This window comes from Bombyx mori, chromosome 9 (genome assembly GCF_030269925.1).
Source record: "Bombyx mori chromosome 9, ASM3026992v2".
Lineage (NCBI taxonomy): Eukaryota > Metazoa > Arthropoda > Insecta > Lepidoptera > Bombycidae > Bombyx > Bombyx mori.
Window position 1 is genome coordinate 9,327,112 of NC_085115.1, and position 71,042 is coordinate 9,398,153.

The 71,042-nt window shown below is 37.0% G+C and overlaps 1 protein-coding gene and 1 long non-coding RNA gene across 2 annotated transcripts; both read left to right on the plus strand.

The window, feature by feature from the left end:
• The first annotated feature begins 8,817 nt into the window (after window positions 1-8,817).
• LOC110384842 (uncharacterized) lies at window positions 8,818-19,536 on the plus strand. The gene is made up of 3 exons (XR_002430221.3): window positions 8,818-9,534; window positions 11,988-12,039; window positions 19,401-19,536. It is a non-coding gene; the product is annotated as an uncharacterized LOC110384842 (long non-coding RNA).
• Window positions 19,537-52,452: 32,916 nt separating this feature from the next.
• Window positions 52,453-60,139, plus strand: LOC101741286 (uncharacterized). The gene is made up of 4 exons (XM_062670098.1): window positions 52,453-52,473; window positions 58,588-58,766; window positions 59,398-59,539; window positions 59,652-60,139. The coding sequence occupies exons 2-4, from the start codon at window positions 58,592-58,594 to the stop codon at window positions 60,010-60,012; spliced, it is 678 nt and encodes a 225-aa protein (XP_062526082.1). The 5' UTR covers window positions 52,453-52,473; window positions 58,588-58,591; the 3' UTR covers window positions 60,013-60,139.
• Window positions 60,140-71,042: the final 10,903 nt, after the last annotated feature.

Here is a 71,042-nt window from a genome sequence, read left to right on the forward strand (position 1 = left end):
AATAATAATAAGCTTAGGATGTATGTCTGTGTGTAACAGAATCATCGAAGGTCATTTTCACAGACTTCAAGATGTCCGATTAATTTGAAAATTGGCACACGTATCGAGGATCGATGAAAATACTATAATATAATTTTTAAAACTTCACTTTAATATCGTGAGTAACAACAGAATAAAAATGAATAAATTTATTTCTTAGTTAGGTTTGCTATTTAAGCGTATTTTTTATTGTTCTTTAACAACATATTTCAATATTAAAATTACACATTTCACGTGGGTATAAATATTCCATACTTCAATTTATCAAATTAGTAACTGTTGTGTGATTTCATTTGTCTGTTTAATTGACAATAAACTTATAAATAGTATAGAGGATTACACATCGATCTGAACCATACAGGAGATGTAACGCAGACAAGAGATATAAATAAAGAATCGTAGTTACAATACGGTATTTTCGATAGCGGAGATGACGCGAGGGTGTGAGACGTGATACTACTATTAGAATTATTTTAGGGTTGTGTGGCTGTGAGGAAATTGTTTACTGTAATGTTTTTTATATTAAAACAAAGTCATGTTCCGAACTGATTATTGCTAATTGTACGAAATATAAATTATACTTTATTTATTCATATTAATTATAATATTAATTTTATTATACTTTATTTATATGTCGGCGCAACGTGACTATTTGGTTAACAAAGATTAGTGAAAGTTAACTGTTTCCTTAATGATACGCATGTCAACAACTGCATAAGACGGTATTCAAGAGAATTCATGACTAAGCTACCCTTACTATTCTATTATAAATAAGAGTGACTATTGCCGCACAAAACATTCTGGCTCGAACAGTCGAACGGAGCGGAGCTCTCAATTGTTATCGCTGTACACTTAAAATGTTTAATAATAAATGGAATTCATTGAAAAAGAGACTATTAATTACTGTCACTATGGAAGGCAATGATAATGATGAAGAGAACGGCGTTGGCAACGCTGATGTCATCATTTTAAAAACACCATGGAACCAGCATCTCCGTCATATACTCGCGCGCCATTAATCGTATGTCGATCATACTGTTTTATATCCTATTTTCGATTCCGATATATTAGCAATACATTGCGAATATTCTCGAAAATCTTTCCAGTAGTTTATGCGTGTAAGAGTAACAAACATAGTTCTTGGCGTTCTTAGTACGTATTTTTTCTTAGAGCCAACCGGCCTATGTTTTATATTGTTATTACAGTTTACTGCCTAGGATGATCATGGTTCTACTGATAGATTGATATAGTCGGAAGATGGATGGAATTTACGTGCTCGAAAACCGCTCCACGTCATGTACACCGTGAGTTTGTTACTATATACCTATTTTTACCGTAGCTGCGACAATATTTACGTTACATAAGTTCTACAGAGCGCCTTATTGTCTATTGAATAAACTTCCATCATACACATTTCCGATGTAACAGTTAACCTTTAAAATGAATATAAGATTGACGTTACACATTTAAATAACAAAAAAAAAGTACGCTACTGACAACCCTACGTACACTTAGAATAACAAGAGCAGTTTGTGAGATAGTTGACGTCACTAGCATTTGTTTCAGGAACACTCGGAGTTCGTTTCACGGAAAAATGTTAATTACGTAATGAACTAATAAACACTACATAGTCGATCGGCGCGTTTACGTCATCTTATCAAAATGAAAATCATAGACTTTAAATGGTTTTTTTTTAAATATTAATCTATTCTGCATTCGTTCAGAATCGTCAAGTAAATAATTGAGCTAAACTTGACAGACGGGATTTAAGTTTCAATTCTATACCTCTTTGCAATATTGTTGTGGTAGGCTTCAAAGTCATACAGAGTTTGGCGGCATAAAGTAATATGATAAACTCAAATATGAATTAGGGCGTTGAGTAGCAGAAGGTTACTACAAACGTGCGTGTGGTAATGAGGTGGCAAGATCCTTTTGCGACAGAATTATATCTAATATTAATAATTGGTATTAATAATTTCTAGTAACTGGTAATGAAAGAAATCGTTGCCTCTCTTGTCTACGATTTATGAATTTAATCTCGCTTCTGAAATAATTTAAATATATCGATTAAATGTTCGTGTATAGTTATTCAAGTTATAATATGGTATTTAATGCTTGAAGATGACATTATTTACAGTAGGTTGCAACACTAGTATTTCGTTTTTGTACTTATTCACTAGATGGCATTAGTTTACTCTTTGAAATAAGAGCGGAGTTCAAACTGTCATAATATTCAAATTCAAAAGACAAACGTTTAATTATATTTGGAGGATAATAGTATTTTTTTACTGTTACTTACTAATAACAACTGCCATTCACCACTATCACTTTAAGATATGAGATTGAAGTCTCATTTATATTGTTTGACCGCTCAGCCTTTATAGCGCCATGTACCTCACGAGTATTTGCGCAAATTTTGCAAATTTGATTTTTATTGCCCAATGCTATTCCTTTAACACGGCAGTCGTTTATGAATTACGTATTACCATAGAAAAAAACTTGGTATGACTTCAGTAATTATATCTGATCTTCTCACTCATACGAAAATATGCTGTTATTGAATAGAAATATCGTCGTGTCAGCAACGAGTCACTCTTTTATGTCGTAAATAAAGTAGTTTAGTGTTTCATACATTCATACTTTTTGGAGTCAAATTCTACTTGTACTGAGCTTTGTACGGTTTAATTTTTGTTGTATTATTAAGACAAGCGAAAGAAGAAAGAATCTTAAAAATTTCGTGACGCGTTACGCCATCTATTAGCGGGTGGCGGAAATCACGTTCAGTTAATAAATTACAACCTATATAATAATATGACATGTAGCACGAATTCCGCCACCTAGTCAACTTCTGGGTGAACCCGTTGACCTTACGAACGCTACCGGACTTTTGTAATAATTTATGAACAACAAAAGTGTGTCGTTTAATGAAAATTAATGATGGAATTCAGTTTCAAATTATTAAGTTCTTTGTTATTACATATTTTTGTAAAGAACTAGTGATATGCGTAAGTATTTTAGGTATCAAACTTGCGTGTATTTGACAAGTTTTACAAATGTCGAAATCTCAAATACATAAAAATTTTCGCTGACACTGGGGGCGTATGTTCGTTTTGAAAAATGTATACATATTTAAATTTCTGTTGACTGACGCTGGTTAAATTACTTTTACATTTTTTTATTTACACAAAAAAGGAAACAGCAGGAGAAGTACAATGACGAAATCTCTAATTTTTGTTGAATTATAAATAAACATTTTCACAGACTAACGACTAACCTAGAATTGAATTTGACGTAGTTAGGGCTAAATATTACATTACGATGGACGCTGGATGAATATATCGTTAAGGGACTAAAGAGGATCCCGAAAGGTCTATGGGTCAGCAAGTTCGACCTACCTACAAGAAGACTGCCCGTGCCTTAGGGAACATTTCAGCATTCTATAAAGTAGCGGATAACTATATAATGGAAAACCTTGAACTAATAATTTCACATTACGGTCGATGACATTTTTTTAGTCGACCTTCTAACAAGAGCAGGCTTTAGGTATATGTGTGTTTTAAGATTTCTTCGTCATTCGTGAACTAATTATAACGATTCGGTATACTGTCGAGTAGGTAATCGTTAATTGTCCGATTATTAATTTTAATCAATGTATTTTGGCTGTGAAGTCGGTTTTTAATAAAATAAATTATCTGTTGTCTAATATGCAGGGTGTGTTCAAACCGTTTACGAAAAACAAGACGGGATACTGAGTCTCTATTTCTGGGCACGATAACAGAAAAAACACGTTCGAAAAACTGTATTTTACTATGTTTAATTGTATCACATGCGAATTAATAATAACAGTATGGTTAGTGCGAGTTTTGTTACGATGTCGATAACTCCAATTTGTGTTCAGTTGGAACAGCGCCCCTAGTGGCAAACGTAGGCAAACGTTCCAACTCCATACAAATTTGAGTTAACTTTTACGCTTTCGAGAACGTTAAAAAATTCGCACTAAGCACACAGTTGAGCATCAACTGACGCGCGCAATTCTCGCTCTCTAGGGAACTGCGGGTGCACGGAAAACAAGCTTGCGGAACTATTGTTTATACTCATTTAAGGAAAAGATTATGAAGCGTTTTAAGAATTAAGTACTTCGGTGTAGTAGTTTTGGGAATGTTCTCTATAGACCTTTCGTTCATGCTTCTTATCACTCAATAAGAAGATACTACTGAAGCCCAGTCACGCATCGGTCTGAATATCGGTTATTGCTCAAAGAATTTTTTTTTTAAAACATATCTTCGTTATCTGTCGTTATCTTATTGTGTTATAGTCTATACTATTCTGATGTATAAGCTATAACATTGTGATTTCTCACCGAAATCTGTCCAATAGTTTTTGTGAAAATGAACAACATACACCTAGTCATCCTCAAAAATTTTCACAATTATAATGTTAATACGGATAAATCAATGGTTTCAATGCGGTTGTCAAGTCTGGATGTCTAGAGCTAAAAAACATTCCAAGCTTCGTCTGCGTATAGTACTCGGCGATAAATATTGCAAATATTTGGGAAGATACAATTACAGGACTGCACACTACCGCACTTGTATAACGACTGATAAATGTCAGATAGTGTGCGATAAAGATAACGCTCTAAGAAGCCGAACTCAGTCGATTGTCTCTTTCTAAAAGCCGATATGCAATGTTTATCGGCGGGTACTGTACCACTACTAGCTGATAGTAACAGTTCCTAGGAAAATTTCATTTCCGTGATTACCTTCATTCTTCTAATCTTACTGGGAAATTCCATGCAGATTGGCCATCGAACGATGAAACTATGGACCCAAGTGCATAGACAAACAGACAGAAAATCCGCTAATAATTCTGTTAATAATTATTTCTTGATATACATCACCCTTAAAAGGCCTTTTTTTCTGTGTATCTCCCGAATATACTTATAGTTCACGACATTTCTTCGATTACTGATTACAATACATACGTTCAGTACAATGTTGCGTTATTTATGTCAAAACAAGGTGGAAACGCAGACTTTAGTCTCGACGAAAGAAAATAAAAGACACGAAACACGCAATACGTATAGGTAGACATTTACCGACGTATATTTCCATTAAGCAAAGTTAATAATCCTAGAACCAGGGTTCCGTTAACCTAGTAGAGATCTGGCACAACAGTATCGAGACTAGAGGCGTAAGTGGGTCGACAGTGGCCAGTTTATTCAGATCTCACGTAAATCCCTGACTTTCCTGTGCCAGTGATAATACTTGCAACAGAGCGAGCGGGTAGGCAGGCCACGGTGAGCTGGTCAGTGAAAACTTGTGCGCGCTTATAATTTATTCACACCACAATGCCTGAGGTGTGTTTTACAATTTTTCAATGCTCCCTCGGCGGGTCGACTTCGGAACTGTCTGTATTTGGGAATCTAAGCGAATAATGTGAACACGACGTCACGTGAAATTGTTTCACAGCTTCACTGCCTAAAAATGTTTTGTTGAAAAAATAAATTTCATCAACTTCAACAAAGACGTTCATATCGGAGAGGTTTGTTAATGGTAACATATTCAGTAGATTGTATTTTAATTCACCTCAGAGCGATCTTACATCAAAATTGTCTGCTCTGTTATTGATCTCATGTACCTACGTCAGTTCTGCTAATCGCTATTGGCATCGCTGGCAGTAACTTTGTCTGCAGACGGTCCGACACTGACGTCGCCATACATGTAATAATTTTATTATATTTCATTCAATAAACAATCCGAAACCCTCACTAGTCTCGACAACAAAGAAACGTAACAAGAGCGACTAAGACGCATAGTTACGCGCAGACGTCTGTCGCAATGTTCTATGTATAAAGAAGCAACTAAAATATTACGAACGATTCCAGTTTCATTTGAACAATCTCATCGCAGACCACCCAAATGGCTCAGATAGTCCGAAGCTTTGATCGGACCGCGCAACGATCTGTCGTACGTAAGATTTTATGTGTACTATAATAAATCTCCGCGGAATATCGAAAAACAGTAACGAAATGTCGATCTAGGTCGGCGGGCGTGCTCCTATTCGCTGTAATAATAACATCACTCCTCACCTCAATTCCTTTACTGCATATACATACTTACGTTTTTCGGAATTTCGACTAGTGGGTGGCGCGATTGCTTCATCTACGAATCATTTTGATGTACGTTTTGTTTTTATCGATTATCATGAATACAAACTGATTGAGTACTCTAATAACCTAATTACTTCGTTTTTTTTTTTTTCAATTAATTAACACGTACAAACAAAAGCATTGTATGTCATTTTGGAGTTCTTCTTTTGCTTACATAGATGATTCACCTGGTGCCAAGTGGATACCGAAGTCCATAGACATCACGACTCGAAAGCTGCAACTCAGTTTGACAGACATGAGGCGTAGTCTCAATTGGATTGAATAATGGCTCTTCCACCCATCAAAATGGAACGCTTGACTGCTTCGTAGCAGTAACACTAAATTTCAGTGACTACTCAAGCAAGTTTTTTTACGTTCTGGATAGCGTAAAAGTTAACTCAAATTTGTATGGAGTTGGAACGTTTGCTCACGTTTGCCGCTAGGGGCGCTGTTCCAACTGCATACAAATTTGAGTTAACTTATACCTATGCTATAGAAAACGTTAAAAGCTCGCACTAAGCACATTGCAATACACAGAGCTTTGCTGCCAATTCTTATTACCCTTAGTTGTATTTTAGGTCGACACTACGTATTAACCTAACATATCCTTTGTGGTTGCTATCATCAAAACATGTTAAATGCATCAGTGAACAAGCGATCTAGAATCACATTCAATTAATAGACCGTACAGATAATTACGTTTTATTCCCAGAAAAAAAAAACAAATGTGGTATTTTTTACGGATAAAGTTTTGGGTGGGCTAGTGAAATTAATTATAAGCACGTCGAGTACGTGACGCTCCGAGGCAAACAGATACAAAACTGTTATCTTGTGTAAAGATTGAGATAAGTGAAGATAATTAGCTTATAGCTTGCGATCAGCGTACGTGACTACTAAATAATAATATTTTTTTATTTGATTCGAAGCGTGTATCTTTCCTAAATGAAGACATCGTTTGTGTTCGATAATATAATGTTTTTGTTCCGTAAGGTGATAAAGTCTTCTGTATTGTAAATTTGAATTTGTTACTATGCGACATATGAATTGATCTGGTCACAGTCCTCATCGAACACGTTGCTATCAGCATAAGTAGGAAAAAAAAATTAATTGTTACTGCACATCTATGTTAGTGCAACTAGGTGTTATTTTTATTTAAACAATAAGAATTGGATTTGAGTATTTTAATGATATCATGATCGCGTATAGGTTTTTTTTGTTTCGAGCAATAGGTTTTATTTATACATACATACAAGTTGTTTATTTTCAAATAAAGACAATAATGTTAAATGTGAATTAATTTTACACAATCACAAGCAAAGAAAGTATCGCCTCTTTAACTTTACTTCACAAAACAATCTTCTTGATAAATAAACCCTTTTTTCTTATAAAGTTTGACTAAAACTAAATATGTACATGTACAAATTAAATAATCGTTTTGACATTATGATAATATTTTTAATATAACGATCATGTTTTGACAAGAAAAGTTAAAGTAGTTCAACATTATGAATACAGATGGCACTAACAGTCTGTTCAATGTTGTGCTAACGTAGTGCATACTTGTATTTTTTTGCTTTGTATGTGGCTATTTGCGAATCAAACATACAAATGAAGTAATTAGACTAACTATTATTTTGTAATTCTCCGAACAATGTCCGTAACATTCTATTAAATTAAATTTGTTAGATCTAGTAAATTCCAGCTTATCAACAGATGCAATACATTAACTTTTAATTAAACGTGTTTGTAGAACAAACAAAAATATTCTCTTGATTAAAAAAGAAAACAAACACAGAGCCAACTCTGCGTGTGTTTCATACGATTAAAATTCTAATAGAACATCATTCGTATATAGTATTACTGAAATTAAAGAAAGCAAATCGGATACTCGAATAACACGAGTTAACGCTTGCCATAAGATAAACATCGCCTCTCCAGAAATAACGCTTGGTGAAGGAATTTAGAATGCACACACCTTGCTCACTATTTACGATTACTGTTGTTTATGTTATATAAAAAATAGCGCTTCGAATAAAAGTTAAATTTAATTTACACTACCAGTATAACGAAATCGACAATTGTAGCTTCACAATATTTTTTGATACTTTACACATTTCATTACCGTTCTTATATTTTGGTATTTCGAACTTGCCAAAAATATTTGAATTAGGTAGTGCTACTCGGTACGAGATGTCGCTAGTTGTCTCAAAATGTTTGAGCATTCATATTTCATTAGCTATTTCGGTAACTTAATAATGTTTTCATACTCTATTCGTTTGGCAGACTGCCTCAAACTGGTTTGGGGATAGGGTGTTTCATAGATGCAATAACACCAGAATTTCTAGTAACTAGCTATCTGCTTTTATAAAATATTTGTAGATGTTTTGAACTAAAAGATTTCGTGGTTCGATTTAAAATTTATTGTTGTAAATTGATTAATGCGTAACAAACGTTATAAATTAAAGTATTATACACAATTATGAAAATAATTGATAGTGTTTTAATAAAAATTGGATAATGCATAAAATATAAAACTTTCAAATGCTGAAATTTGAACTTTCAGCAGATGTTAAATATTTATACACCTTTTCGATGACAGCAGTACAAAAGAGCCTGTTTATGGTTCGAATTAAAAATAAATTACAGGCAGCTGTAGAAAACAAATAAAAATACAAAAGTCAGTATGACATTAATTTACTTCGTCACTAGTGTACTACGTCACAGTTGTAATTATTTTAAGAACGGTTGGCAGAATCATCCGTCCGCAATATTCAACAACATTCAACTTGCCGCTATAAAAAGCCAATATAAACCTAAATGCCGCCGAGATCGCCCGCATTATCTCGTGATTATCGCGTGTCAAAACATCGCCACGCTCGCGATACTTCGCATGTAATCTGATAAACGATGTGTTCTGCACGCTTCGCGCTTCGCCGTTATCTCGCCCACTCAACCGATAAACGTATAAAGCTGTCTTCGTCTCGCGGTCATCCATTTCATTCATGCGCGGTACACCTCGACGGCTCGCTGTTTACAGACACAAACAAACAGTACACAAAACCGCTTAGCTTTAAGTACGAGACCATGAAAGTGATATTGTCAAATGCATCTATCTCGCTCTGATGCCCGAACTTTTAGTTCCTTGGCCACAACTAGATGTCGCTACATGTTCCGATTCGTGAAATCTGTGAACTGAATGGTACTTATTAACTCCATGACTGAATGTCACTATTATTCGGGTGCGACGTTGCCGGACTTCGCCACCCGATGAGGTGGCGGGAGCACGCTATAAACCAACAACATTATGAATATGGCCTCGGAAACTTTATCCTCCAGTGTTAAGGGTTAGTTTCGATTGCATTCGTAGCATGTGTTACATTGTATTAGTGTGTAAGCGTCACGTAAACGTAACGAGCGTGGTATACACACGTACGCGAGCTGTCAGTAGCTAATGCGATGCGCCGTGATCGTTGGCAGTGTCTGTGTGCGGCCGCGCGGCTTACGGCCCGTACCGTTTCATTTTAATTCAATTTAGTAATTGATACGTTTTCCGGTTGACGAGAATATCGATTTTATTATTAAAACTCTATTTTTAATGGTCAGATTTTTTTTCTTACCTTTGAATTTTAGTTATACCTCTTTACGAAAAATCATAATGGTTTTAAATGAAGACTACGGCTGAAATAATTATTTACAAATGAATTTAAATTAAGATCTAGACCTAAAAAATTATAAATGATAACTAACATTTTTATGCTAAACTAAAATAATATAATATGTACATAAAAAAAAAAAACTGTCAAAGTGACCGCTCAAACATGATAATTCACGGTTCGCATTTTTCAATACTTCGCTTGAGTGCACACACACTCGTACCTCGAATGATACAGATGGCCTTTAAATTATTCACGTTAAAGTCTCTAATCGCTTGACTTGTATAGATCTCTCACGGATTAGATTCACACAGACGATAGTAGACATGTGTACATCTACAACAATATGATATTGTGTACACCACCATGAAACATAGCTTTCACAGTGCACACAAGCGTACTGAGTTTCATGTGAGGCATTTAGACTATTTTGTATCTTTGTATAGTACGTTTAGAGTCTATGATTGTTTTTTTATCGGAATAGAGTTACGTGGTTTCTGTTTTGTTGTAAGGAAACGCGTGACCTGTTATTGTGTGTATTAGGTTAGTTTAATCACAATTTGGAGTGGGTCGCGATATGGCTTTCCGACCGGTGACTGACGGGCCAGTAATACCGCCTAATTGTTTTTTACTCTGGAATTAATTATTTGATTGCACATTATTTTATTGTTTCTATTCAAATAGCAATTAGACATAAGATTGTTGTAGTTATGATACTTAATTTAAAATTGTCGATTTAATGATTTAAATTTTGATGTAGTTCCAAATTTGGTTTACAGGATTGTTTTGTTTTTGAGACTTAATAAATAATAGTTTATAAAAACTAATAAAATACGCTTTTATAAAAAATCCAACTAAAAAATAGAAAATAAATTTGAATTAAAAATAGTGTGAGAAAAAATAATTTTATTGTAAAAAAAGCGTGGGGTGCATGGTATCAGTAGTTATAAATATTTTATGAACAGATATGAGTAGAAGGGTTATTTTGATTATATCCTGAAAAGCACACCGCGCTTTTTTTTACAATAAAATCATATTTTCTTACACTATATCATAATTCAAATTTATTAAAATTTATTTTCTATTTTTTAATATTGAACTGTCATCGGTCCTTAATAAGTATACCAAATTTCGAATTAATCCGACGTTTTGAAGGGGGTCAAAATCATGTTCAAAGATTCCGTTACATACTAACATACATACGTATGTAGCTAATAAAAGCGTATTAAAAAAGACGCATCTAGAAAACTGAACGAAACGCGCTGACAAAATCGAAAAGTTCGGAAAATTTCTTAAGCCATCGTCAGTTCGTTGACCTTGCAGGATATTCTTCGATATTTATTATTGTGAGGCGTAAAGTGAATACGATGTAAAGTGTGCACCGTTGAACGTTGTTATTGTGGATCGGGGTCCAGGGCGGCGGCCAAGTAAATTAGAGAGCGGCCGGACTATAACTAAGAGAGTTGAACTGGCGCACGCTCGTACGTATACTGTGGATAGCCTTTAATAAATTAATTCAAATATGTAATGGTTTATTTTTAAACGTGTAGTTTAATGATTATTAAAATTTCAGTAAATTGTATTATGGGAACAATTATTTTGCTAGACTCAGTGTGATACTTCAGAATATAAAATTTAAATAAATAAAAAAAATTGTTTTATTTTCATAATGAATTATTATTGTTATATAAATATTTCAAAATAAGACTGAAAAAATCTAACTCACAAAATATTAAGATATTAAGATCATAATTTGAATAACACTTTCTGACAGTCTTTTAATAGTGGGCCAATAAAGCTCCCAAAAATACATGAATATAACTTAACGTTTTCAACAGAATCTGATGCAACAACAAACGGTATATCTGCTTAACGGTAGGCAGCCGCTTGGTTCTGCCCCTGGCATTGCTGAAGTCCATGGGCGACGGTAACCACTCACCATCAGGTGGGCCGTATGGTCGTCTGCCTACACGGGCAATAAAAAAATTTAATATTAAAAATAAAAATCAAACTACGTCTCTAACTGAAGGCTCGATTAAGTCTGAAACAACTGGTTCTACTAAATTTAAACTAATGAAAATCTACATTAAGCAAACCACCCTAAGAGTGCACACAGAACAGCTATAATGAGTTAATGTTTTCAGGAATTCTGCCTATAATGTTCCGCAACTATTCACTGCTCAGATGCATCAAATGGTAAGTGCTTATAAGCACTTTACAAATGTTACGGATGGAAGTACCTTATTCTAGATCATATCGATACTAATATTATAAATGTGTAAGTTTTTATGTTTGTTATTCAATCGCGCAAAGATACTAGGTTACTTATTGTCATAGAGAATACATGAACTAGTCAACGCCGCTATATTATAGTATACACATATTCATTTTTCATTATTATTAATTTTTTTTTGATTGTATTTTTTGACTTGTTTTTTCCTTTATTGTAAATATTTTTATTTATTTAAAAAAAAAAATTTTTTTGAGAAAAAACAAAAAAAAAGCCAGCTGTGTTTGTCTCGCCGGTTCTTCTCAGGACTGTGGCTTTTTTTGGAACCGGTGGTAGAGTTAACATTGTTATTTATATTTTGACATTCAACAAGTGTGTCATACTGACATCTAAGGTGAAATAAATGATTTTGAATTTTGAATTTTGAATATAATATATAAATCAGAGACATTGAGATACTCTGTATTTCGGAAAAAATATTAACCGTATTTCGTTTTTTCTGGATTAATTTAAAGCTTATAAAACCGCCGAGCACATTTACTTAATAAATGAATTAGGATAATAGCAGTTTTATTCATAGATGCTTTTAGATAGATGTTGTTAATTCATAGTAATATTATAAGAATGACGGTGAGTTTGTTTGTTTATTTGTCCTTCTTTCATGTCGAAGAAAAGCAACATGACTCAGCAACTGATAAGACTTTTTTTAAAGTGATAGCTTTAGGTCAGATGTCTGATATATTATGCTTCCTTTTATCCCGAAAAACATATCCACGCGAAATCGTTTCATTGTCTATAGAAAGATTACATGACACTTTAGAAAAGTTATTCGACAATTTCCCTTGACCTGGCGAAGATGCGGGCTACTAAAAATAATTTAAAGTCCTATCCATATTAAGTCCTCGTTCGCCATCACAAGGAATGCAGCTCCGCGACTGCAGTGATGCATATCGTTGTACGTATGGTGCATACGTCCCCCCCTCCCCAGATCGTCCCCCACGACTACCTGCCTTTGTCTTTGTTCATTACGTCTAAGTAGAAAATTTAAGTACCTCGATATGCCTTGAGTTGAAAAGTTAATTAGGAAAACTTTCTATTGTGGCGAAACCTAAAGCTTCTTTAGAAAGCATTTGTAAGATCGCATTTGTACATTTCATTCGATTCAAAAGCTCGGTTATTGTGAAAGAAGCTAAACTTTGCTCAATAATGTCACGAGGATCTCGAGACACGTGCTTTTTTATTTATTGCCCTTTTAGGCAGACGGGCATACGTTCCAGCTGATGGTGAGTGATGAGTACTTGACTTTTCACTCTCAACAAAATGTGTGGCAACTTTTTATTTACTTCGAACTCAGAAGCCAATCTTCCGCAGAAACTATATGTAGAGTAATTTTTTTTTTTTTTTTTTTATTGCTTAGGTGGGTGGACGAGCTCACAGCCCACCTGGTGTTAAGTGGTTACTGGAGCCCATATACATCTACAACGTAAATGCGCCACCCACCTTGAGATACAAGTTCTAAGGTCTCAGTATAGTTACAACAGCTGCCCCACCCTTCAAACCGAAACTCATTACTGCTCCACGGCAGAAATAGGCAGGGTGGTGGTATCCACCCGCGCGGACTCACAAGAAGTCCTACCACCAGTAATTACGCAAATTATAATTTTGCGGGTTTCATTTTTATTACACGATGTTATTGCTTCACCGTGGAAATCAATCGTGAACATTTGTTGAGTACGTATTTCATTCAATTAATATTAAAATTTACATTGCGTGTTAACAGAAGAGTTTAATTTCGTTACGAAGAGTTAAATTACAGGCACTAACGCTTTGCGATTTGAACGACATGTTCATAATATGAGTTTGTCGATGTTTTTATTATTATTGCATAGATAGATGGACGTGCTCACGACCCACCTGGTGTTAAGTGGTTGCCGGGCTCATAAATGCCGTCACCCACCTTGAGACATGACATCGCTTGGAGCCTCTGGGTCTGCGGAGGGACTTCGGGTCCCTCTGTATTTTGTACCGCATGTTCCATGGGGAGTGCTCTGAGAAATTGTTCGAGATGATATCAACGTCTCGTTTTTACCATCGCACCGCCCGCCACCGGAGTAGAGTTCATCCATACTACCTGGAGCCACTGCGGTCATCCACAGTGCGTTTCCAGAGGTCTTTTTTGCCACGTACCATCCGGCTATCGAATGAGCTCCCCTCCACGGTGTTTCCCGAACGCTATGACATGTCCTTCTTCAAACGAGGCTTGTGGAGAGTATTAAGTAGTAGGCAGCGGCTTGGCTCTGCTCCTGGCATTGCTGAAGTCCATGGGCGACGGTAACCACTTACCATCGGGTGGGCCGTGCGCTCGTCTGCCTACAAAGGCAATAAAAAAAAAAAAAAAAAAAAACATGAGTTGTAAGGTTTCCCTTTTAACAGTACAACGGCTACCTCGTCCTTCAAACCGAAACGCATTACTGCTTCACGGCAGAAATAAGTAGGGTGATGGTACCTACCCGTGCGGACTCCCAAGATGTTCTTCCACCTGTAATTACGCAAATTATAATTTTGCGGATTTGATTTTTATTACACTATGTTATTCCTTCATCGTGGAAGTCAATCGTGAACATTTGTTAAGTACGTATTTCATTAGAAAAACTGGTACCCGCCGGCGGGATTCGAACACCGGTGCATCGCTACATACGAATGTACCGGACGCCTTATCCTTTAGGCCATGATGACAGCCTTTTTTTTTTTTTTTTTTTGGTCAGGAGGAAATCGCCGGACTTCCGCCCTCCACTGGGGATAGAGGGCGGAGCATGTCAGAGTCGAACTGACTAAAACCTCCTGTCGCTCAACAACCAACGTCCAAACCTCGCATGAGACAGAACTCATGAAGAGGCAAAGGGGGGAAAGTGAAGCGTTTAGTGCGGAGCACATCTCTCCCATCACCCTCCCCCTCAGGACGCCGGACTGGCGGTCGTCGGCGCCACGACCACCAGCCCTCTCGGTCGGCAGGCTATCCGAAGCCCGCCTAGATGGCGCCGGTTAGAGTGAGCATGATGACAGCCTACTGTGTATTTTTGCTGTGGCGTTTCTACTCGAGGTTTTTTTCTGATATTCGGTTTTAATATTAATGAAAATAAATTTTTACTGGCGAACAGAGAGTAAATTGAAATTAAAAAAAATTACAGTTAATATTTTGAAAATCTTATCAAAATAAATAAAATTATTTAAGAGAAGTATTTTCTATAAGTTTCATGTCACAGATTCGGATCAAATATTATTACAATTGTCAAATTAGCGATAAGTCAAAATATATATGTACATTTATTATTTACGCTACCTACTCTATTATTGGTATTCGAAATTTTGTTAATGTCCATTATGTTGGGCACTAATTTTGGACCTTAATAAAATCTATTAGAACAGATCACATCGTAGTATATTTAATGAGCTAGAAGCTAAAATATAGTTTGAATAATTATAAATAGATGGTCTTCAAGTATTTCCAGAGTGCAATCTTATGTACAGTTTTCAATGATTGTTCAATAATTAAATAATACAATAACTTGTAATCGATATCATTCGATATCAAATAAATAACGCTTCTGTGCACTGGAAGAAATATAATTCAGGCAGAACTCCCAAAAAATGACCAAAGATAGCAATGTTATTCGTAACAAAAACGATCTTGGACGAAGCATAATAGTTGTGAAAATACATCAAAGGGCTCGATTAGACTTCTGTGAAGTCCTTTGCACTGCCCTTATAAATATAATGCATAATTTATTTTATACCTGTACGTAGGAAAGATTTCAACGCGCGAACTAATTTGAAATATTCACACATCCTTCTTTGTTTCGCGCACACATGAAATTCGATCACTAAAATATTTATAATATAAGTATTACACATAAGTAATTAATTACTAAAAACAAATTACTATGTCGTCGAAAAAAATATGAGCAAAAATGTAAGTGTGTATTCAATTGTCATATTATCTCATAATTTGATTCATTTTCATATCTTTAGCGTGTAGTTCTCTTAGAATTATATTTTTAGTAATAAATATTTGTAAATGTGTAGTTTTAACGTTGAATTTTTCATGTTTGTCATTTTTGTACTACAAGCATGTATGAATAATCAGAGGAGGGAATAAAAGGGAAGACTGTGTATGGTCTGCATTGAATTTTCAAAGCAATGTCTTCTCAAGTACCGAGTACATATCACGCTTTTTCCGTAAGCTGCATTTGAAATTATCTTTTAAAGTTAGAGAGATAAGATTCAAAGTTGTTTGAGTACTTTGGTACTAAGGACGTTTCAGATTTAGAGCGGGCCGTTGTGTGAGTAAAATTAAAGGGTGTTTTTCTATTCGAGGGAAAATGTATCAGGTAATAATATAGCTCGGTTAGATGAACATTCCAAGGAAGATAGGATTTGTGTTTACGTTGCCCGTGTACGTACGTTTTCATGTGATCTGCTAATGCGTCCCATTGTCTGAAAACAACGCACGTCAGTTCATGAGTATTAAGCGGAATAAAGATAAACTCTTTCCATTTTAAATACAAAGTAGTGGTTCCCCACTAGTCGAAATTCGATTATAATTAATTGAAATTATAAGTTTGTACACTATTATGATTCTATTGTCAAAGGCAAATACAATTAAGACAAATATTAATGAAGCCAAACAATATTTAATTTATTCTCAATTTGACCACAGCCAAGCAATAAGAAAAGTTTGATAATAAACAAATAGTATGCATGCGTGTGTGTGTCAAATACATGGTAGTGTGTGTAATATTTTTTTTAATTGATTTAATTTTATTGATTTAATGTAGATTTTATGCATAATTAAAAAAAATATTAACACTGCACTGCTTCTCTATATATTGTCTATAAGTGAGGGAAATGTCATACTCCTCCGTGCACGCAATTTTCCTAAAAAGGGATACAAATTTTTTGCTTCACGTATTAATATATAGATACACATATGTGACACCGTATAACATCTTATGTGAATGTGTCAATCCAAACTAGTCTCTATTGTAAGGATTTAGAACTAAGAAACTGATAGGGTGAAATTGAGACCAAATTTTTTTTTTTGTCGAGCTTTTGTTCAACCAGTGCAAGAAGCTAAACCACTGCTTACCATCAACTATGATCACGCCTTTGAAAAGATAAAACACGCTCACATGTCAAAATCTGGACATGTAAAATGTGCGAGCTTCAAACAAATGTCACAAAAATTTCCAGGACGGAAATTCTTAAGTTTACATTGTGGTTCCGGAAAATTAAAAAGGAACGGCTAAGTCCAGCACAAAAGAAGCTTGATTACACGTCACTAGCCTTAAGAGGCCTTTGTTTCTTGGTCTTACCCCCTATTTTTAATAAATAAACATGTTGTGTTGCACCGTTGATTTTAAAAGAACTTTGAAAAGCTTTTGTGTCGGTTCGAAGATTATAATTTGTGATATTTTAAAATAGATTTTTAGAGCTTCTGTGTATGAGTATGTGCGAAATGATTGGTTCATTTACGACATCTCTTTAGCATATAGAGGGATGTGAATGGCTACTGTACGATATAATCAACCCGTGAGCCTGTGAGCCTTCATGGCTTGGTGAGACTTTCCTGTTTATTAATGCCGTGAGGTATTCGTGTGTTCCGGAACGGAGGATAGACTAGCCCTTAAGTAAAAAAAAAGGTCATCAAAATGTAGACTTGTGTTTGAAGGTGGGTGTCGGCATTTACGTTGTGATGGGTTCCAATAGCAGCTTAACCCCAGGAGGGAGGGGGGAATATATCGTTAATGGCCCACTCATCTGTAAAAAAGTGTTCCCTTACTATTCGCTGTTGGCCTAAGGGGCTATATCAGCTACTCGCGTATGGGTAGGTTTGCTCACGGGTTCAACCTCAGAAGCAGCCCTAGCAAGAGCAGTCCTACGCAGAGATCAGAATCGCGACCCAGTGGGAAGGTTCGAAGTCATCGTGGCCTAAGAGATAAGACGTCTGGTGCATTCGTGTCGAGCGATATGACTGTGTCGGTGGTCGATTCTGGCAGGTGGGTACCAATTTTCTAATGAAATACGTTCCTAACAAGTGTTCACGATTGACTTCCACTGTGAAGAAATAGCATCGTGTAATAAACAATCAAACCCGAATAATTATAATTTGCGCAATTACTGGTTGTAGGACCTCTTGTGAGTCCGCACGGGTAGGAACCACCACCCCGCCTCTTTCTGCCGTGAAGCAGTAATGTGTTTCTCTTGGAAGGGTGGGGCAGCCGTTATAACTATACTGAGACCTCAGAACTCATATCTCAAGGTGGGTTGTAGATGTCTATGGGCTCCGGTAACCACTTAACACCAGGTGGGTGGGCCGTGAGCGTCCACTCGTCTAAGCAATAAATAAAAAAAGATCTGGCCACAAACTCAGTGAGGTTGTGTCTGTGTTAGTTTGCTCGAACTCTCCTCATCTCTCTGCGTATGTTTGAAGCCTTTAAGAAGACTAGGAACAAAGTTATAGAAAGGCTTGCTGCAGTAGAATATTCAAACACAGAGAAGATCATGACGTTGATGAATTCAAAAGAAATAAACCTGAAAGAAGTATTAAAATAGTAGCATTAACAAGAACATTCTTTTACGTATTTATACAAGGATAACTTCAAAACCGAACGATACCATGAAAGTGTATTCAGGTCGAGAATAACCGTAGAGGAATCATTGATCCGGAGTCCCCGGGTGGCGGCCTGTAGCGGGAACCTTCGGACAGATTTATTAGGGTGAGGGAAACCTGTCACGGGGCGCCGCTTACCCATCTCCTGCCAATACAAAGTACCCTTACACTTATGCTACACGAATTTGTATTAATTTCATTTTATAACTTTGAAAAAATATCACAATCGTATACCTACCGATAGCTTTAGATGAACAGAGAAATTTTCTAATGGAACACTTCAACAATTGAGCAATTTATTGTATACTAGCTGACCCGGCAGACTTCGTAGTGCCTCAATCGATAAATAAAAGACCTAAACTTTTGTATAAAATAAACTTAAAACAAACAAAAGGAATCCGTCCAACGGCGGACACATTAAAGGAAAAACAAAATTGTTATTTTTATTTAATTCCGAGCATTTTCATATTTCATATCTGCCTTTTAAACCTTCTCTGGACTTCCACAAATAATTCAAGACCAAAATTAGCCAAATCGGTCCAGCCGTTCTCGAGTTTTAGCGAGACTAACGAACAACAATTCATTTTTATATATATAAATAGATAGATTTAAAACAACAGTTATATTTGTAAAAATTTAGACTTACTTTCTTTCCAGGTAACTGTACGAAGATGAGTCACTCGAAAAAGACGGTATTTTTAAACACAGAAGAAATAGGTATTTGCTGCAAAATCCAAAACAAGTATGAAATAATAAATGTTTGTTTGAAATAAGATAAAATACATCACCTAAATTTGGTGTTATAGGTTATAGACTCAATTGTCTGTCTATTTTTTTCTTGATAGCCATAAATATGGTATTTTCATTAGTCGTTGCTTTTTTTTTTAATAACTCAAGCAGGCAGCAATGTAATGCATCCGAAGATATGGATGACTTGCCTTCAAATTTGTTTGCACGGTTGCCAGCAGAATACGTCTGATAGTCTTATCACTAGATTGTAGCTGACTCGTGATCATTATAAGTTCTTAGAAGATTCAAAACATGAATAGCAAGTTTAGATATTTTCTTGTAACTAAGGAACTGAAACTGGCATTTTAACTGTAGAATTCGATCTTTGTGGCGACAATACAATAGGTTAAGCTCGGAAACTATGCAGCGCTTTAACCAAAAGCCTTCTTGCGAGTGCACAGTTAAATACTTTGTTTGGAAACGACTTTTAGTATTTACATTGAGTTCCTTTAAATGTTATCGAAATGATTTAAGTACATAAACTGGTGGTATAGTGTAATATAATTGCCTTTATATATAATATAACATATATTATCTATCGTACCTGCGTCAAATTTTATGCACTTATATTAGAAATTGTTCTTACGTCACAGATTTGTTGAGATTATGTTTGTTTTCGATAAAGAACATGACATTGTTTTCTTTACCAAAAACTGGTTCTTCCTTTATATAAACCTACGTATTTTTAACATTAGATTTCAAAATATTTGGTTCCTTTTTCATTGCTGTATATTATTAATATTTAAATTTTCAATATTTACCACCTTAACGAATAACACTTAACACTAGAGACGGAAATTTAAAAAACGGATTTCTTATAAAGTACTGGTTAAACTGCTGATGGAAGTAATATTTTCATCGTCTTTTTAATATGAGATTACTGGTCAGCGAAGTATTCAACAGATTTGAAAATGCTTACAGATAGTACAGTGCGTTTTTAGTTATCCTTCCACGTACCTCAAAACTCTGCTATGAATTTTTAGCCCACTGAGTTTCTCGTCGGATCTTCTCAGTGGGTCGCGTTTCCGATCCGGTGGTAGATTCTGCGAAGCATTGCTCTTGTTAGGGCCAGTTTTAGCAACATTTCCGGTTTAAGCCCCGTGAGCTCACCTACATGTTAGGTCGAAGCTGAAATAGCCTCTCAATAGGCATAGGTAGGGAAAAAAAAAAGAATTCTTCTCTATGGTACGCTCGAATTTCAACGACATTTCTTCATTGAAACTAGGTGATTGGACTGTGTTTTACTTATTAATGTTACGGCCTACGAATAGATTCACGGCTGACTTAGTAATGCCGTTAGTGGAGCCTATAGACTTCACAACGTGAATCCCACTCTCATTGAGTCGTGAGATCTAAATCTTAATTGTATTGAATAATGATAGTTCCAACGAAGTGTGCGTATTAATGCAATACGGCAGAAATAGGCAGTATGGTGGTGTTAGTATAGTGGTCTACCAATCCCAGTATAATGCACTCCCACAACCTAGCGGTTATTACGAAAATATTAATTCTCCTGCTTGAAATCCTGTTAAGCGATGTCACATCAATGTATGTACCCTTTGGGCGTTTCAGAATACAATAAGGGTTACAGGAAAAGTTCGAGGGGGCGTTGAAGTTTTGTTGGATGACGTGTGACCGCGAACTTTTAGTGAAACTTTTTTATTTGCATACTTAAGAGAACGAGAACTCAGCGCGATATGAAGCGAGGACCGTCGTATCAATAATGTGATATTATTAACTGTATTTAATGATAAAAAATAATCGATCCGGCTATTGTTCAAACTATTCGGGTGTGTGTGCCTGCTTATGCTTGTAAAAAAGGACATGTCATTTCTGTAGCGATGGAATTAAGGTTTCCAGGTTGAATGAAAGGAGAGTCGTTGAAACGATTTAATTGAAGCTTGAGGACACTGAGGACTCAGGATGGGCAGGTTCAGTCTGTCTTACAGCGTTCTAGTCTAACACACGTTGGTTGAAGCATGAGTTCCTGAGCACATTAGCTCCAGTATTAAATGAGACTATTCTTGTAAAACTTAACATTTAAATGTATATCACAGAATTATAATCTCAGAATAATACATTTCTTTATTTTTAAAACGCTTTTAGTGGCCTGTATCTACATACTTTGAACTATTTTATTTTTACCATAATAACTCTTAGCTCGTGTCCTGAGATTCTTTCATCTTTCACCCCTTTTGGCTACATACAATCTACATAACTTGTTCGCGAGAGTCGTACAAAAATATTATGGCGGGACATAGTGATAGTAAACCGTATAATATAGTATAGTAGTAGTAGTATATTTTTTTGTTTATTACCTGGTGTTAAGTTGTAACTGGAGTCCATAGACATCTACAACGTAAATGCGCCACCCACCTTGAGATATAAGTTCTAAGGTCTAAGTATAGTTACAAAGGCTACCCACCGAAACGCGTTACTGCTTCACGGCAGAAATAGGCGGGGTGGTGGTACCCACCCGCGCGGACTCACAAGAGGTCCTACCACCAGTACATTATTCGTTTTATGTTAGTTTTCAATTATTCTTGTTGTTGTAGTCCTAGGGTACCCCGCAGGTACATAGGGCCCTCACAAGTTGTCTCCACTTTACCCAGTCTTGCGCTTGCTCCTTGACATCAATCCAGGTCATGTTGGCAGTCCTCATATCACTCTCTAATAAAGACCTTTGGACTAAATGTGACCAAAACCCCATCGCGCAAGACATTGTTCATCGGAAATGGCGTTGGATAGGACACACTCTGCGGCGCAACGGAGTCAACGCAGCATCAATCGCGTTTGAGTGGCAACCCCGTTTGGCAGAAGAAGACCTGGTCGCCCTGTACACACTTGGCGACACACCGTTCTCAATTATTACATGCCAATTATTCCTATAAAACTAGTTTGGTAAATATTATGTTTTATGGAGGATTTATGTTTTTTTTTCAACTGTAATATCTGTGCATTACAGACGGACATGACTAAGGGTAACAATATGAACGTAGCCTACATTCAAATACCAGCCCTAAACCTCGTTTGAACGAAAATTAATTTACAGCGTAGGGTGGGCATCAAAGATAGTTGTGTTAATATTTTTTTCATTATTGATAGTTGTCGCATCGAAAATCTAAAAATACCGAACGCTTCCATCCTAATTTACTGAGGATAACATTTTTTTAATGATGGAGATTAATATCATATTAACTAAAATGCAATGAGATTAGAGAGATGGCTATCTACATATTTCTACTTTGTCTACAATCTTTACTAGACTCGTATTGAAAAAAAATAATAGGTATGTTAACCTTATAATTGATTTTGATACTGTTCTGTTTATTTTGTGTACAAAAATAACCTATGGAAAACAGAAAACATAATTATTACAAATCTCATATCTGCATTGTGGTTTCTGGAATGTTAAAATATTACTATATACACAAAGTTTTCTGTTTACACATCCACATCACAATAAAAGAAGCAACAGGAGAGACAGAAAAAAAAATAAACAAATCTATACACAAAGAAAATTCCACGAAGAATCCTTAACAGAAAATCTAATCTTATTATCCTATAACAATATAACACATAATAAACATGAATGTAACAACTACAATCAGAAAGTGCGTATCACGAGAATGATGTAAATCCAAAAGACGAAAGGAGGGTGACGTTTTTTCAGCAAATTACACGCGCGCCAAATCATTACACACCCAAACAGAGCCAAAGAGGCAAACCGAAACACTCCTGAAACTTCCGAAGGCTTTCCGCCCGACAGACAAGGACGGAGGAATGTCCGTACTCTTGAAACTCGAACTTATCTATATATATAAAAATGAATTGCTGTTCGTTAGTCTCGCGAAAACTCGAGAACGGCTGGAACGATTTGGCCAAGTTAGGTCTTGAATTATTTGTGGAAGTCCAGAGAAGGTTTAAAACGAAAATAAATATGAAAATGCTCAAAATTAACTAAAAATAATAATTCTGTTTTTCCTTTGATGTGCCCCCCGTCGGACGGATTCCTTTTGTTTGTTTCAAGTTAATTTTATACAAAAGTTTAGGTCTTTTATTTATCGATTGAGGCACTAAGAAGTCTGCCGGGTCAGCTAGTATTCAATATATATTACATTAAAATGTACCGAGTATGGGTTTTGTTTGAGTTGAGTTTGATTTATTGTGAGATTTTTATGGTAAACATTTCACGTTTGATCTTTTGTTATTTCAATACGAGTCATTGTTTTATTTAAAAGTATTATTTTCCTACTAGGTGGAATAATATGTTTTAATAGTTCGCACAGCACATATAATAAAAATTCTTAATAATTCCAACGTTTATTATACCGATAAAATGAAGTCAAATTCAAAATTTAGAACTTGTAAAAATCTATGATAAAAATTACATTATTTACAGTTTGTGAATACCGTGTTGGTGCGTTAATCGTGTTAAATAAAACGTTTTAATCGAGAAAATAACCACAAGTAGCTCACGTAGTGGAATGGGAGTGGGGAGGGGGTTGAGTGGAATGGGGCGCGGGACTGAGAAAGTTATTAATTCTGGAAGCGAAAGGCGCCACAGCCTACGTCCCGACTGCAACGCTGGAAGCTTACCTTGGACTTGCTTAATGTTCCACCGATGTTATTAGCTTCTATGAAATATTCAGTCTCGTATTAATCTTACTTCTCGGAAACATCTATTAATATTTTCCAAAAATATACATTTAATCTACTTGTTAAATGTTATCACATCATTTAGGTAGAAGTCGTCGTGGCCTAAAGGATAAGAGGTCCGGTGCATTCGTGTGTAGCGATGCACCGGTGTTCGAATCCCGCAGGTGGGTACCAATTTTTCTAATGAAATACATACTCAACAAACGTTTACGATTGACTTCCACGGTGAAGGAATAACATCGTGTAATAAAAATCAAACCCGCAAAATTATAATTTGCGTAATTACTGGTGGTAGGACCTATTGTGAGTCCGCGCGGGTAGGTACTACCACCCTACCTATTTCTGCCGTGAAGCAGTAATGCGTTCCGGTTTTAAGGGTGAGACAGCTGTCGTAACTACTTATATACTTGAGACCTTAGAACTTATATCTCAAGGTGGGTGGCGCATTTACGTCGTAGATGTCTATGGGCTCCAGTATCCACTTAACACCAGGTGGACTGTGAGCTCGTCCACCCATCAAAGAAATAAAAAAAATAAAAAGGTGTAAATGAGGTTGCAACCTTCTTGATAAATGTTTACCGAATCTATTGTAATTTTAACTAGTCTGCCTATTTATTTATTATCTATATCTTATATGTTAATGGGTTCATTAAGGCTAAAATGTTATTATTTCAGTGATGCTCATGTATTGTTTTTTTATTATGACGCTATTAATTTAATATTAATAACTCACTGGAATAACTTTGGTATCCATGCGATTTCGCTGCTGACAGTACCTCTGAACGCGTACGATGAGGAAATGATGGGAGTGACGTCATATGAGATGAGATAGTGCGGGCTACCAACGCATTCACGATAAAATGGCAGGCGGAGTTAGGTCTGCAAACTACGCGAGTATTGCAACTACTGTGGATAAATAACGAGAAAGCCCTGCCATACATAGTAAGCAGCTGAAGGTAATAAGGGTCGAATATTCGTTCGCGTCCAATTGTTGCAATACTATCATATAGAATCCTCCAATTTTGATTTCCTGATAGCATGTCGCATTATCTAAAGGAAGATTTTAAAGTTCACATAGTTGATATACGAACATTTTAAGATGATTAAATAAATCAGTGTCAATCGTAAAAATAGGCTTAATTAAATTATATCATTGAATAATTCAATTAAGCTTAAAGATTAGCTACACTTCTATAAAAAGCATTACGAGTATGTTTGAGAATTTTTATTACATGTCATTCATGTATTTTTTGATATTTATATTATGTAAATGTAATGAAGGCAATATTGAAAGAATCAAGCCTTTTACTGGAGGTAGGACCTCTTGTGAGTCCGCGCGGGTAGGTACCACCGCCCTGCCTATTTCTGCCGTGAAGCAGTAATGCGTTTCGGTTTGAAGGGAAGGGCAGCCGTTGTAACTATACTGAGATCTTAGAACTTATATCTGAAGGTGGGTGACGCATTTACGTTGTAAGTGTCTATGGGCTCCAGTAACCACTTAACACCAGGTGGGCTGTGAGCTCGTCCACCCATTTAAGCAACATAAAAAAAATATTTACCAATAATTAATCCACTGAATATAAAGTCAAGGACACATTCTATTATGTAAAGATCATTTGGTAATAATTAGTTGGTGTTCCGTCGAATAATGTGATTAGTTTGATTGCTAAACAACCAATCGGTGTGCGGAGTTCAGCCAGACGTCAATACATGCCACTATATGAGTGTAACCTTTAACATTAGCCATGTTAGATCGGCCGGCGTACAATATCAAGTTGGAATTACGTTTGTAATACTATAACAGCTCGACCTCGGGAGCCAAGCAGGCGCATGCTGCTAGTCATATCGATCTTGGTATGAATATTTGAAGCCGCCCCGTCCTTGCACGTTCGTAGTGAGCTGCGAAACTGTAGACAGAACAAAAACACGAACAGTTTTAGATAGAATAACAATTGTAGACAAATTCTTAAAACTGTGCTAGTTTTTTTTTATTGCCGTATATCCAGATGGTGAGTGGTTACCGTCGCTCATGGCCGTCAGCAATGTCAGGGCAGAGCCAAGACGCTGCCTACCGTTTAATACTCTCCACAAGCCTCGTTTGAAGAAGGACATGTCATAGCGCTCGAGAAACACCGTGGAGGGGAGCTTTTTACAAAGCCGGATGGTACATGGCAAAACAGATTTTTTTTTTATTTTTTTATTCCATAGATGGGTGGACGAGCTCACAGCCCACCTGCTGTTAAGTGGTTACTGGAGCGCATAGACATCTACAACGTAAATGCGCCACCCACATTGAGATATAAGTTGTTAGATCTCAGTAGAGTTACAACGGCTGCCCCACCCTTCGAACCGAAACGCGTTAATGCTTCACGGCAGAATAAGCAGATCAGAATAGATATCTGGAAACGCACTGTGGATGAACGCAGTGGCTCCCGGTAGTATGGATGAACTATATTCCGGTGGTGGGCGGTGCCATGGTAAAAACAAGATGATGGAATCATCTCAAACAATTCCTCAGAGCACTCCTGCGATATATGTATGTATTTGTTTCTGGGTGGTCATGGATTTTCAATTTTACTATCAGTTTAAAATATCCTTAAAAGTATCCTTATGTTGTCATATCTTTTTATCTCGTTTAATAGTATTATTATATTTTATAGCCAATAGTAAAAATTCAAGACGCGGAGCTTTTAAAATGCGGTTTGCATAAATTATGATTGCGATCTTTTTATCGTTTTTTAATTAATTCATTTAGAAGTCTGTTGTTAGCCTACTACCAAATTAATACCGTGGTTATATTTTGCCAGTTCTGTAGTTTATGTGGTCTACATGTCCCGGGTCTATAGATGCAGTACAACAGAGACGTGAAGCAAGCGACTTAGCCACATTTTCTTGGTCGTAAACTAAACTGTTGTTAAGAGACATTTACGTGCTTCGATTAAGGAGTCGATTGAATATTGTATTTATGACCAATCACGGATTTCACAATTTTATTTAAAAGATAGATCAAAGTCGCATGTCTCAGTCAATCAATCAATCGCATGTCTTTGAATACTGATTCAAAGGTACATTATTGTTCTAATGATAAGACTCAGTAAATCTGCCAGTATACAACATTGATGTCGATTTTCAATGATTCTCAAAGGCTTAGATTATGACTCAACTACTGAGAAAGGGACAGCATTTTTCACGCTTTACTATTTATGGGTTTCTGCAACTGTTTTATGGAAAATCTAGCTCTTCTTAGTTTGATAGCTCAAAGCTTAAGCAGAACAGAAGAACGACTTCAATAAAATAAAATGAGGAGAATATCTTCAATCTAGTCAAAGTAGTAGTAGTACGTCGTGCACCCACCGGGGCATATGAGGTCGATGTCTCAATCGTATTATATAACAGTTGTCTCATTATGCAAACCGAAACCCGTGACTTCTTCGCGGAGCGGAATGATTTTGTTATACTAGAGTAATAGTCATATTATATATGTGAAAGTGTTTGTTTGTTCGCGTCACAACGAAGCAATGGATTGCTATGATTTTTTTAATTAATATATTTAGGACAGGAGAGTGACTACCTTTTACCCTGAAGATATATCTCATTCGCACAGGAAACTATTGTATTATCTTTAAAAAACATACCTAACCTCAAAAAAATTTATTAATAAAATTGCTTGAGCACGCGTGTGAAGCCGCGTGTAGCAGCTATGTTAAATAAACTCCTTGCCGCCAGTTATTTTTTTACAGTAATTACCAGGTAAGGTCCGTCATAAATTTCATATTTTTAAATTCTACTCAACAAAATATTCACCCAATCCCATTTCGCGAAAAGGGCAAATGGAAAATTCCGAGCTGAAAAAAAAAAAAAAAAACGAAAAACAAAAACGTAGCAACGGAGATTAAAATGAAAAATCATTCAAACAACCGCTTCCCTGTACAAAGTGTGTGTATATAATGTACACGAACACACTCTGCATTCGTGATAATTGGATTACCCTCCGAGTATTTAGGTCGGCGTCAGTCGGCCTTTTTGTGGATGTTTCACCTCGAGAACTGCTTATTGAACTCCGTTGAAGTTACGTTTAGTTGACCATTTACTGAGCTATTATACATAGTATTCTAATGTTTTTGACATAGAAAAATGGTATAGTTACTGTCACGATTCAAAATCAATTGCAGTGTCGGTTTGAAACTTGTAAAATATTAAGTTGATTCTCATTTGTTTTTTATTCGATGAAATTTTAATTCTAAGAAGGAACAAATATTAAAGTTAAAATTTACTTGTTGACTATATTGATTGTATTGTATTATTTTCTTCTTAAACTATAATGCAACAATATAATATATTACGTTTTTTGGATCGTTTATCTTTTTTTTTATTGCTTAGATGGTTGGACGAGCTCATAGCCCACCTGGTGTTAAGTGATTACTGGAGCCCATATATATCTACAACGTAAATGCGCCAGGCACCTTGAGATATAAGTTCTAAGGTCTCAGCATAGTTACAACGGCTACCCCACACTTCAAGCCGAAACGCATTACTGCTTCACGGCAGAAATAGGCAGAGGTAGTGGTACCTACCCGTGCGGACTCACAAGAGGTCCTACCACCACTAATAAATAAGTATCTTATCGCATTGTAGATCTAATCACATTACTGTAATTTTTTTTGTAAGATTTTTACTTTATTAGAGTAAGTACTTCACAGTACTAGAAGATCTTATAAAATATAGATCACCGAGTATCATAGTATAATAGGATCTAGATGAACAGTACCAGGCCGCCTCCTTGTATGCAAGTAATTGGATTGATTTGAATTGGTACAATGGCCGCAGTTTATTTGGGTCACAGCGACGGTTGCCTTGTTGCCGACATTTGACCTTTGCGCATAGTGTTTTATGACTCTCTACCTACGTCGTTAAAAATGGAATTCCTATAGCAATTCCAAAGATTTTCACGGATAATGCGTAGTAAAACATTTTGTTGTTAATTTTGAAAATGGATACGAATTGTAGCCGGATTTTGACTTTGGTTGGTATGTCGGATATATGATTAAAAGATAAACGATTATTTTTTATACTAATTTGAAATTTATTTATGCGTCAATATGCGGCAGTAGCGTCTATATAAATTTATAAATAGATAAATGCAACACAGTTAAGTACCATTCATTATCATTGTTTTTCTTCAAAATGTCGATAGCGGTAGAAGAGAGAAAATTAATTTAAATTTTCCGGAGTCAGTGATTATGGTCGAATGTCGAACATTGGACAAGCTTTAGACAATAGAAGCAGTTCACATTATTTTCACTAACAAAACTACTTATTGTCATTACACTGGAGACTGATCAAGTGAAAATCCTTTCCAAAATCCCACTTAATGAGTGTGTTCGCGAACTATGGATAACAGCTGTCAAGGCTTTAATAAACAAGAATTCCACATGACCACGACTGCTCTGCCAAAAATTTTTTTTAGTGCTCAGATGGGTGGACGCGCTCACAGCCCGCCTGGTGTTAAGTGGTTACTGAAGCCCATAGACATCTACAACATAAATGCGCCACCCACCTTGAGATATAAGTTCTAAGGTCTCAAGTATAGCTAAGACGGCTGCCACACCCTTCAAACCGAAACGCATTACTGCTTCACGGCAGAAATAGGCAGGGCGGTGGTACCCACCCGCGCGGACTCACAAGAGGTCCTACCACCAGTGTAAGCATAAATAAAATTAATAAATTATGTTACAATATATCAGTTCTAAGGTCTCAGTATAGTTACAACGGCTGCCCCGCCCTTCAAACCGAAACGCCACTGTGATGATGATGATGATGATACTGATCAGAGGTACTGAGTCGAGAGGTATCAGAGGTATCGGGATCATGAAGGCGACACACGCAAATAATCCTTTAAAGTTATTGAATATTAAAATTAATCATATCAAAATATAAGTGATCGTTCGTACTTCCATGTGTCCACACAGTCTAAATACGAACAGCACCACGTAAACAAGTCACGTTTTCGTTTCGTACTATTTCCCCGTTACTGTGGACACGTTTCGTACTTAACTTCTAATTAGTGCCGCAATTAGTTAATGTTTTTCCTGTAACCCTTTCAAAATTACTGATAAGCTGCCAACAAAATGGCACATGACGCGTAGTTAATATTGTATTTTTATTTTCAAGTGACAGTTTTTGATTCGGTGTTTAATTGCGAGTTATTACGTATTATTTTCGTTGATATCCTGGTTGTGGGCATGGTTATCGTCTAGCCAGTAGATGCCCCCCAAATGTCGTAAGAGCGTTTACTCGTTTTATTTTTTATTTTAATTGTCTTCTATAGACAGACTAGTATACAGTTCACTTGAGACTTCAACTTTCACTTTTTACTGGTGGTAGGACCTCTTAAGTCCGCGCGGGTAGGTACCACCACCTTGCTTATTTCTACCGTGAAGCAGTAATGCGTTTCGGTTTGAAGGATGGGGCAGCCGTTGTAACTATATTTGAGAACTTAGAACTTATATCTCAAGGTGGGTGGCGCAATTACGTTGTAGATGTCTATAGGCTCCAGTAACCACTTAACATTAGGTGGACTGTGAGCTCGTCCACCCAACTAAGCCATAAAAAAAATAGTTATCTAACTCGTGGCGATCAGTAATACCAAGAGGTTACTTTAAAAGTGAGCTACGCCATTACAATATTTAAGGTTATCGTGGCGTGCTCACATCCAGCAATGCGACTATGCTGGAGCTTCAATCCTGTAAATAAGAGTCGTGTATTCCAAAAACTAACAATAATTGTCAATCGTTACTGGTGATAGGGCGAATAGCAAGCCCACTACAGCACGTACTAACATCTTGCCTGTTTATTTAAATAGATGGTTGAGCATGAGAATTTCGGTTTGAACCGTGGGGCAGTCGTTGTTTAATGCTTTTGAAACTCAACCTCATGTCTTGGCCTTATTTCAGGCTGAATATACCTTGAGCTAATCTGCTCGTGTAGAGCATAATCGTTAAGTGCGTTTTGCGTTTCATGCTATTAAAGGCGGATGAACAAAAAAAATGATTCATTTGTCAGCTTCAACCATAATTTCAAGTTGTTTTCACAAGTTGTCCCCAATTGACCCTGTCTTGCGCTGCTCTATAATATCATTCCAGGTCATGCCGGCAGTCCTCATCTCGCTCTCCACGATGCGTCGCCAAGTGCGTACAGGGCGACCAGGTCCTCTCCTGCTACGCGTACTATGCTATCATAGTGTGTGGAGCATAATCGTTAAGTGCGTTTTGCGTTTCATGCTATTAAGGGCGGTTGAACAAAAAAATTTTTCATTTGTCAGCTTCAACCATAATTCCGAGTTGTCCTCACAAGTTGTTCTCACCACTTGATCCTGTCTTGCGCTTGCTCCAGAAAGTCACTCCAGGTTTTATTTTATTGCTAAGATGGATGGACGAGTTTACAGCTCGCCTGGCGTTAAGTAGTTACTGGAGCCCATAGACATCTACAACGTAAATGCGCCACCCACCTTGAGATATAAGTTCTAAGATCTCAGTATAGTTACAACGGCTGTCCTACCCTTCAGACCAAAAAGCATTACTGCTTCACGGCAGAAATAGGCAGGGCGATGGTACCCACCCGCACGGACAAGAGGTCCTACCACCAGTAATTACGCAAATTATAATTTTTGTGGGTTTGATTTTTATTACACGATGTTATTCCTTCACCGTGGAAGTCAATCGTGAACATTTGTTGAGTACGTATTTCATTAGAAAAATTGGTACCCGCCTGGAATTCGAACATCGGTGCATCGCTCAATACGAATGCACCGGACGTCTTATCCTTTAGGCCACGACGACTCAAGGTCGACTCAAGGTCATGTTGGCAGTCCTCATCTCGCCAACGGTCTATCGTGGTCACGAGAATGAATGAACGTCTTTATCAACATTAGGACAACAATATTGGTTGACATTTTTAAGTTATTGAAACGATAAGTATTTTCTTTTAATAGGTTCTTCGGTTTTTTTGCGAAATAATTAAAAAACTTTTTTATTAGTACATATATTTCAAATTAGCGTGGTGTGGACATGTGATGGGTAGAGAGAAGATGCATGTGACTAGGAGATGTATAGAAATGGTAGTGCAAGGTTGAGGGGGAAGAGGTCGACCGAAGAAGACATGGATGGAGTGTGTGAATGACGATATGAGAGAGAGAGGAGTGAGTGTTGAGATGACGGCTGGTAGAAGAGAATGGAAGAAAAAAAACAGCTGTGCCGACCCCACCTAGTGGGATAAGGTGGGGAAAAGAAGAATTAAAATTACTTTTATGCTCCCATCTTAATTTTATGTTTATTAATGAATTAAGCGGTTACCACTCCTCGTAGACATCATAGTTGTGAATGCTCTCGAATGTGCATGATTGCTTCGAAGTAGAAAATAGGCAGGATGGTGATATAAAATATTAAAGCGTAAAACCATAACAAAAGTCCAAAGTAAGTTTTTAGAATTCACGTACAAAGAATTTTCGATATACATAGCATATATGAACATAATATATGCTATGCTACGCTATGCTGTCTGTATGAAAAAATTTCATAATTCGTTGTGTAGATTTACGTTTTACATAATATAAGCAACTGATAAGAATTTAATAGTTTCTTCAGTACGAGATTTTGTATCTTAAGATAAAATAGGTTTTTTTTTCTAAGATAAAATAGGTTAAGAGACGTAATTGACTTATTTGCGACGTTGACGGGGCTGAGGACCCGTAGAGCTAGGAACTGTCCAACGGCCAGGGCAATTGCGCTGTTAAACGAATTTCTGTCCGAAATCCAGGATGCTGACGTATTTGCCGATAGTTGGGGAATACTTTATTCGAAAATAATTTAATTTTTAGCATAATATTATAATAGTATTCAATAATTTCAATAATGTTTTTGTGTTAATGAGTCAGGCGTTTTGGTGAAAACTGTAAGCCTGACTTTGTATTGAATGCAATAAATAAATAAAAAATAAATAAATAAATCCTAAATTATGTTAATAAATTATAATAATTTAAAATACTTTTTCATAAGTTGCTAACGTTTTTTATATGAACCAATTCACAAGATTCAAAATGTTTTCATGTTTGGATCGTTAGTATAGTTTGATCAGGGGATCAACACGAGTTTGGAAGTCTCCATGTACCCGGGTCTAACAATAGGTCCGCTTATATTCAATTCATTTAAAACGCTTCGTGTACGTAATTGTCCACGAATGTGTTATCGATGTCTTATCATTTCTGTTAACCAATAACATCAGTTCATTCAAATAAATTCCTTTTTTCAACTTGCCATAGATATAATAATTTATAGAATAGTACTTTATTTTGTTTATTACGAGCTGCAATTAGTATGTATGAAAACAAAAATATTTTTGTCAGCTTTCTATAGAGAACCACTTAATGTAATTGTGGTTAAACAACATCATGGGTGATTATCAAGGTTGTAGGTTTGTAACATGTTTCAAATGTTTATGAGTTCTATTTTTTTTTACCTAAAGGGGTGTATTATAAGACAGTACTGCTGCCGTTGTCATTTTGTTGGCATTTTTTGTTTTTATTATATCGTCAATTTGATGCTACGACAGTTGCAATCAACCCACTGTGTCTGCAGGTGTGAGTGAATTAAAAGGCATAAAGGTTTATTGAAGTGATAATGTTTTAAGGCAGAAGTTATTATATCTATTTGTAATTACTATTAAACATGCTATTTCAAAAATGGGCAAAACTCGAAACTAAACTAAATTTGAACGTAATATGATTGCTTTGTGGCTGAAATAGGCAGTGTTGTGGGACCTTCCCATGGTGGCGCCACAACACACTACCACCAGTATACATTAATATTATTTGTTTTGAGTTTTTTTTTTTGTTTATATTAAAAAGAAAAATACATACCTGCGGGATTTAAAGACCGGCATAGTCACATTGCACGATACGAGTACACCAGGCATCTCTGCCTGAAATTTCTGTGTCAGCTCTATGTATTGTGTGGTCTATGACAATATTGAAGTAACTACTTCGTTCATATCGTCAAAGGCACGCCTGAAACGGTCATTTAATTTATTTAAAAGCTTTTAATACTTCCAAGTACAAAATTAGGCTAATCTGCGTAGGCCTAGCCCTATTCTATACTGACATAAAAATCAATAAAATAATGATTATGTACGTAGGTCACGTTTTGGTTTGAGTATAGAGACTATTGACGATTGGTTTTGTGTGTTTTAGTTAGAATTTCTAAACGGCTATTGTGACCTCAAATGACGTCACATGTAATCTAATTTTGTAATAATATAAACGACTATTTAATATGGCTTGAATTGTTGTTTGCAATGGAAACGTAAAATGTCATTAAAAAATGTTTAGTTTTTTTTTTTTTAATAAAGCACATCTAGTGTTGAATCTATATATTAATACATGAAGCAAAAACTTTGTACCCCTTTTTACGAAAATTGCGAGGACGGAGGAGTATGAAATTTCCCACACTTATAGAGAATACAGAGGAGTGCACAATGCTAATTTTTTTTTAAATTATGCATAAAACATACATTAAATCAATAAAATAAAAACATTACACATACTACCATGTATTTGACACACACACATTTGTCAATTGTCAAACTTTTGTTAATGTTTAAAGTCTGTGGTCAAATTCCGAATAGATTAATATTGTTTGTCTTTAATGTTATTTATCTATGGTGTAAGTTTTGGCGAAACCTGTGATTATATATAATAGAAATATAATAGTATTTGACAATAGAACCATAATAATGTTTAAACATACAATATCAATAAACATTATAGTCGAATTTCGACTACTGCGGGACCACTAGTATTTATAAATGCATAATTAAAAAATAAAATATCTACAATTAATGATTGAACATTCTCCACACGCAGTACAGGTCGTGAGTCGATAATCTGTATGACATTTTGTTCTTGAAACGTCTGCAGGTCGTCAAAGGGCATACGAATTTATTGAATGCAATATAAAAATCTGTTACTCTCTCTCTATTTTCAAAATAAGAAAGGCAATCAGGTCCTGTAAGTTTGATTATAATTTATCGCGCCCCAGTTGTTGATTAGAATTATTTTGTATTTTATTTGTTGTTTTTCGCGTATTAACTGATACATTTTTTTTATAGCTAATCACTACATAGTATAAAGTCGCTTTCTCTGTCCCTATATCTGTCTGTCCCTATGTATGCTTAATAAATCTTTAAAACTACGCAACGGATTTTGATGCGGTTTTTTTAATATATAGAGTGATTGAAGAGGAAGTTTTATATGTATAATAACATCCATTAAATAGTGGAAAAATCAATAATAAATTACAGTTTCCGAAGCGAACTGAGGGCGGGTCGCTAGTTAATTTATAAGTTAAAGATTGCACTATAGAATAAATAATATATTGATGCATTACAAGTGGCTCTTATACAACTAACAGATAAAATACCTTTTTTATGATCTACACACATATATCGCTTGCTAAAATATCATTTCAGCATTACTTTCTATGTTAGATGAATTAGGCGCTCCTATTCTTTCTTAGCCGAAAGATATCATCGCTATATTTGTAATAAAAAAAACAATTTGCTGTAATTTACGTTCCAGACAATCCTATTCTTTACCAGAACGTCTTGGCCGGTAAATAGCCGGGACAAATAACTGTATACATCATTCATCACTTAATAGGTACGCCTACTGTGGACGGTGACGTAAAGTCGCCAAACTGTCGTCATTCCATCCCTTACTTAGTAAATACGGAATCAAATTGAGTTTTTGTTTTAGGTTTCATGCTATGTATTTCTATTTTTATTAATATAATAAATATTTACTAACAATCACGCCGCGTTAACTGGTCCCGTGATAAGTTCGTAAAGAACTTGTTATAGGTACCAAATAACGGAAATAAATGTAAGATTTTTATAATACACGTACATATATTTAATATACATCCATAACCCTGGAAAAAAACATTTATAATTATCATACAAATATCTTCCCTTGGCGAGATTCGAACCCGCGACCCCCTTGTGTAGTGACCGTGTCACTTACCACTACACCAGACGGCCGTTAAATACTATGGCTTGTTAATTAGCACCACGCCTTGAGTTGCTTTTCCGATTGACAATATGACAGCTAATATTTTGTTGTTAAAACTAAGTTCAACTTTGACTATAACGATTATGACAGAGCAGTTGACAACACGAAGACATGTAGACATACATTTTATTTTAAACTAACAAGAAACATTATTCAATTCGTTTCAATTTAGAAAACCGAATTATAAGTGAATAGAGTCTTAGTTCTGACATTGAATAATCTAGAGTTAGAATGAACTTGGGAGGTGAAGGAGCTATTTTCGAGTAGGGTTCGTCTAAATAAACATTGAACCTGTAGTAGGGTTGCGATCGCTCAACGTGAATTGTCGAACGGTGGGAGGGGGTTCTCCTCGTCTTACGTGATTCTATGAGAAATTATTTAAAGAATCTGATTTTTAAATAATCGTCTTAAAACAATTTGCATATATACATATTTGATGACATTTTGTCTACACAATAATAGCTTTAGATATGATACTTTTAGGGCAAAGTTTTTTAATATTTATTTATTAAAATTTTTGTGTTGACAATTTAATTTTTATTGCCCTTGTAGGCAGATGAGCATACGGCCCAACTGAGGGTGAGTGGTTATTATTGCCGATGGACTTCAGAAACGCGAAGGGGTAGAGTCATACCGCTGTCTACTGTTATTCATATATAAAAATCAAAGGAAATAGGAAACCATACGAATAATTTGAAATACATGATTTTAATACTCGTAATAACTATGTTTTGGTTCGAAAGACGCTAATGGGTAATACTTTTGTTTAATTAAAAATAATGTTCGAGGCTGTATTTCCCCGACAATAACTGAGCCCGGACGAGATAGCTTGTTATATAAATTTCTGCAGACTCCTGGGGGACGCGCTGGGAGAATAAGACGAGGATGCGGCGGTAGTGTGAGTATATTATACCCATTTTCTGGGTCGTCCTTCCTACAAATACGTTTTATGCGGAAGCTAGTCAGTTGCCTTCCCCGCATTGTAAATTAAGCCTTAAAACAATACGGCATGCTACACTTTAGGCCACAAGATACCCGGGCCCGGTAAAAGGTACTTATTTGATTAGGGTGTCAGGCATATCACCGCGAGAGTGTGAGCGGCAAACCCGAGGTTTGGGATCAAATTTGCGTATTTCGATTTTTTCGTTAATATCTTGCCCAATAAATTCGAAATTCTTGATGCTACATGCCTTTAAGATAAAAATCTTGTTTTTTATGTACGTACAGTGGCTTCACATGAGGAAAAATCTTGTTCCTGAACAATAGTTGTTATCGCAAAGCCGTATTAGAATTCATATCGAGTCCCCTGGAAGCCCCTTCATCTCTTTCACGGGAAAGGACCTCTATAAATCATCAGGAAAGACGTTAATATTTGGAATCTGTACAAAAAGTGTGTGAGCTTGTATTGGAGCGGGTATGGATGCCGATGAAAAGCGGTTCATATCATTTTCTGATGTTGCTACAGACAAACGTAGTATGCAAACTAGCTGGACGTCTGGTCAACATGAAATAAATAAAAAAAATATCATTGAAACGAACGGTCGACGGATTTCCGGCGACGCGCACCCGGATTTTCCATTGGGAAATGAATTAGCCGAGAGCCGAAGCGTGGAATTTACATTTTTATTGACAAGCAATCTATTTTCGAAGCAGATGGCAATGGGATCAAGCAGTCTTTTATGTTGCAGAAAACGAATCAAGATTATTTTGGGCCGCTGAAGAAACTTTCATAAGGAGAAAACATTCGATGACTATTCGGTGGGTATTCTTCGCGTTGTGAAACTGAAATAATAGTTTCTTTATATAGCCTATGTATAATAAGTACTATTTGTATGATTTTTTATTATAAGTAAGCTTAAGTACAATTCTTTTTTTCTTTTTTTTATTGCTTTTGTAGGCAGACGAGCATACGGCCCATCTGATGGTAAGTGGTCACCGTCGTTCATGGACGTCAGCAATGCCAGGGGCAGAGCCAAGCCGTTGCCTACCATTAATACTCTCCGCAAGCCTCGTTTGAAGAAGGACATGTCATAGCGCTCGGAAAACTTTCTTTTAATCTTAATCATCAAGAATGCATTTAATACATCGGCGGCCATTTATATTCATAGTGATCGCAATGATATAAAGTCAACCACAGAAAAACATATTTTTAATTGAATACAAAACGCAAATAATAGGAAAATTATATTGCGTACATATCTCAGTTTACTTAAAGGTATCTTAAGGTAATTTGAAGATATTTTTGGAATATTCTGTTGAAACAGTCACATTCTTTTCTAGCATTATATAAACGGCCTACGGCCCATCTGACGTTAAGTCGATACTAGAGCCTATGGACATCATCGCGTGAGCATTTCGATAATGTCGCAAGAGGAGTGACAACGACGGCAATGTCCATAGACTCTGAAAATCGTTTAAGTGATGATGTGCCGCCAAATAATCCGCCTAGCGTTCTTGCAATGTGTTTTTCTTAATCCAAATATATTATTATTTTTATTATTACTAGTGGTCCCCCGGTATTCGAAATTCGACTAGAATTATTTGAAATTTATAAGTTTGTACACTATTATAACTGTATTGTCATAGACTATTATTTTATTTCTATAATCAGATTTCGCCATGACTACACTATAGACAAATAATATTAAAGACAAACAGTATGTACATATTAATCTATTCTCAATTTGATCCCAGACTTTCAACAATAACAAAAGTTTGACAATGTATGTGTAACGTTTTCTTTATTGATGTAATGTTTTTTTTTATGCATAATTAAAAAAAAAATTAGCATTCTGCACCCCTTCACTATATTTTCTATAAGTGTGAGAAATTTCATACTCCTCCGTCCGCGCAATTTTCGTAAAAAGGGGTACAAAGTTTCTGCTTCACGTATTAATATATAGATGTCAATATTATGATCGCGTGTTCTTAATTCAAATCAGGATTTAATAAAACGTCACTTGACTGCAGCAGACGCCTTTCTGCGAAATTACCAGCGAATAAATGTCAACGGTACGAAAAGGGCGGGCTCATCTACAAATTGAGCCGAAAACGCGTAGTAATTATTTAAACCGTCATATAAATTACTGCTCAAACTTTTCACGCCGGAAATCGCGCCTGTGTGCGTTAAACGAGGTGAACGGTTTGTATGTGTGCGGGCATTTCTCGCCGTAGACTGAAAATGGTTCCATCATTTCATTCCTCCATCCTTTTTCAGCATTGTATAACTTTTATACCGAATACAGTATACTTAGCACGCAGATTAATTACTTTTTTTTTTACGATTGGTAGTTAACGATTTCAATAACAATGAAAAAAAAACTAATATTAGTTTAGTCAATTATATCACATAAAAATGAAAAAAAAACTTTTTGATTTTTATCAATGTATACTTTATTTATAATGTAATGTTCATATATAAGAGCTTAATTCGATCAAGGTACACTTACTTATTAATATAATCATTCAATCAATAATTTTCGTTGCCATCTTAAAGCACCGGCCATCTGATTTGCATTTCTTTTCTATCAGTAATTAGCATCTGCAAATTTTGCAGTTACTACAATCGGGTAAGTATCAGCTTGAAACATATTTAGCTTTGTTCCCTTCACTACGGTTAATCTGTCCCGTTTCCTCCCGTGTCAAGTGCAGATAGACTTTTTGGGTCGGGCGACGGGGTGGGCGCGAAGGCGGGAGAGTTCTCGAGTAAGGGTGCGACTCCACCACCCTTCCTGATGATGAAATATTGTACACGTGGTCTGATTTTGAATGACAACGTTTCTTCGGCCGCACGGGAACACATACTCTTTATAGCGAATTGAGGATTTTCTCTGCGTAACGATCAAGATTCTTTAATGTGTTTTTACTGTCGCGTTTTTTTTGTATAATACAGTGAGGTGTAGGTGCTTATAATTAGTTATTGCTTGTAAGGGTGCATTGATATGTTAGTCAACGTTTTTTTACGTTAATCATATAGTTAACAATCAGAAGGACGATGTGTATAATGTACACAATATATGTCGCTTCGTCCGCGCCCAGGCCAGTTTTGTTTATTAATTTGTGCCCGCTGCCCTCCCGAAAAGCAACCCGCCACCCCTAACCCTAATGGGCGGGAAACAACGTAGCTTTTAAATTTCGGGTTTCCCTATTTAATCAAGTGTTTTTTCGCTTTACGGCTTGCGTAAATTAGCTTTATAATTTACTTCTACGCGTAGGTACCGAGATAAGTGTTGTTTCAGTATTCGAACCAATTCGCTTCTCATTTACATTACATTGGTGATCCCGAACTGGCGAACACTTTAATCTCCTCGGAGTGTATCCGAGCCGGTCCTAATATTTATTTGCACCTTGCGTTCGGTAAATAAAAACGAAGCCTCAATCTAATGTGGACCTCTTTCTTTTGCACGCTTGAGTTCACATTTGCTTAAGCCGTGGATCTGTCGATTGACGAGTCTTCGAAGTAGTCATGTGATTAATTCGCCCCTTATACCTCGAGAAGAGATTTATTGGTTCCGGTCGTACGCAAAACTGCGGGTAGGTAAAAAAAATCTCTATCGAAAATTGAATAGAAAAGCCATTCCGGGTGCCGCCATGAGCGAAATCTGTTGATACCGTACTCATTCGTTTTCACGGCTATCTTCATTTTATTTACCTGAACGATGGTAAAACACCAGGTTTAATACGAGAATCTTTACGAGAATTGCACAGTTGCGTGATTTTATGTAGTCGCACGGCATGATTATGTATGCCTTACGGATTTGCTTGTAAATCCTGATTGATAACTTTTAGTAATTGGGAAATCACTTCGAAAATCTTAGTGTTCTAAAACGTAGCAACAAATTAAAAGTATCGTTAAGCTTCGTTCACGATGACGAGTGGATAATCTCAATTATGTATTTGTGATGTACAGAAAACTTTCGCATGACTTTTGTTTAATATTTGTGAACGACAATAAATTAAAATAAAATAAAACAATTTGAGGACCGATATCGGCAGCGGACTATCGCAAAAAAAAATCGTAAGGTCCGGAACCTCGACCTACCGACATTCCCGTAATATGTTTGGGGATGAAGCACCCCCTCCGAGGGAGTTTTTATTTTCGATCTCCTTCGTGCTCCACCCCGCGTGGACATACGTGCCGCAGCTTAGGTGCGTTGCGACAAAGATTATTTGAAATAGACGAGCCTATGAGAATATTGAAATTTGAAATAAAAGTAGTTTAATCGTGGAAGCATGGATTGAAATGTAAAATTCTAATTGGTGTCGGAATTTTTTTATATTTTTATTATTTATATCTGGGTAGACGAGCTCACAGCCCCCTGGTGTTAAGTATACTGTTGAGTATACTGGTGGTAGGACCTCTTGTGAGTTCGCGCGGATAGGTACCACCACCCAACCTATTTCTGCCATGAAGCAGTAATGCGTTTCGGTTTGAAGGGTGGGGCAGCCGTTGTAACTATACTTGAGACCTTAGAACTTATATCTCAAGGTGGGTGGCGCATTTACGTCGTAGATGTCTATGGGCTCCATGTGTGTACCTATCCATGTGTGTACTCACAAGAGTGAGTCTGCACGGATAGGTAGGTCTTACCGCCAGCAAAAATTATCACCACTTTAATATTAAGTAATTAATATTAAAATATATTATTGTAAGTTTTGTATAGTGCGATAAGTATTGTAAGGCATTTTTATTTTACGATCTAACCGCAAATTCAACCAATCTGTTCCTTTTTTATTCTTTGGGCATGTGAATGAGGAAGTAGGCATATCTCTTTGTTCCGGCGAGGCTGGAATAGCGCACTCCCACAACACGACCGTGTTTAGCTACGAACGTCCATATCCGGTTTGATTTTGTTCAAATATCGGATTCGAAGTTTCCGATTCACCTTTCTGTTGTTATTAGACAAGATAGGGTTTAATTAGACGAGAAAAAGAAATATTTGTGAGAGTTGATTGTTAAGGTTTTTAGACTGGTGGGTACTTTAAGGTTACGTTTGAAGTAAGGTTTTGGCAAACTGGTGGTAGGACCTCATGTGAGTCCGCGCGGGTGAGTACCACCGCCCTGCCTATTTCTGCCGTGAAGCAGTAATGCGTTTCGGTTTGAAGGGTAGGGCAGCCGTTGTAACTATACTGAGATCTTAGAACTTATATCTCAAGGTGGGTGTTTACGTAGTAGATGTCCATGGGCTCCAGTAACCACTTTACATCAGGTGGGCTGTGAGCTCGTCCACCCATCTAGGCAATAAAAAAAAACTTAAATGTTTCTATATAATCTTGTTAAATTTTCTTACCTTCATAGCAAAAAATTTACGGTATTATTCGGACGGATCTTGTAGTTAATGGTGGTTGGATATGAATACGCATTTCAATCGAAATCGTAATTTTTGTTAAGTATTTGTATCGGTCCCGATGACCTTATTTCCCCCACCCATAATCTAGGATGAATGCTAAATCCCAAGCTTAATGTCGTTGAAAGTGGAATTGTTTTAGATTTAAGTGTATTTGTCGTTCCATTTTTTAAACAAATTCCTGAAGTCTAACATGCACTGACAGTAACATTTACTACCTAATATAACTTTTATTAACGCTTATGTATAGTTTAGACCACAGACCATCTTTCTTTAATTTTTTTTATTGCTTAGATGGGTGGACGAGCTCACAGTCCACCTGGTGTTAAGTGGTTACTGGAACCCATAGACATCTACAACGCAAATGCGCCACCCATCTTGAGATATAAGTTCTAAAGTCTCAGTATAGTTACAACGGCTGCCCCACCCTTCAAACCGAAACGCATTACTGCTTCATGGCAGAAATACGCAGGGTGGTGGTACCTACCCGTCACAAGAGGTCCACCGCCAGTAAAAAGTACCATCTAATATTAAGTGGCTAAAGAAGTGGATATGACAAAAAAATTACTACCAATTTTGTGTCTCTAGTATTCAAAGCAGAACGCATCATTGTTTTTCTCACAGCTGTCTACCACTGAACATCTTGTTATACAAATAAATTCTCACAATGACCAATTATATTTACTGACTATATAGTAATATTAATAAGTGGAGATGGCCATCAATATTCATTTCAAAGTTATACGTAAAGAAAAACTCAACTCTTTCCATTGCTTGTTTGTAGGGGGACATGTCATAGCGCTTGGGAAACGTCGAGCCGGGGGGTTTATTTCAAGGCCGGGGGGCACGTGGCAAAAATGAGCTCTTGAAACGCACTGCGGATGAATGTAGTAGTCACAGAAAGGTTGTGAATAATTTATACGATGATCAAATTGATATTTTTAAGCCTACTTTAAAACGCTTTCAATATCTTGCTATGTACGTATGTTTTTTGCATGTAATGAAATATTTTAACGCCATTTTCATCGACTTGAAAACGTCCGGTTAACTTGAAAATTTGCACACGCATTTAGAATGGATGACAAGACAATAATTTTACTACTTCTTTCATAGTTAATAGACATAAATTAGTTATAGATAAGCAATTCAAGCACTCAACAAAAATGCTTACGGGCGTCGGCCACTAGATGGCTTATTTGCTTAGATTAGTTTTTCATTGCTCCTGTAGATGGGAGTAATATATTATTACCTATCCTATATTTTATTTTTAATGAAGGACTTTGTAAATTTTCAGAAGCTACTAATTGATAAAATTTAATCAATTCGTCTTTAACAAATAAAGTCTTGTATGATTTTTATTTTTTTATTTTCTGTGTTTAGTCATACAATAATAAAAATGCCTTATAACATATAAGTTTAGGGGCATCCGCTACAAGATGTCGCTAGTTTCCATACAAAAAAATATTTGTCTAAAAATATCGCAGTTTCAGGGCCCTGACTTCGTTCTCATGTCCTGAGTATCGACAGGATAATTTTTTTTTAAATTAATTGTGAGTTCAGCTTGCTATTCAAGTATATTATTTTTAGTTAGCCTACGTATATTTTATACATAAATGAAAATCAATGTTTTTCTTATGCGTTTCTATGACTACTCAAGGGAAGTTTTTTGTTAAAATATACCATTAATACGCAATAGATGGCACGCAAGGAATTTTTGGTACAATTAATAATTACCATAGCAGATCATGGCCGAGTTTCAATAGTTGAATAATATCAACATAATAATATATCATGTTTTATTTATTAACACACAACAATGGTACCTAAGGATCAACTATAATTCATATGTTTCCGGTAAACTTTAACTTGTAAAAAATTGATTGGATTTTAATGGAATTTATTTTAGTTACACGTGTAAGGTTTTGTTGTTAAAAGCCGTGACAAATTAAGTGACAATAAAATTGAATGACATTACCGGCCAACCTTCAGAGTGACTCGTGAACTATTACGTAAACAGTAATTACGATTGTTGAATGTAGGTACTTAGACATCACGTTGCGGGTAAATCATTGTTCGTTAAATAAAAAAGGGGATTTTTTTTGGCATCCACTTTTTTGTCTTTTATACGAATAAGAAAAAAGGGTTGGTTTTATATTGTTTGTAGTATTATATTGTAGTATAGTATAGTATGGTATATAGCATAGTATAGGTAGTATTATATTGTTATTCCTTCGCCATGGAAATATATTAGCTTGTGGACACGTGTAAAGTGTGTATTAATTGAGATAAATTAATGTAATAAACAGTTTGTTTGACCCCGCCCTAGAGATATGTCTAATTATTGTTGTTTTAAAAAACATCCACATGTGATAGCTGTTACTGTCAGTGTCTATATAGTAGGCGTCGGCTTGGCTGTGCTCTTGACGGCATTTACGTTAGGACGGTAGGACCTCTTGTGAGTTTGCGCGGGTAGGTACCACCACCCTGCCTATTTCTGCCGTGAAGCAGTAACGCGTTTCGATTTGAAGGGTGGGGCAGCCATTGTAACTATACTTGAGACCTCAGAACTTATATCCCAAGGTGGGTGGCTCATTTACGTTGTAGATATCCATGCTCCAGTAACCACTTAACACCAGGCGGGCTGTGAGCTCGTCCACCCATCTAAGCAATAAAAAAAACCTTCGGCTGCTTAGGCTTCCAAATATGACTGGTGAACCAACACGAAAATGACCGCGAGTTCCCACTCAAACACTCTATTAATAAAAAAATATATCAAGTAGAGATGTCTCTAGTGGAATGAAAAGGTCAAGTTAGGTCAGGTCACAGGCAAACGTTAAATATAGTATCGCATGTCAACTGCCAATGACGTCCCAATGCAAACTACGTTTCCTTTTAAACGTCAGTAGATGGATTCGTTTGATGTGGCTTAACCGACCCGAGCAATATTTTGGTACCCTTATAGTTCGTGATTCATATTAGGCGCACACCTTCATATTAATAAACGGGGTTACTGACTTAGTGTGTATCGTTGATGTTCTATAATAATTTAGCATTGAAATCTACACGAAGGACGATAAGTTTATAAGAATACTAGCTGTACTTGTCCGCTTCGCTGGGCAATTAAAATAAACATTATTATTTCTCACCCCCACAAAGGTTCTCATCATTAACGCCCCCGCAACTGGTGTAGGGAGTCCAACACTCTTAAAAATATTAGCTTATCCATTAAGTGCATGTATTTTCTACATGGATACCAAGTTTCAAGTCAATCGAAAGCGTGGTTCAGTAGTTATAACGGAACATCCGTAAAAACCACTATAGATTTATATATTAGTATAAATGACTTTAAAGTCATGTATTAAGGAGATCTTCTTTACGTTTCAAGTATTTAGTTAAGGCGCGTCAGCTGTGTACATAATATTATAATAGTTACTAAGACTAATTAAAAAAAAAACTTCGTTCTTTTTTCTCATATGTGCACAAAATTTAGACGAACACAGCCGTAATATTTATGATACAGGTAATATTGGAATCCTCCTTTTCCAGTCGTGTTCCTCATGTCTGAGGATGTCAGTGACGTGATGAAGTGACCGATGATGGCCACCTCGATCCGCAACTTTCATCCTCGGATTGCCTCTTCTGTTATTGTCTTCTCAAACTGTTTCTGCCTCCTCGGAGCGCAACGTAAAGGATGGAATCGATGGTGTTGTGGATCTGGTCAGGCTAAGGTGTTTGACTGGACCTCACCATCTCTTTCCTTCCACTATGCCAGTAATCACCAGTTTTTCAAGATACCCTCTGTGCTTTTTGGAAATGTGTGACATACGGAATACAGGAATAGGCTGATTTTCTTTTATTGCCTTTTTGGGCAGACGAGCGTACGGCCCAACTGATTGTAAGTGGCTACGGTCGCGTATGGACGTCAACAATGCCAGGGGTACAACCAAGCCGATGCCTACCATGAAGTTCATGTAAAATAGTGGAGAAAGAAAAGGTAACCCTGTCCCAATACAGCTGAAGATTTTTGAAGATTTTACAATTGTTTTCGTGTAATAATAGTAAAGAATTCCAGAAAATGAAAACTATGTCAGATGCAAATTTTTTATTGCTTAGATATGTGGACGAACTCATTACTCACCTGTTGTTAAGTGGTCATCAAGTCCGTTGTTATCACGATACGAATGACGTCCCCTACTTTAAGATATCAGATCTAAATCTCAATAGTATTATGTATAAGCGTTTACTATAAAACCATTTCGATGAGTAGGTTAGGTGATCACAGAAAACCAATTTTAATAAAATAAATTATCTTCTATTACCAATCATAAATGTTACACCTTTATTTGTCCTCAAAAAGCGACATCATTGGCTTTATTCAACACAAACTTTATCTTATATTATTATATAGGTATACTCTGTGTAATGTCAGTTTTGTTTTGATTTATTTTATGACCTCAAAATACTTTTCTAATTTCAACTCAAAAGGTGAAGGTGGCCATGACTTTAACACTTAAAACTTCTCTATCAATGCGATATAAAATAATCCGAGCATGTTTTAAAATATATTGTACTTAATAATAATAAAGAAATAATTTATTTATTAAACTGGTGATGTTTATTGATTTTTTTTTGTGGTAACGGCTCCGCTTTCGTTATGCTAGGTACTGATGATGCTAGGAGCCTTGGAAAACGCAGCTATTTTCAATTTTTTTTAAATTAAGTAATACTAGTGATTATTGAAAAATTGTTTCAATAAATGTCCTAAATTGCTCTCCGTCATTTCAATAAAAAAATTAAATCACAATTAATTATTATAAGTATCATAATTATTATATTTGAATTTTTATACAATACCAATTAAGTCAATGAAAATGGCAGGCAATTGATTATTTTGGAATGAAAAAGGGTAGATCCGTGCCCAGCATTGGGTATCAAAAGGCTGAAGATGATGATGACCAATTGAGTGCGTCAATTGTATAGGCTATCAAACCTTTTAAACCAGATTACGGCTTCTCGGTAGAAATAGACAGGGTAGTAGTAATGTACCCTACCACCAGTTACCACTTTTACAATTAAATTGGTTTAATACACTTTTTTGGATAGGTTTGTTTAATAGTTAGGTTAGATAGGTTAATTTGTTTCCCTGTGTTGAGTGATCTTATGCTAAATTCCTCAAATACAGACCCCTTAATGTCTTCGCTCAGTTCGCGGCCGGATATCGAAATCTCAAGAGCACGAAAACCACGGCTGCCTCGACCTTCAAACTGAAACGTATTATTGCTTTGTTGAAGAAATAGATCCGACAGTGTTACTACAATAGGTGTTAAATTGAGTATTTAAGACAGCTCAGGGATTTGCCGGAGAGAGATGTCATTTTCTGAGTATTATTACACCGGGAGGCTGCTTGAACTATGAACGTGTTATCAGAACAAATATAAATGAATGTGAAATATAATAATTGAACATATGAATTTATTATAATAAAAAACTGAAATTCAAATTCAAAATAATTTTAAAACAGATTTTTTATATTAGTTCAGTGCGGTTGTCCCCCTTAATTATCAAATTGCCTCCTTGTGGAGCGCTGGCCCCTCGTTGGGAAACATCGTTGTAATGACCGGCTCATTTTTTTTACGCATTTCTGCTTGACGGTAGAAATAGGCAAGGTGGTGGTGCCTACCCGTGCGGAGATGTTCTACGATCAAATTAATAATTACGCAAATTATAATTTTCCGGGTTTGATTTTTTTATACGATGTTACTCCTTCACTATCAATGTCAACTGTATGTGTAGGTACCACAGTTCTGCCGCAAAGTAATCTTGCGTTCCGGTACGAAGGGTGGAACATTGTCTACGGACTTCGGTGGACAATTAACGCCAGGTGGGCCATGAGCTCTTCTACCTGTCTACAGTAATAAAATGCGAGATGCTAAGGCAGGAAAGCATGTTTTTTATTGCTTACATGGGTAACGAACTTACTGCTCATCTGATGTTAAGTTGTTACCGGACATTTAGAGATCACAAAGTGAATCCTGCCAGCAACCTTGAGATAGACCATACATTTGTATAGTAATTAGGTAAATTATAATATTAGCAAGTTTGATCTTGATCATACGATGTTGTTCCTTCATCGTGGAAATAATTCGTGAACATGACCTCAAGTTATATCTCGTGTCTTATATCTCAAGTTGGGTGGCGCATTTTCGTTGTAGATGTAACCACTTAAAACCAGGTAGCCTGTGAGCTCGTCCACCCATCTAAGCAATAAAAAATAAAAATAAAAAGTAAAGTATGTACGTATTTCATTAGAAACATTTGTAACTTTATGCGGGATTTGTAAATCGACTTTATATATATTGTCATTATTGACGAATTCATGAATGCACTAGTATGTATGTATAGCTGAAATTAAATATTGTGTATAAAAATTTCAATAATGATAACCTCGTTTCGCTTCATTAAGCTAAGAACGTTTTATTACGAAACTGAAAAAGAGAGCGTGGCGTGTTAAATAAAATCACAACATATTGCCATAAGAGTGGGAATGAAATATTTACTGAGATCTATCACTGGCCCACATGACGGCAAAATATGGCATTGTTCGAATAGGCGTTGCTTTTCTCACGTATTCGGCCTTTCACTTAACTATTACCAAACGCCGTACTGATGGATGCTAACTAAATTTGTATTTAGTTTCGCATTGTTTTCGACTCTATTCCCTATGCATAAGGTAGTTTCGATTGCAGGTGACGTACCGCATTTGTAAAACATTAGAATTATTGTTGTTGTCCATGCGTGGAAGTCATTTGTATGTATGTAGATTAGAGGTCATCATACCGTTCTATGGAGAGTTCTTACATTATTTTTAGTACCCAGTTGACAGATGACGTTGTACCACTTTCAAATTTCGAAGCTGTTCTTTAAAGCTTCCGCTTTTGAGCGAACGTTGAAAAATATACTGCTTAATCCATTTATATATTAGCTAGTTTATTACTTAGTACTAGAGCTCCTGTAGTAGTCGAAATTCGACTATAATTAAATTATGATTGTATTTTATACTTCTATAATAACAAATTTAACAAAAACTTACACTATAGATAAATAACATTAAAGACCAACTGTGACTGACAAGACAAGACAAGACTGTGATCAAAAAGGAGTTTGATCACAGACTTTAAATATTAACAAAAGTTTGACAATTGACAAATTTGTGTGCGTCAAATACATGGTATGTAGTGTGTGTAATGTTTTCTTTATTGATTTAATGTATCTTTTATGCATTCTTTTCAAAAATTATTAGCATTGTGCACTTCTTCTCTATATTCTCTATAAGTGTGGAAAATTTCATACTCCTCCGTCCGCGCAATTTTCGTAAAAAGGGATACAAAGTTTTTGCTTCACGTAATAATATATAGATATTATTCTAAGTATACTAGTGTACACTACATATCCAAATTCAACCTCATTCGATCGATTGAATTCCATTACCGACACGTCAAGATTTATAATTATTTTGAGTAAAAATTAGTAAAACAAAGACAGTAAGCAGTGCTGGTGGTTTCTGATATGATAGCATTTTGCCCGCAATGTATTAAATCAGATGATGTTCAGGGTCAACGACCTCGTGTATTCCACCTACCTTCACTTTACGAATACGAAATATGAACATACCATTTGTGCACATTGATTTTCGTTTATTTTAAGGTAGTAGTAGATTATTTTTCTTCAACTTCAGGGTGGATACCTTGCACCCTGTATAAACTACTATAATGTAATTTAAGAAAAATTGATTCTACCCATTAAGAGCTTTTAAGTTGGCTCAATTAGGTGTTAAGTTTATATAATATAAACTTAAACAGTAAATATTAATACACTGTCCGTTTCCTTGTATAAGAATAGTATCATTCGTCTTCAAACTTCAATTTTAGTGACCTACAAATTTTGACATTGCGGTTCTGGGTCACTAAGCCGATCGGAATAAACACGTCCTGATATTTCCGTAACGATATGGTTTTGTTATATTCTCGCGTATTCTACTTACGCTTACCTGTGTGCTTAGTGCGAGTTTTTTAACGTTCTAGATAGCGTAAAAGTTAGCTCATATTTGTATGGAATGGGATCTTTTGCCTACGTTTGCATTCCCGATCCTGCGGACAGAATGGAAAGCAGTCGACGTCGCCCAAAACACGTCATCTCGGATCCTCCCGATCCACTAACGGTGCCTCTAGGTACTTCAAGCACCGGTCACCGTTCTCGTCGAACCCTTCGCTTGCGACGAAGGGCTCGACGAGTAAATTAACTCTCAGACACAGCCCACTGAGTTTCTCGCCGGATCTTCTCAGTGGGTCGCGTTTCCGATCCGGTGGTAGATTCTGCGAAGCACGGCTCTTGCTAGGGTTCGTGTTAGCAACGTCATCAGGTTTGAGCCCCGTGAGCTCACCTACTAGCCACGGTTACGCTGAAATAGCCCCTAAGGCTATCAGCTTAAGTAGGAAAAAAAAAAAATTGCGTACGTTTGTCGCTAGGGGCGCTGTTCTAACTGCATACAAAATTGGGTTAACTTTAACGCTATCGAGAACGTTAAGAAACTCGCACTAATATTCTCGCGTATTCTACTTACGGTTACCTGGTGGCCCGGTGGGCCGACATTAACAAATGATCGTTTTTATTCTGCGCCCGCGCACCGGATACGCAGTGGTTCCTGTGAGAATGTCGAACTCAAGTTTTTTTTTTTTTTTATTTCGACCAAAAAGCGGATGTCCTTCATACGACCGGTTTATGAAAGGTGTTGAACATATGTCTGCATTGTTTTCGAAACCAGTATAATGTCGATTAGAGTTTTTATCCGTAAATTGGATTAAATACGTTTAAGATCGCTTAGAAGACACCGATGATGTATTTTATTGATACCTTAGTACCGCTACAGTAGTATTGCTATTATTATTATTATTATTTTTTATTGCCTAGATGTGTGGACGAGCTCACAGCCCACCTGGTGTTAAGTGGTTACTGGAACCCATAGACATCTACAACGTAAATGCGCCACACACCTTGAGATATAAGTTCTAAGGTCTCAGTATAGTTACAACGGCTGCTCCACCCTTCAAACCGAAACGCATTACTGCTTCACGGCAGAAATAGGCGGGGCGGTGGTACCTACCCGTGCGGACTCACAAGTGGTCCTACCACCAGTAAAGTAGTAGTTAGCAGTTTATCTAAAGAGCTTCATTTAATTTAATTTTAATTTAATTCAGTTCTTTATTTATCCTCAGGTAGGTATAGCATCAGCGTCTTTCGCCTTAATTTATAAAATAGCCAACGCGCGTCTAAATACAGGCGTAATTAAAGATGTTTAAGTGCCACATTCTCGATCAAAACATTAGTTTCTTAAACAATGCTATGACATGTTCTTCTTCAAACGAGGCTTGTGGAGAGTATTAAACGGTAGGCAGCGGCTTGGCTCTGCCCCTGGCATTGCTGAGGTCCATGGGCGACGGTAACCACTCACCATCAGGTGGGTCGTATGCTCGTCTGCCTACAAGGGCAAAAAAAGTCGGGTTGTATATAGCGTTGCATATTGCAGTTTTAAGGTTATAATTTTGTTTAGAACACCTGTCTGCCTCATGATCACCTGTCGAGCAATCGCTAACACGACGGCGCGAATGCACTCGTTTATTTGACATTCTTTTTTAGTTTCACTGCAATTGTTTAAACTTATAAAACAGACATATGTATGTAGTTTGTCCTACATAGTTTAATATGTTGTTTTGTGCATCGAAGCTAATTTTAATTTTGATTTGTTGCGCTCAACTTCGTAAGTGTTTTATGCTGCAATATAATTTGTAATATTTTATGTTATTTGCAAACAAATGTTTTTTTTGTGTTACGACAACAAGTTGTGCTTGTTTTGAATGCTACTTACTATTATTTATTAATACAAAAATATAATATTTTGTATGTTAGGTTATAGTGAATAAGCAAGAGGATGAGGAGAGGAAAAGGGAAAATCATAAGTCTATTAAGCACAATAGAATAATTGATTAGAAACTTGTGAAAACAGTTACGCTACGCGTGAAGTCGTCGTGGCTTTAAGGATAAGACGTGTTTTATTTCTGCCGTGAAGCAGTAATGCATTTCTGTTTGAAGGATGGGGCAGCCGTTGTAACTACACTGAGACCTCAGAACTTGTATCTCAAGGTGGTAGGAGTGGGTGATATAAATCGTATATAGATTCAATATCTATATATCGCAGCAATATCGTTGAATCCGATATCGCCCCGCACGAAATCTATATATCGATATCAGCCGATACACGATATTGCTCGATGTGATGCGCATCGCCATATCGGACCGATTCGTGAATCGAAATCTATATTACGATATCAGCCGATACACGATATTGCTCGATGTGATGCGCATCGGCATATCGTACCGATTCGTTAATATCAGCAATATTCGTTTGGTTCGTATCGAATCGGCCAGAGTGAGTGAGCGCACGATAGGGATATCATGTGATGAATGAAACAGAAACAGGCATTATCCATACAATTGTAAACCTTATATTTAAGGCCATATGTCTGTAGATTATTCTTAGCGTATCAGCAGGATACAATTAAGGAAAGAAGTTTCAACTTTCGACCCTAACTTGAATGCAGTATAGCCTATTTGCATCGTTGAATTTAATTTCACGCGCTTTGACCTTGAACTAGAATTTTTGGACAAGTGTTTATAAATACTTAAAAGTTTTTTGTGTTTGATTTTTAAAGTACACGTTTTTCTATTTTTAGTTGAATCCAAATAATTGAGTTTATTTCTTGTGTTTGTATTAAACTTTTGAAATCTACACTCTTTTGGTATATTTTGTAATTTTAAATTAAGACACAAAATACTAAAAACTGAAAATAATGTAGCCAGTCCTAAGCCTGGTAAAAGCATAAAGGAAAGTTTTTTTGATATTTTTATTTTCATGTTCTTTTTATTACTTTATGATCATATTATAAATTGATATCAGAAAACCAACCGTATAACGTTGACTTAAATCTATATCTACTACGATATTATATCAGCGTATCGTTTCAAATCTCAAATATCATGAATCGAGAAAATCCACTAGCATCCATCAATATATAGATTCAGAAAATATATAGATTCAATATCCGATATTGATCCTCGATATATAGATACGATTCGATACGCGGCAAAACCGATATTACCCACTCCTACAAGGTGGGTAGTGCATTTACATTGTAGATGTTTGTGGGCTCCGGTAACCATTTAGCACCCAGGTGGGCTGTGAGCTCGTCCAACCATATAAGCAATAAAAAATATAATAAAAAACGCAGCGATTATCGCATAGTATGAAATGAAGTGAAAATAATTGAGTATACGGATTTGTTTAACCTATACATGCGAACCCTGTATTATGTTAATACTATTTGTACCTGAAACTTTACCTGTAGTGTCAATCGCACAGATTTGAAATCGAACGAAGAAATCGACCCGCAAACGATGAATGAACGCATAAACCACGAACACACAAAGCCAAGAAAGAATATTAGGTCTGGTGTGCTTAATGCGAGCTTTTTAACGTTCTCGATAGCGTAAAAGTTAACTCAAATTTGTATGCAGTTGGAACAGCGCCCGTAGCCATAAACGTAGGCAAATGCTCCAACTCCATACAAATTATGTATTGCAGGCAGGCAGCGGCTTGGCTCTGCCCCTGGCAATGCTGAAGTCCTAACCACTGACCATCAGGTGGGCCGTATGCTCGTCTGCCTAAAAGGGCATTAAAAAAAATCTCCCACTAAGCGCACTGAATACTAGAACCCGCTTTTTATATTTCTTTAAAACTTATTTAAAACTAGCAGACCCGGCCGCACGTTGCTGTGGCTAAGGTTTTTGTTTCTAAACAACACAGGGCCGACTATGCTAATACCAAAAATTAACAAAGTAAGAACAATTGGATTTCACTGTATTGCCTTTACTACGAAATAAGTTTCACTTATACTTTAGCCCCAGCAACACGTGGTGTTTATGCCATTTAATTGTAGCTTATGTGAAACGTTGGTATTTTTAACACAGCGCCATCTATGAGATATTAATGTCAGACAATATTACGATTGTCTGTAAAAACTGAGTTAAGGCGCCATCTGGCTTAGACTTATGAAACTTACAATTAATAACAATAATCAACATAAGAAATCATTTAATTGTTAATTAATAAATATTGCGACCATTAATCGAAATAAAAACCATCCTATGGCCTAAGTTGGAATAAAACACATATTTAAAAATAAAAAAGTTAAAATCGGTTCAGGAGTTTAAGTGTCCATCGCGGACAAACAACGTGACACGTAAGTTATATATATTATATTAAGATAATGAAGTTGTCGTTTGTCGGATGAAGAATTGGTTTTTTTATTGCGTATTTACAAGATATTGAACGCTAAACTTCTTATAAAATATATTATTTTTTGTACACGCTATCGTTTGTAGTAGTAATGTGTAATTCGAATAATATATATGAACTACTTGTAATGGACAATGATTGTAAATAAACATGAAATCATCCGAGAAATTTGTTTCGAGTTTAGTTACATATTTGTAAAAAGCGGGAAAAAACTTTTGTTCCTGCGTTCACAACAAACGCATCTCAAATTTTAGAAAATTATACCTAAAATTCATAGTTACCTACCTCGAGAAATGGTAAAATAGTCTTATAGAACTTAAAGTATTTTGATGAAACCGTCATCTATTTGAACAGCTGTGCTATCTTACACTGAATCATTTACATGTGCATAATATGCAAGATATTGATGGACATTTGGAGGTCACATTTACATTTTGAAAAAAAAAAGAACTTGAATACTTATATAACAAATAGATCACGTGATTATGATGCGTTAAATTTTTGTTAGGTACAATGATGATATTATAGAGAATTCATATTATGAAGCTATATCTGAGTTAAAGCCTATGGGAGAATGATGTATTAAATGCCTAGGCTCCAGTATATTCGCTCAATATCAATTAGCGGTTGAGGCTGTAAAATGAGAACCAAGTTCTATATATAATAATAATATACTAGAAGTATCAAGTAATTTACAGTCCATTACTGTGTACTTTACCTTTTTGTTAACCGATTATCATTTAGGTCACCATATAAGGGTATAAAGTCAGCCCGTAGCAAAGTAGGATTAAATATAGGACTATGTCAGTCTATAAATACTTTTATTAATAACAATAAAAACTGTTTGAGCAGGCCGGTAGACAAAAGGTGTTCGAGCCACGTGCTTCGGCAGATGTCGTGTTATTAACGCGGCGCGCCGGTGTGACTTGGGTTTGGGAAACGGACTCCAACCCTGTCCGTGTCTGTTGGAGCGGCTAATTGAATCGCGAGAAATTTCTAATTTTCTTTATCCGAACTGCCATACATCACTAAGTGTAATGTACATAATATTTATTCTTAAAAAGCGTAATAGTTGACATGTCAAAATAATGCTTGCAATCCGTGGTATTAGATATTTACATTAGAAATACAATCTTAACTTATCGAAATAGATTTCAAAATAATCAGAGCGGAGTGTTGTAATACACGTGACACGCCGCGCCACAGTTTGTGTTGTGGGGAACGGCTTGGCAACATCGCGTTGTTGCCGCACTCGCTCTAACTCACACATTTATCTCGTTCTAACAGACACGCCGTTGTGTGAAGGCGAAAGAACTATGTAGCGTTCGGTGTTCGGGATTCATATTCAGTTGTGTTGTGTTGCGTAGAAGCGTGGAGCTTCATATTGTTTGTCGACCGTTTAACCTCTCGCTTGCAGATGTATTTTGGTGTGAGTTTAAAACTTTTATCTTATATTTAATTTGCGAGACATAATTATTGAGAATGACATTCGAAGAAGCAAATAATATGTGACGTCACCACGCTGAAGAGCGCGTTGCGTGGTACAATTGCTGTCGATGTCACGAGCGAAGTGCGTTCGCGTTTCGCTGCGGCTTAGCTGTGCCCTTGGCATTGCTGACGTCCACGGGCGACGATAACAACTCACAATCATGTGAGTCGTATGGCCATTTGTCAATAAGGGCAATAAAAAAGCGGCAAGCGATTTTTTTTATGGTATTGAATTGTTGAAGTGTTATCTGGAAAGATCAAGTGCTTTTTTTTCTATGAATAATATTTTAGAATTAATATTGTAATGACTATTTTTAAGACGCGTCTGCAGATGATGAGACAGACAATTGTTTATGTATTGTATAATGCATGCATAAATAAGTAAAAACGTTCTTCGAAGCTATATATTACTATGTACTATTATTTTTATTGGTTTAGATCCAGCGGCTCTCAACCTTCTACTCACCGTAGTAGGTCACTGAATGAAAAAGGTACAGGATATATACTCTTTACAAATTTACGATATATTTACGTATTTACTTAAAATTATAATATATGACTATTATACATCCTATTATATATGTACATACTTACTTGTACTTAAATTTTTCATAGCTGAAGTGAAGGTAGGTATAGATAAATTTATTGAAGCTTACATCACCAATGTATTAGACGTATTTGTACAGTTAACATTTAGTAAGCTCTTGTACGTTAACCTCGTGTAACCCAGACATACTATTCCGCCGGATCACCTTAGATTAAAAATGTCGTATTTGCGAATCTCGCATCACACTTGACAGGAGTTTGCTAGGTTCAAATGTGTCGAGATACAGTGGTTGAGAGCCGCTGGTCTAGATGGACTGATGTGCTCACGGAAAACTTATTCTATTCAGTGTGCTTTGTGCGCCTTTTTTAATGTTCTCCGGTCATCGTTCTCGTCGAACCCGTCGCTTGCGACGAAGGGCTCGGCGAGTAAATTAACCCACAGACACAGCCCACTGATTTTCTCGCCGGATCTTCTCAGTGGGTCGCGTTTCCGATCCGGTGGTAGATTCTGCGGAGCACGGCTCTTGCTAGGGTTCGTGTAAGCAACGTCGTTAGGTTAGAGCCCCGTGAGCTCACCTACTAGCTCGTCGAATCTAGAATAACTCCTCGAGGTTACTAGAACAAGAAGGAAAAAAAATCAGGTTCTCGATATCGTAAAAGTTAACTCAAGCTTGTATGCAATTGGAACAGCGCCCCTAGCGGCAAGCATTCAAACTCCATACAAATATGAGTTAACTTTTACGCTATCGAGAACGTAAAAAAACTCGCACTAAGCACAGTGCGATCAATGAAAGATCGCCCCGGTCACCGTCCTTGTCGAACCCGTCGCTTGCGACGAAGGGCTCGACGAGCGAATTAACCCATAGACACAGCCCACTGAGTTTCTCGCCGGATCTTCTCAGTGGGTCGCGTTTCCGATCCGGTGGTAGATTCTGCGAAGCACTGCTCTTGCTAGGGTCAGTGTTAGCAACACTCGGGTGTGATCCCCGTGAGCTCACCTACACACGTTAGGGTGAAGCTGAAATAGCCTCTCAAGGCTATCAGCATAGGTAGGAAAAAGATCGCAGCGTGAATGTCGTCACCTGACCCGACACATGAGATCGAACACTAAATCAATTCGTCACGGCTGTCCAAAACTTTTAAAACGATTAGATGCAGAAATATACACTAACCAGTGGCTAATTAAATATTCTACCACCACTAATTGACAATACATATAATAATTAATAAATTTACGGGTTTTATTTTTATTATACGATTTTAACTTTACCGGAATGGAAGTCGTTCGTTGTTGTTGATTTCTCGTAGGATTAGAACACAGGTACAGTTGCATCATTAGATAATAGAGCAATTAGCGTCGAACCCATTGACCTAAGGACGTCTCTATACTTTGAAAACGATTTATAACAACAAACCAATACTTGAAAAAATGTTTTGGCTTACGTTAATAATATTAACTTATTAATTGGAAGCACTTATTTTTAGAAGCATGTTTATGAACCTGAAGGACGATAAAAAACTAATGAAGAAGTTTGTAAAACTGGTTGAAAAGTATCCAGATATATACGACCGCTCTAAGGACGGATACAGAACTCACAGTGTTGAAAAATCATGGCAAGAAATTCGTGAACACGTGAGAACAGAACTGAATGAGGAATGTACTGGTAATAAACAAGTTAATATTTAAGTACCAAATAATAAGAATAAGAAAGATGGACCGATTAAGTACCAAATACATAGTGTATTTTGAAAGAAAAAAACAAATTTAGCCCTTTCTTTCATAAATGAAAAACACCTTAACCTTAATAGAGAAGACGGTTGATGTTTATTTAACACTTCTGATCCTCTCATCGTGAAAATGAAACCGCAAGTGAAATAATCTACCAGACCTTAAGATAATAGTAGTTCTTTCTGAATTAAGAGAAAAAAAAAAGAAAGAAAATCTAGAATTCTTTGTTTTAAAAAAAAAGGGACGGTAGTTAGTACAGTATTCGAATGTCAACGAATAATTATTTAGTAGCCCGTGATCACGAAAAATGTAATGTTAAAAATATATATATGAAAATACTAAACGCGAAATCAAACCGTAAAACTAGTTTCAATTATGACCCTCCTCAAATTACTCTTCAATAATAAAAATCCGTTTCTATTCCTACATACAATAATAATTAAATTGAAGAAACTAGTGGCCACTTTATCAAATAAAGTAACTTACCAATGCATATAAGAATCTTGTTTCTTGATATGATTTTAAACACAAGAATAACTTCATCTTCTTTGGTTCTATTATTACAGTTGAGGAGCTAAAATTGAAATGGAAAGGAATCCGGTCTTCTTACAATCGATACAAAAATAAAATTCAAACAAGCGACACATGCAAAAAATATTATTTAAGTGCCTACCTACAATTCTTGGATCCGTTTATAAGAAGAAGAGGGTATTTTTTATTTATTTACATTTTGACCTTTGTAAGCTATAATTAGCAATCAATGAATATACATTAAAAAGACATACATACTGTTTAAAATATATGTTTTGTTATATTCTAGATCGCAGTTAGATAAATCAGAAACGGACTGTTCGTATTTCATTGACGTTCACGATAATGATACGTCGAATGATTCAAACATAGAAGCCGAAGAGATAGATATAAAATCTGAAGTAATAGAAGATTCACAAATAGGCGAAAAAACACAACACTACGTGCCAATTGGAATAATTAATAGTACTGAGGAAGTTAAGCAAGAAAAAGAAGAAAGGCCTACTGACGAGGAGAGCGAGGATTTACAATTCTTCAAAAGTATTCTTTCCGATATCAAAGATTTTACATCGAAAGAAAAAAGAAAATTTAAAATGGGCATTTTACAATTGATTGATGATATTGAAAACGAACGTAAAGACAATTACTGAATAAAATATTTATTAAGATTGCTCAGTGATATTAGTTATAATATATAGTGTTATAGTAAAATACGTTTGTCAATTTGCTTAGATTTCCTAATTAGATTTAGCTTTCTGTAAATAATTGTTCATCCAACCGTTGTTTTGATAATCTACAAATATTTATAGCACCACTTCGCAAACAGTTAAGATACTGTTAAAATTAAAATGCATCACCTGGTTTCTCTATTACGCGTTAAGCTTTAAAAACAGTGAAACTTATTCTCGATTCCTTTAGATTATCAGGAAGAAAAGTGAATAACACATTTGTTAAAATCAATCGTATGACATCAAAGTTAATAGTATGGTCAAAACCCACCCTTGAATACAATAACCATCTAAAAATTTCGACTAAATAGGATAACGCGTGAACTCTTATATCATGAACTAGTAAACAAAGTTACAATTGCTTAGTTGTGTATAGTACAAAATCCTTTTACAATGTTAAAACGATCGTTAATCACATAGAAGTTATTGCGTCTATCTACAGGCTTCAGTATAACAAGTATACCTTCATTTGCATGGAAATGAGGTCTGAGAACATTCTCAGCGCAACCCTCCGTCTTCTGACGCCTTCTTTGCTTAATTATAAAGGCGACATACTGAAATTTAGTTCACACCATGTTTTCAAATTGAAGCGTGAACACTAGAAAATAAAACTTGGCTTCAAATCTTTTTCAAATGCTTTTTCTTTTAAAATGACACCACGATGTAAATGTTAAGGTAAGTGTTAATTACAACATAAAACATCAGTAACGTTCTTTGTTGTCTGTGTTGTTTCTATATATATATATATATATATATATATATATATATATATATATGTCCTAAAGTTATCATACATTGTTTACGCTAACACTAATGTTCACATCGGTGTTTCAGAGCACGTGAAGCCACCATCCCTGAAGCCACCATCCCACAATACCGCGTCCAGGCTAATTCGATTACACTAATGAAGATATGCTCAGGCATAATCAATGCGGTCATATACTGTTTTTTTATTAAGGTCTAAAAATATGGAAAGTTCTTGTATTAAGAGCGTAACAGAATCATGTCAGATTAATTATTATTGTGCAGTGACCCAAAGCAGGGATTTTCAACTATGTTATAGGTGTCGGAAATGCATACAAATAAGACAAGACAAAATCATCTAGACCGCGAATGCCAAATAAAGAAATAACGTTCTACAGGATTCAGAGTTACTGATCACTAAACCAACGAGACCATAAACCAGCCATTATTGCCAGAAGAACTTAGAGTTAGTACCACCAGAAACAGAAGTGCTTAATTAAATCCAACGCTTCGTTTGTTTTTTGGCGTGAACTCTAACATCTCACTTGGATTAAAATGGTTACCGGACCTCATAGATATAACAACAAAAATAACATAATGCCAACATTCGAATTTTATACGAACGCAGAATATAAATTACAATATACTTACGGTTCGTATAAATATTTCACTTTTACACGAAATTCGAAATTGTTATTATATTATGTGAGATTTTGTCCCATCGCTCGTTAAATAGGGCAAGTATCGTCGCATACAAGCGTTAGGTTTTAACCTCCCGCCGGGTTGTTTTGCTGACCGATACCACTCCGTTAGCTTATATCTACTTTCCGTATAAACGAGAGCTAAACACATTTGCGTGATTACTATATCGAATGTTAAGCTTTGTCGCACCTACCTGGTGGTTAACTGGTGGTAGGACCTCTTGTGAGTCCGCGCGGGTAGGTACCACCACCCCGCCTATTTCTGCCGTGAAGCAATAATGGGTTTCGGTTTCAAGGGTGGGGCAGCCGTTATAACTATACTGAGACCTTAGAAATTATATCTCAAGATAGGTGGCGGCATTTACGTTGAGATGTCTATGGGCTCCAGTAACCACTTAACACCAGGCGGGCCGTGAGCTCGTCCACACCCGCCTAAGCAATAAATAAGAAACAAAGGACAAGATGTAGTCGAACGGGTAACATCATTCTGAAAACGTTGTTCGGAGCGTTTGTAACCGCGCTTATCTTTTAATTGTCGTTAGTGCGATTCAAGTTTAATATATGCATTTTATTGCATGGGTCAGTGAACGAGCTTACGGCTATCTGTTCATTGATTATTAAAGCCCACAGACATCATCAGATGACGTGAAAGATGCCACCCACTCATAAGACCTTAGTCTCAATAGTAGTATACAGAGGGCGGTGATATATTTCTGTAAGAGCTCAAAGGGTTTTTTTTTTTTTCCTACCTAAGCTGAGAGCCTTGAGAGGCTATATCAGCGTAACCCTAACTTTTGTAGGTGAGCTCACGGGGCTCAAACCTGATGACGTTGCTAACACGAACCCTAGCAAGAGTCGTGCTTCGCAGAATCTACCACCGGATCGGAAACGCGACCCACTGAGAAGATCCGGCGAGAAAACGTCGCAAGCGACGGGTTCGACGAGAACGGTGACCGGTGCTTGAAGTACCTAGAAGCACCGTTAGTGGATCGGGAGGATCCGAGATGACGTGTTTTGGGCGACGTCGACTGCTTTCCATTCTGTCCGCAGGATCGGGGATGTAGTTGCCGGCGGCCACGATGAGAGGGTTCTCGTGTCGTGCCGCTTTATCGAAGTGGCGCATCGACGCCGACTGCATATACTTACTGGTGGACTCTAAGTCCAGGTCGTCATGGAGGTCGACGTTCCTGACGAACCACGGGGCTCCGACGGCTATCCTGCAAAAACGGGATTGAATAACTTGGAATGACTTTAAGTGAGTGCGGGCCGCGTGAGCGAACACTACACTTGCATAGGTCATGACGGGGCGTATGCAAGTTTTGTAGAGTGTCACCTTATTTCTAAGGGACATTTTACTTCGCCTACATATCATCGGGTAGAGACGTCCTAGAATGAAGGCGGCACGGTCGCGTACCGTCTTGATGTGAGGGCGGAATGTCATCCTACTGTCGAGGGTGACGCCTAAATATTTGACCTTCGGGGCCCACGGTATGGGCTGGTCGAACATCGTGATTGGGCGAATGGCGGGAGCGGAGGTGTTGACACGCCTAGTTGGGAGAGGGATGCTCAGCGTGGTGTTCGGAGGGCGACCCCTTTTGAAGAGCACCGCTGTGCTTTTCGTCGGGTTGGTGTCGATGCGCCACTTCCGGAACCACTGTCCCATGATGGTAGCTGCGGTCTGAAGTCGTCGATGAAGCAACGCCTTCTTCCTACACGAGTAGTAGATGGCGGTGTCATCGGCGAAGAGCGCCAGATGGGTCTCCGGAGACCGGGGTATATCATTGATATACAAACTAAATAGTAACGGGGAGACTTGCGGGACTCCGGCTGTGACGTGACGGGGCCGGGAACGCGTTCCCTCGACTCGATATCGGAACGAACGGTTCGACAAGTAGTCTCGTATGATGAGCACGAGTCTGTCTGGCACTCCCATGTTATACAGTTTGTATATCAAACCGTTGTGCCAGACTTTGTCGAACGCCTTCGCTATATCGAAGAAGAGGGCTCCTGTCGGAATGGGTTTCCGCCTATTCAGCCCTAGTAAGATGTGCTCCGTGAGGCGGTGCACTTGATGGACGCACGAGTGTCTGGCGCGGAATCCAAACTGCTCGTCTATGAGAATTTTATTCGCGGATACGAAGTCCCAGAGGCGTTTACGAAGGAGCCGTTCGTACAGTTTGCCTATCGCCGGGAGGAGACTGATGGGGCGGTAACTCGCGGTTTCGTTTTTCGGTTTGCCCGGCTTGTGTATGCCGATAACGTCCGCTTCTTTCCACGCCGCGGGAAAGATGCAGTTCGTCATAGCAGCATTTAATATGGTGGCCAACATCGTTATCAGTTGGGCTGGTAACAATTTAAGCGCGCGGTTGCGGATGCCGTCGGAGCCGGGAGCTTTCCGTGGTTGTAGGCTATCGATCGCCTCCTTAACCTCGGAAGTGGTAATGGGGGGTAACGCGTCCGAGGGCGGCAGGGAAGCTCTGCGCTCGACCTCCCTGTCGACGGACTCGGTGTGTTCGGGGTCCGCGTGTTGAGTGCTGGTGGTGCACTGCTCTTGCAGTGCATCGGTCAGCAACTCTGCCTTGTCATCGTCATCGTAAGCCGGTGATTGGCCTGAGGGGCGTACGAGAGGCGGCATAGTGGCTATAGTTTCGGACTTGAGGGTCCTAGCTAGTCGCCAGTATGCTTGGTGAGTGGGCGCGAGCTCTTCTAAATAACTATCCCAGTTTTCGTTTCGGGCGTCGCTTAAGCGGGATTTGACCTCCCGCTGTAAGCGACGCATCCGAGTCCGGTTTGAATCCGTGGGATATCGATCGTAGGCCCGGATTGCCGCGTTTCTAACTCTTACGAGGTCCCTAAGATCGGGGGAAGTCTGATGCGGTGGAAGCAGTCCTCCACATCGACTTGCTTTGAAGATCTTATGATCGCCGTCGAGACGTGATCAGTGAAGATGTTTATGGATTCGACGGTGTCCTCGGGGGATGGAGTTGAATCCGGGCCGCAAGGGAGGATTGGTGGAACGGTGTCAGCTAAGCACGTGCCCAGCTTCTTCCAATCCACCATGGTCCTCGTATCTGGTTCGCGGTTGAGTGGGCGACCGAGCTGCATGACGACAGGTCGGTGGTCTGAGTCGAGTTCTGACATTGCCTCGATGGAGAGTTACGTTCCTCAGCAGTGCCAGATCTATTGTGCTCGGACGACGCGCGGCGTTGTACGGATAGCACGTGGGGGTCGGGGGGTTGAATATCTCGAATGTGAGGTCGTCTATGAACGCGTCGAGACGCCTACCGTTCACATTCGTGCGATGGCAGTTCCACCTAGTGTGGTGGCAATTTAAATCGCCTGCCAGAATGACCGCGTCCCCCATACCGAGCAGTGTCTCGAGGTCACTGCTCAGGAGGGGTTTGTCAGGGGGGAGATAAACGGATGCGATGACGATCGGCTGGTGTCCCGTCAGCGCGATGCTGACTGACGCCTCGATATGTAAGAGCGAGGGAGTATCGAGAGGGACGCAGTGCAGGGCCCTCCTATAGTACATGACAGTCCCGCCCTTGCGGGTGGAGAGTCTAGAGGTAATTCGCGACTTTGGGGTCGCGACGCGAGGGCTTTAGGAAGGTCTCTTGCACCAGAAGGATGTCGATGAGATTGTCGCGGAGAAACTCATATACTTGATCGCGCTGACGCGCGAGTCCGTTAGCATTATAAAATGCTAACTTTAAGGAACGCGGTTTTTCCCTACCGTTGTTCGCCATTGATTACCGGTAATCAAACCAGCGTACGCTGGACGGACTCGATGACGTCCATGTGGTCGAACGTCGCATATATCCTGTCTTCGGCCGTGACCGCCCTGCGCATGGCGTCGGCGAACGAGCGCATGCGGTCGATGTTAATCGCGGCGATATAATCGCGCACGATTGAGAAGTCGTTTACGGCAGGGCGCGCGGGGCCGGGGCGAGGCGCGGGACCGTGCGCGGGGGCGGGGCGCGGCGCGAGCAGGGGCTGGGGTGCCGGTGGTTTCCCTGCCAACGTGAGCGGCAGCGGTTTTGCCCACGCGGAGACGGTGGGCACCGGTGCCGGCACGAAGGCAGGTTTCGGCGCGCGGGGCGCCGAAGTCTTTGGGCCGACGGTTTTCGGTGGCGCGTTGGCCAGACGCTTCCGCGGGGCCTTGGGGCATCCGCGGTAGTTGGCCGTGTGGCCCTGCTTTTGGCAGAGCACACAGCTCGGCGGTTCGGTCGCGGTCTCCTTGACCCGCGAACAGTCGGCTGTCGCGTGGTCACCGAGGCACTTTACGCACCGCGGACGCGCGTGGCAATTGCGTGCGGAATGGCCGTAAAGTTGGCAGCGGTGGCACTGCCCGGGAGTGCCTTTTTTATAGGGGGCCTCGACGGTGACCCCGGATAAGCCGCAAACGGTGCGGAGACTTGAGGCAATCCGTTTGCCTTCCGGAGTAGGTTCAAGCGCGACGAGAACCATATTGAACGGCTCAAAGGGTCTACCACCGGTCAATATATAATTAGATTCATATAAATACACCGAGATACAGCCTGGATTAATCTAAGCACGATCTAGTGCACACATCGATAAAGGCAATTAACATAATATGTAGTTGCATCGCATCTGAATCTAGTAGGCACCGTTAAATCAATTATCAGTACCGCAGGCGTTCCTTACTAGACTACATAATTCACACACGCAAACCACAATAGTCAACTCCGAAGATCAATACCAGTTAATTTACGGGGGTTGCATTAACTTCACGTTCACCTGAGTAGAGTGGGCGGTGTGTCAAATGTTATTCTTTGTTAGGTTGAACTTAAATTTTCTTTTGCTCAAAAGTTTTTTTTTTTGTTTCTGTTCAGTTTATATTTGTTTAATGTTTGAATAATATTGTCGTGTTTGCGAGTGTAATGATTGTCTTAATTAAAAAAGCACACAATTTAAAACTTACATATCGAGGGGTGAAAGGCTATTTGGTTTAAGCGACATTTTTGCAACTTTACAGGAGAGCCATTTAAAGTTTAAAATTTTGGAAAAAATATCATAACAAAAAAACTTCTTCAGCAATTTGAATGGAATAAACTTAATTGAAATTCAATTAAAAACATCAAGTTGTTGATGCTAATACCGAATAAAACGGACCTTTAATTACAAAGATAAACGTCGCTTAATACAAATTGCCTTAAGCCCTTATTTTTCAGAGTATGGAATAAAGATTTAAGTGACTTCATAACCACAATTGGCTACAGGGGAAAAAAAATAAGCGACGCTGCAATATATTTTCAGAGTAAGCCAAAAAGCATGAAGTGACTTAGCCACATATAATATTGAAAATGTACCGTTTGATGTTACATTTTTTTACGTCTAATACTATCAGTGGCTGTTAAAACAACCTAAATATATCGCAATCACTGAAAATCTCAGGTGCTTATATTATTGAATAAATAAAGAAATACACAAAACACAACAACAGTTAAAGTATTTATTTAGAAAAATAATTAAGTAGATCAGTCTCAATGTGGGAACATCAATTATATTTATTTATTTTTTAGTCTTAATCAACAACATCAGTTAAACTATTAATATTTTGTATAATAATCAAGTAAAATCAGTCTGACTGTAGGAAAATCATCTATAATTATAATAATATAATAAATAATTATAGTTGATTTTCCTACATTCAGAGTGATTTTACTTGATTAATATACAACATATTAATTAACAACATCAGTTAAAGTATTCATATTTCGTATAATAATCAAGTAAAATCAATCTGAGTGTAGGAAAATCAATTATAATTAATTCATTATACATGATTTTCCTACATTCAGACTGATTTTACTTGATTATTATCACATCAGTTAAAGTATTAATACGTTTTAGTATTTTGTACATTATAAAGTATTATTACTTTTACTGATGTGATATTAATCAAGTAAATTCAGTCTGAATGTAGGAAAATCAACTATAATTAGGTATTATTTATTCAATATTACTTGAGATCGGCTGTCATAAAACTTACTAAGAGTATAATTAATCACAACCAATATTGTTTAATTATAACTTAAACTAATAAAAACAAAATAAAAAATATCAAATCAATAAACAAAACTTGTAGTAATTATAAAATACAGCCAATGCTTGATAATAATCATAATGCAATAAGAAAGAACGTATTTTAAAAATCATTTTCTTCGACTGTATCTTCTACATCAGTATCCAGTAGAACATCTTTGGAATTGCAGTGTTGTAGATTTATGTATTCTTTATGAAATATCTTGGGTATAACCCCAGTGTCACACAATTTCTTTAGGTCCATGTATTTGGCTTTGGTAATCGGCAAACTTGAATTATATCTACGATTGATAGCTCTAGGTTTCGCAATAATTTGTATAATCTCTTCGGATGCATTATCTTTCATTGAAAATTTTACATTCATTTGTTTTAGATGAGATTTTTTAAATGTTGCTGTACGGATTTTACTAATTTTACCTACAAGGTTACCCTTAAAATATTTTTCAGACATATCATCAAAATTTAATAAATCCTCGTGTGTCGGATTTTCAACATTATAAGGTGCTGGTTCTTTTCTTGCTAGCTGGCTTATTGTAGCCCATTGCGAAGGGGCCCATACAGTAATATTTCTTACGGATTGTTCGATTGTAGAGTGTATGCTGTCTACCGACATTTCCGTGTGGCCAGGGAGAAGGTAATTCATTTGAATTGCTTGTAAATTGTTCGATTGCAACAAAGCATTATGTATTGTTGCAAGGACTATTTTATTTTTGTTTTGTCCAGGGCAAGAATCTGAATACAAGATCAAAGATGTAATGATACCTCGAGAATCCACATTCTCTATGTATTTCTGTATAATAGTAGCAATTTCATTTGCGCCCCTCTTTGCTTCAGATTCTCCCCAGATCAAACAAAAACCATTCCTTGTGATGCTTTCATAAAAACATAAATTATAAACAGCATACTTTCTAGAATAAAATAGTAACATGTTATTGCCATGAGGCGTATTGAGAACTTTCTGGAGTGCACAGAATGGAAGGATTTTCTTTACCTAACTGTCGATGACATTCTAACCGCTTCTTTGATGCCTTCTTTTCCTCTAAATGATCTTGAAATTCGGCACAATCCTCTGGCTTCTGTCCTTCAAAACGTAGGCATTTTATGCATTTATCCTTCTTAGACACATGAAACCCAATGTTAAAATCAGTAGTGAATATTTGACGGAATACTTTTTCACTTACAACATCGACTCCTTTACTAATGAGGTCTTCTTTATAACAGCGGTATAAATTTTTTATATTTTTAAATTAAACAGGCAGATATAGTTTTGTGCTATCCTTTCGGCAGTAGTGCGATGGTATTGCAGGTAACCTTTTGATAAAAGATTTTACTGATTCTTTGATTACGTTAGATGTTTTGTTGGGGGGAATGCATTTTCCTCTTCCATTTTCTTTCGCCATACCAAGTTCCTGTGTTGTTAATGTATAATAAATGTATCTTTGAGTGACATCAAGAGTATTCATGAGTAACTTTAAACAAACTTGTCGCCGACCCTCTCCATCATTTATGAAATAACAGAATGTGTTATTCCTGTAATTAGAGTCTTTGGATCTCTTCCTTTTTATGGATTGCTTAGAGGACATAGATATTATCCACTGCTTTTTTCTTTCCGGAGATAATTCCCAAAAATGTTTAAATATGGCACTCCTTTTTTCTGAGGTTATTTCTTGACACTTGTAGGGACAGTTTTTTTCTAAGCAAGGATTCGGTTTCATATTTCTTCACGTCACTCCTCGATGCACTCTGGAGTTCGACTGAAGCGCCTGCGCGCGGCAGTCCGGTTGAAAGATCACGATTTTTAACTCCCGGGAGATGAAATAAATATGGTATCATGCGACATGAATGAAATGTATCATATTAAAATTTAATGATTGAAAGACCGACCCGTATTTTTATTTATACCGAAAAAATGTTTCATATTGCATTACTTCATTTTATTGTCTGTATTAAGCGACATGCATTTAATAAAATAATAGGACCAAAATGTTTTAACGGCTAAGCAAAATATCTGAAACAAAAGAACTACTTGATTTAAGTAGCACCCTGCATGGAAAATAGATGCAGCTGAAAGAGCTTAAGCGACACTCCATGTCGTATTTGGGTGACGGACAAATGGTTTAAGAGACATCACACCATGTAATTGGTAGAAGTCAAAATGATTTAAGTTACTGCTTAATAAAAAATTGAAACAGGAAACACGCTTTAACTCTTATTGGATTATTTTTCTGAGAAAAGGTAACTGGTTTATGTCTCGTCTCTTAATATCATTGTATGGTTTAAGTACATTACTAAAAAAAATATTCAAAATCAACGTTGGATAATACACTGCCACTTTGGAAACAACCCAAAAATAGTATTGTTTCAAACGCCAAAAAAGTGCTCTGATTTTAATAAATCCGGCATCATTCGACGGAGAAAAATTCGCTGATTCCGTATATGTATATAACTCAATATCACCCTAGATGTCGCTTAAACCAAATAGCCTTTCACCCCTCGATATATATATTTTTTATATTTTTTTGATGATTTGGGGTGCTGTTTATCTGTTATATTGTTATATTGTCTATTAACAAGACTATTTAAAAAATATATTTATAGCCAGTAATATTAAACGCATTTTTGTACTTATACTATTTGGTCTAACGAAATGAACTAAGCTAGAAACGTTAAAATACTAAAATCTTTACAAAGATTATGAATCGTCATTAGCGGTATAGCCCTTCCATTCATTAACGCACTTACAAACGTCAAAGATAATCACGCGGCAAAAACACTTGTCATTCCTGAACAACTGAGCCACATTTATCGCATCAATTGAGCAGGATAATGGTACTCATTGTATATACTTACTGTTTAGCAGCTTATACGAAACTGGAGATGCGAAGTCGGGAACCGGTCTCAGGACGATGTCCCGACATTCTTGGATGCCCGCACGCAGTGATATGCACTATTTTGAGTTGACTTTTTGGTTACGTTTTAGCAATTTGAATGCGGATTTTATTTGATATTAGGTGGCATAGCGTAAGGATCTGATACCACGATGCTATGTGGTAATCGAAATCAATATTTTACTGCCTGTGACCAACGTTGGCTTATATGATAGGTTAAGACTTTAATATCAAATGTAAAACAAATAAAGTAAGTATTTCAGTATTATGTCTAAATGTTTATTAGACGACAAGCGACCCGATCCGGATCCGCTTGGATCTTTAAGAAAAATTTTAACGATATTTGACATTGTTTTATTTTTAAAAATAAAATAACACTTATTGCGGGATAACTATAATAGTTAGACATATGCTGTTGCGACACTTTTTGTAAATAATAATGTGTTCTATAAAGTCGCAGTACATTATTTTATTCTATCATCAATAGTTTTCGCAGGGCATGCGATGTAAAGAATATTTTAGGTAATTTTTTATACCTTGGGTTACACTA

Excerpts from the sequence above, each read along its gene's own strand:
- LOC101741286 (XM_062670098.1), top strand. The coding sequence starts at position 58,592 with ATGTTTATGAACCTGAAGGACGATAAAAAACTAATGAAGAAGTTTGTA. Across the intron at positions 58,767-59,397 it reads ACTGAATGAGGAATGTACTG|TTGAGGAGCTAAAATTGAAA; the intron begins GTAATAAACAAG and ends CTATTATTACAG. Across the intron at positions 59,540-59,651 it reads CCGTTTATAAGAAGAAGAGG|ATCGCAGTTAGATAAATCAG; the intron begins GTATTTTTTATT and ends GTTATATTCTAG.